Consider the following 66382-nt stretch of genomic DNA (forward strand, 5'->3'; position numbering starts at 1 on the left):
TCTAGTACGTTTCACCACCTTCAGAATGTGCTGGGATCAGCAGATTCCTCTTGACCGCATGCGAAATAATTTTCTCTCTCTTCCTTCATCTAAAAGCTGTTAGGGGAAAAAGGGTATGGCAGTGGAGGTGAACCTGAGAAGCAATACAATAATTACCTAAATTCCAGGTAACTTTGGGCTGAATCTGCAGTTGTAGCCTTTGAAATAGATTTGCCCCTTCCTCACAAACATAAGCAGCCTTTGCTGCTTTTGTGCCTTTGGGAAACATGGGCTGTTGAATCTCTGGTAGATTTCTTCCAGAATGGGACAATTCATTGCCCCCACCTCCATAGTGGCAAGTTGTCCTAGATCTGATTTCTCCAGTTCTCTAGAGTTTCATCAATGCGCCCGAGTCAAGAAACTAGAAAATGAAGCTCTATTTTCTGCTAATGTGTTGCGACTTTGCTCAGTTGTTTTCTTGTGGATAATGAAATCACCTTGAAAGCCACTTCACTGGCTACTTTGAGGATTATCTTAAACTACTCCAGTAAAAGACAGCTTCTGTTGCAGAGGATGTGATGAGAAGCCTTCGAAGGCTGACCCAAATGAAGATGATTGAACTCTGGCTAATGTATACAGAAGAGAAGTGGATTGGTGGTGGTTGTTTTTTAACCACTGCTTGCTGTCCATGGAGGATCTCTTCTGACTTGCCTTGGGGAGAGTCCTTAGTGGTGTCATTAAGCTGGATTTTGGGGCTGAATGCCAGGACCCTGCAACTCAAGGCAGGGTAGGAGGTGGTCAGAGAGAGTTGCCAGTAATGGAGGCATTGGGATCAGCCTGGCTAACCAGTTCAATCCTGACATACTTCCATACATCCATTTTCCTTCTGATTTTGAAACAGGATTATATGCAGGAAGAGGCAGACAGGCATGTTTAAGATATCTGAGGCTCCTTTTATTTCTTTTACTTCTCAAGCACCCTTCACCCTTTTCTATAAGAAAATGCATTCCCCATTAGGACTGCACCTGCTTTCTTCTTCTGCAGTCATAACAGGAGTGAAGTTTCGGGGAGTTGGAAATAGAAAACTCCTGAGTGCTCGGATATTATTTGAAAACTAATTTTAGCAAAGTATCTAGTCCTCTCCCTTCAACGGATTAGAAAGAGGAAAATGGTTATAAAGCATGGAATGGGATGGAGGAATTGGGGCATGGAGAGAAGAGAGCTAGTTCCATGCTTTAGCACTGAAGAGACACCCATGAAACTGGAGGAGACGTGTGAATATATAGCTGCCTTTGGGTCATGAATACTACAAGGAAGCTTTTCAAGGAGCAGAGATTGATTGTAAGTTTATGTGTGGGAGGGGGCGTAATGGCAAAGGGATATGCAAAGGAGGAGTGGCAGGGCCCTCCCTCCACTGAATGCCAGGACAACTGAGGATCTTTCTTTGGTACAACAAGTGAATGAAGTACGAGGGCTATCCACAAAATAGATTACGTTTTCGTCTGTAGCAAGAAGGGGCAGAGCTAGCGTGGCCATCTTTGGTCTGTGCATCCGCTGCTCAGTCTGCATCTAGTCGTGCTAGTGGGAGGTTTGTATCATCGCCCGTTATTTCACAGCAAACGTTTGAAATGTGTGCTGCAATTGAAAATCCCTCGAGTTGTGAGGTGCGATCAGTGATAAGGTTTTTGTTGGCAAAAAACCATAAACCGATTGAAATTTTTCGGCAACTGTGTGAAGTGTACGGGGACAACATCATCACTGAAGGTGGAATGCGCCAATGGTGCATTAAGTTTAAAAATGGACGAACTAACATTCATGATGAACAGCGGAGTGGACGTCCGAGCATTGTGACTGATGAACTGGTCGCGAAAGTCGATGACAAGATTCGTGAAAACTCGAGGGATTTTCAATTGCAGCACACATTTCAAACGTTTGCTGTGAAATAATGGGCAATGATACAAACCTCCCACTAGCACGACTAGATGCAGACTGAGCGGCGGACGCACAGACCAAAGATGGCCACGCTAGCTCCGCCCCTTCTTGCTACAAATGAAAACGTAATCTATTTTGTGGATAGCCCTCGTAATTTGCATATATTAACAGCAAGAGCAATAGCACTTAGACTTATATACCGCTTCACAGTGCTTTACAGCCCTCTCTAAGCAGTTTACAGAGTCGTCATATTGCTCCCGGGTTCTCATTTTACCCACCTCGGAAGGATGGAAGACCAAGTGAGCCTGGTGAGATTCAAACTGCCAAATTACAGGCAGCCGGCAGTTAGCAGAAGTAGCTTGCAGTAATACATTCTAACCACTGTGCCACCGTGGTCTTCCTCCTCTCACTTTTCATTTCTGGTGATTTCATAATCATGCCTATGTAGTTTTCTTGGTGGCAGCATAGAAGATGTGGTTTGCGGTTATTGGTCTCCTATCCAAGTGCTGGACAAGCCAAATCCTAGCTTCCAAACCCAAAGGAAATCAGACAGATGCTGCCACCTTCTAAGATTTTTAAGTTCAGTATTATTGTTATTTAATGACATTTGTTGGTAGAATTCAGAGAATAAGGAAAACAAACAGAGGTTGTCCTTTTCTTTGATGGTGTTTTCTGCAGGCAGGCAAGTAGTTTAAAACAGAATCGTTGTGGGAGATCATTTGCATTTCTCATTAGCTTAGAAGGTGAAGACTGAAGATGGCATTTCCTCAGCTGTATAACTTTTCCCGAAAGCTCAGTGTATAAAACACACTAAATAATTAGATGCCAACAATATTAATGGAGTCCTATGACTCATGGGGAGTATAAATGGGCATTCTGCTTACCTTTCATGCTCATGTATATGAAAACCCTCAGAAGTTAATTTTGTTGTAACACTGTAGGGTGCAGTGACAACACAAGATCCTTTGACACTGCTGGAGGCTGTCTGTTTTTTTTTTTGGCCCCAGGGCTGGGAGGAGAGTATCATCCACACTCTTGCTTTCTTCAGCCCACTCGGTTCTCTTCCCTAATGATTTCTTCCAACAATCAGTTCATCAAACTGCTCAGAAAGTTAACAACCAGTTCTTTGAGAAACGCTGTTCTAGAGCAGTTATCTTCAAACTCAAGATACCCAAGGAATGGTAATCTGAACAAATATTCCATGGAATCCATTTGAAATTTTGTTCAAATAGATTTTATTTGAACAAAATGTTACAATTAATGTTTGGTGTATTGCAACATTTCACATTATATATGAAGAAATGGCCATGTTCTACCACTCATGGAATCTTGGGGTTCTAGGAACCCATTTTGAACATCGCAGCTCTGGAGTGAACATCGCAGCTCCTCCAGTGTAAAGATCTCCAGAACAGTTAGACTTCAACTCTCAGAATCCCTAGCAACAAATCTTCTTAAACTCTAGTTGAAAGTGAATCTACCAGGTCTGGGAGCCCTCAAATTTCAGTTTAATCTGGATTTAAATAAATCTCAATTAATGAATAGCCATTGTATGAAAAGTCAATGTGTAATAAGTGTTTATACAAAATTCCATAGTTTATATGCTGCTCATGTTGAAGTAATTATTGGTTATAGGAGTTTTTAACCAGTTGTATTATGCTCACAAAAGGGTTTTGTAATTGGTGTTGTCTCTATAGATTAATTTATCTTTGGGTTTTCTATTGCACAAGCAAAATGCTGTTGGAGAAACAGAGAAATGGATTTGGAGTGCATATTTCTCAACATACCAATGCCCAGACAGTGTTTCTCATAATCATAACAGATTATTCTGCCTCTTCTTGAAGTGACATTTATGTACTGCATTGGGAAAGCAAGGCATGTCTGACTTTCTGACAAGGGAATATGTTTGAAAAGGTACGCATGAAAATTTTACTTCATCTAACTTCTCTTTCTAGAAATTACCTCCCTGCCATTTAGTTAACTGCCTTTGAGCTCTCTCATGTGAGTATTTCAACCAAGAATTCTAGTATGGAACAATAATTTAGAGATTGCAATTCACAAATGTGTTGGGCTGTGTCCATGGCACTTTAGAAATTGCATGAATGATCCCCTTTTTGCAATTAATTATGTGGCTTATAAGTGGTTCTCACAAACAGATTCTGTTTGCTGTTTGCATGCATGGCATGCATTTCCTCCTGACATTTGCTTACAGCAAACTTTTACATCTGTCTGCAGTTTGGGTGGGATCCCAATTTAATACAATTTAAGCCCATGTGTACAGGCATGCACACACAGACACACAGAGACACAGACACAGACACACACACCCAGAGTACAGCTGATCTTTGCTTCTTTCAACTGAATTTACAAATAGACTGAATTCCAGGCAAACAAAGGCTAAGTGATTTTTCCCAAGGTCAACATGTTTACTGGAATACAGAGCAAGATTCATACTCCCCCCCCCCTTTGTATATTTAATGAGAATATTACTACAATGCATCAGTTTCCTTAGCTCAAAGTGATATCTTCTGTAGGTTGAATTTCAATTCTCATAATTTTCAACTCTCATAAGTGCTGATGTCCACCATATCTGGATTGAATAAAAAAAGAAAAAGCTGTTTTAGTCCTTATCAAGACAATCTTAATCCCAATCGATGTATTTATTATTAGCATAGTCACACTTTTTTCTTGCACTAGGTTCAAAGGAATCACTTCTTTTTTTCTATTGTGGAAACTTAACATAGTGGTGGGCAACTTATATATTATTGGCAGCCCAATTTGATTTTTGTAGCCCTGGTAATCCCTACAAATTATGCCACTGAACTGTGATTTGAGCCAGACTCTATCTCAGTAATGCTCCCCATTATCCCTGAATAAACCCTACATGTCTTCAAAGCACAAAAATGAGGTTGGAAGGAGCAAGTGTGCCTCCTAACCAGAGTAGTTCAACTCTATTCTAACATTTGGAGACAAAGTGACAGAGCACAAAGATGGCCCATTTATTTTATGTAAGGCATTATTTTCCCCAATAAATCATACATTGCAATGTCCTACCTGTCAATGAATACTTCAGCTTCAACCATAACAACACAAGAGCACACAATAGATACAAACTCAAAGTAAACCGCACCAAACTTGATTGCAGGAAATACGACTTCAGCAACAGAGTGGTCAACGTCTGGAATACTCTACCTGACTCTGTAGTCTCTTCCCCAAACCCCAAAAACTTCAACCTTAGACTGTCTACTATTGACCTCACCCCCTTCCTAAGAGGTCTGTAGGGGGTGTGCATAAGCACACCAACGTGCCTACCGTCCCTGTCCTATTGTTTCTCTTATTCTTTTATTTTTCTTATATGTACCCATTTCATGTATTCACAACTATGTATACGCTTATACTTATTATCTTGTAAACAATTGGCAAATCAAATAAATAAATAAATAAATAAAATAAATGATTGTGCATTTGTATTCATAGGAAGCTCAAGAAGCCAGTGGAAGAAATGGAAAACCTATGTGTGCTTCTTGTATCTGCATTAGACTCATCATCTTTGCAACTTGCAAATTATTTGGGCTACTGATCATGAATAAACATATTTGAGGAAGGCTGAATGAGGAAATCATGGGGAAGATGCATGGATCCCTCATTTGTGCTGATGCTCCTTTTATTGCATTTTGGTGGTGCAAAGAAAGCATGTCGTAGGATGCAGGGGATTGCTTTTGTGCAAAGGCATTGAGCTTATCTTCAACTGAATTGGATGATTATTTCAATGATAATTTGGCAATTGCAGGACAGGAAGAAGCTCAGAGAGTGCTATGGCTGTGGAAAATATTTGAAAATGAAAACGTGAGTGTTATTGCTATAGCCTGGAATGCATGTAAATTGGATTCAGGGCACACGGAAGCAGTGAAATAAGATTCTGGTTGGAAAGTGTGGTCAGAAAGAAGACCAGAATTACAAAATGGATGGTGCATTTTGTCCAGGAAATAAGGAGTTGGTGCAGTTATTAACCTTAGAATGATTGATTATGTGTATATGAGATAAGTGGCCATATACATTTATTAAATAAATAAAATCTACTCCCTTGTGGAGGCCCTTCAGATATGTGGACTTCAGCCCCAAGAATCCCCCAATTTACATAGCCACAGTGGAGTATTGTAAGAGTTGTAATCTACACTTATGGAGGAATATGACACTGACAAATGTTGCTTGAGAGAAACAATTAAAGAGCATTTTAGACTTTAAATGTATAGGTTTTATGAGGCACTTGACGAACCTTCTGTTCCCCCCCCACCCCCACATGTCTGCCCTAACAGTCTTAGTCTGAAATCAGAACTTTTAGTTTGGGTGGAGCTGCAGCTGGATATCTGTTTTTCTAGCAAGTATTTTCCTTCTCCTAGGCATAAGTGAGCCCTTCTGGAATGTTCTAGCCAAACTATCTGAACTGGGGACAGAGAAAGATAAGACAAAAAGAGGAATAGTATCATTGGGCGGTTATGTTATTCCCACTAACAACTTTCACAAGATTCTTGAGACAATTGGACAATATTCATTGTCAACAATGAGTGAAAATGGCGCCTTCAGTTATAGTGGCAGCTGCTATCTGATGTTCATCTAACTCAACCCCTGTGCCTGCTTTTCCCATTGCTTGGCAATGGTGGTAGTTCCAGGGCTCCAGCCTGAGTTGAGCTGCTTCCCACGGCGGTGACTACCCCAATGGAATAAATAGAACTGATGTAATGTAGAAGTGCTTTGAGTCCCAGAAAAGAGTATTTAGGACTGTCACAGAGGATGTACTGAGTTGCCTGCTAAGAACAGGCTAATGGTGCTCTTTTATTGAGCTTCAGATTGATAGTTCTAGCAGAACCAATAAATAATTTTTAACGTGCACATTTACCCAAGAAAAAAAAAAGGTTTTTCCCTCCTTTAACCTTTGCTTTTTATTGAAAAAACAAATACAAAACTAAATGCATTACAAAATTGAAAGAAAAATAAATAAGAGATGAAAAGAAAATGGAGAAAATAAAAAATGTGCACATAAATGTACTTATGAGAAAATATGAATAGAGTTGTGCTGCAAGATTATTAATTTCCTGAAGTCAAAGGTGGAAACAATTTGCTTTCATTAGGCTTTTGACAATTTTATACTGAGAAGAGTATTAAACCCTCATGCTAGAAAACATAGAAGTTTATCAGTGTGGAACAGATTAATAATGACATAACAGTCTTCAATAGAAAATCTATTCATCATGTAAAAGCTACAGTGCCTATAAATAAAGGGGAAAATCTGCATGTCATTCTTCTTGCTTTTAATTTTGGAGTAGCTGGATTTAATTCATTAAAATATGAATGTTAAAGAGGCTTAGAACAGTAATAGATTCATCAATAACGAGTCTTAACTTTTTAATTGTTGTAATTGCTCACTTTTCCCCTTTTCAGTAAATTTGTTTTGTTTTTTCAAGCACAATAGACAAACCAGAGACACCAGCAGGATACAATAATTGTAGCACCTTAGAAGCAGGAATGACTTAATTTTTGAAAATGATGGCCAAAAGCTATTAAAATGAAAAGCCACTGTTTTATGTGCCTTTGATCTTTCAGGAAATACCCAGTTCAAATTTAGGTTTAGCAAATTTAGGTTTGGCCAGCTGTTCACTTAGTCAGCCATATTTGAACTCTTATAATGTCCATGCTTAGTTGTTGTGGCTCTGAGGTTTGAGCCTGCTTTGTTAGAGGACGAAGACTCGGACAATGAGGAAGAGGAGGATTTGGAAATGCCTTCTTCCCCAGGACCTTCCTCTTCGGCAATGCCTTCCTCCCTGATTGTGCCTCAGGTGTCAGCAGATAACCGGGAGGGAAGACCTGAGGCTAATCAGGAAAAGGAGGAGGGCGTATCAGAGTCTCTGACTGAGAATCAAGCAGAGGAATGCTGGCTTGATGCGAGGCAACGTCGCAGGCAAAAGTGTGAGCTGCAACGCAGAAAGAAGGGATGAATCAGAGACTGAGCTGAGGGACTGACACGCCCCACAGGGAATAAAAGTGGGCGTGTTTGCTCTGGGAGCTTCGTTCGGGACAACGTGTTACTTATTCAGAGAAGCTTCGGTGTGTATTCTGTGTTGTGGCAGCTTGTGTGATTTATACTCCTCTTATCTGGTCGGACTTGGCAAACAGTGTGTGTGAGACTGCCAAGAACATTATTGGCTCAAAGGAGTTAACTCTATAATTGCTGGATTTGCTTGCCTGTTTGTATTCAGTGGAAGTTTGGACTTCTCACCTCCTTTGTACAGGTGAGACATAACACTTAGTGTTGATTATGGAGTTGAAATCCAAAATAACTTGGAAGTGATCTTAGGTTAATCAACTGTAACTTGTGAAAGGACTAAATGAAATAATTGGGGGACTTGATTTGCCAAACAAAAGAACATTTACCTTATTAATGACTTAGATAAGGGAATAGAAGGGGAACTTACTAAATTTGCAGATGATACGAAGCTGGCAGGAATAGCTAACACCCAAGAAGATAGACTAGAACACTGGGCTGTATCTAACAAAATGAAATTCAACGTAGAGAAAAATAAAGTCCTATACTTAGGCAAGAAAAACCAAAAGTACATATATAGACTGGGTGAAACCAGGCTCAATAGCAGTAACTGTGAGAGGGATCTTGGAGTCTTAGTGGACAACTAGTTAAATATGAGCCAGCAGTGTGGAGCAGCAGCCAAAAAAGCTAATGCAATCCTAAATTGCATCAACAGAGGGATACAATCAAGATCAAGTGAGGTACTAATACCACTATAAAGCCTTAGTAAGACCACACCTAGAGTACTGCATCCAGTTTTGGTCACCACACTCTAAAAAAGATGTTGAGACTCTAGAAAAAGTACAGAGAAGAGCAACCAGGATGATTAGGGGACTGGGGACTAAAACATACAATGAACGGTTGCAGGAACTGGGCATGGCTAGTCTAGTGAAGAGAAGGACCAGGGGAGACATGATAGCGGTCTTCCAATATTTGAGGGGCTGCCACAGAAAGGAAGGGGTCAATGTATTTTCTAAAGCACCTGTAGGCCAGACAAGGAATAATGGATGGAAACTGAACAAGGAGAGATTTAACCTGGAAATAAGGAGAAACTTTCTGACAGTGAGAACAATCAACCCATGGAACAGCTTGACCTCGGAACAGCTTGACTGCCATTTGTCAGAAATGGTGTAGGGTCTCCTGCTTGGGCGGGGGGTTGGATTAGATGACCTACAAGGTCCTTTCCAACTTGGATTATCTGTTATCTGTTAACTATTTCCCATTTACTTCAACGCCATTCTGTCTGCTCCTAAAGTTGGCCATGTGAGGCTGTTTTTTTGTTTTTGGCTTTCTCTGTTGTGTTCAACTGTTTTTTAAAAAATAAACTTAAAGCTTCTCATTAACAGGTATAACAGGTGCATTTTGTTGTAGAATGAGACAGGCAGGAGTTGAATGACCAAGGAAACTATGAGTTGTTCTCCTGAATAAATAAAACATGGATTCTTATCAGAGAAAGAATATCAGCTGCAGTATTTACCTCCACTTCTTAAGCACAATGATCCCAGATCTGCCCTAATTGTCTTTGGCAATTAATTGTCATTCAGAGGTGAAGATTGAAGCCATAACAGGAAAAGAGTCAAAGTAAGCGAAAATAGTGTGGTATCCCAGACTACTAATCCCCCAAATGGTGTGTTCCTTCCAAGTAAAATAACATAATTGATTAAAGTCACGCAAACCTCATAAGACTGCAAAACTGACACAAAAATGCCATATTAATTTAATGGCTGCATGGGAGATTGTGTGAGATATTGACAGTCTTGCATATAATTTCACCATACTATCATTTAATACTTTGTGGGAGGAAAGAGCTGTCATGTTGCTTGAGATCATGATGTTATTGTCGCTTGTATCCTTACGATTTATATTGACTGTTTCCAAATATGATTTGATTGCTTATTGTACCCTATGACTATCATTAGGTGTTGTACCTTATGATTCTTGATTAATGTATCTTTTCTTTTATGTATACTGAGATCATTTGCACCAAGACAAATTCCTTATGTGTCCAATCGCACTTGGCTAATAAAGAATTCTATTCTATTCTATATTTGAGTGAGGTTCCTGCACTATAGAAGTCATGCATTAAGGATGCAATCAGTAAACTTCATAATTGACTGAGGATTAGCTCCTAGATCTGAGGCCATACCTGGGGTTTCTCCAACCTACCACCTCCAGATGTGTGGGATGATAATTCTCATCATCATCCCTCAAGATAGCACAATTCAGATATTCTAAAGTTCTAAACCCACATATTTTGAGAGAGTGGAGTTCTGGATGGAGAAAAGCTCTTTTACGAACTACTTTGCCACACATTCGGTGACTTCTCATTCCTCATCAGACCTATTTCCTTAACCCAACATAGAATATGGTCCTGTTATGATAATTTCAGTTATTTATTTAATTCACTCTGATCCAGATGCCTCTTTTGCCTTACTTCTTTGAGGCCATTCCATTAAAACTTCCCAATATAAATACATTCCCTCATTATTTTTATTAATTTAGGGGTAATTTGGCTTGCTCATTAGTTTCTCTATCACACTAGATTCTAAGTGCATATTTCCATTCTTGCACTTTCCTGGGCTCAAAAATATGAACCAGTTCTTTCAAGAGTTTACATTGGCACTTGCTTTTTTAACCTATACATATTAAATTTATCATAATTATTGGATTTGCAGTATATAAATCTTGTTTCCTGACCTTTTGCTTAAGCTCTGTCAAATGAGAATGGAATGTTTGTACTACTATTTGAATATTAATTCCACTTAGTGGTGGTACAACAAAAGTAGAAACATAGAATTTGCAAGGGAGCATTTAGAGAAATGTAAGAAAATATGTTGAAAGAGCTCAAAATTGTGATAATTTACATAAATTATGGTCCAAGCTTTAATTTTAAGATCAGAAATGTTATCTTTACCCCAGAGACAGGAGAAATAGATGCTTTACTTTTAGTATGTTTCTAGTTGCTGCGTATTCTCAGTGCCTCACAAACTGTGCATCATAGCCACAAAATACGGTAGGTTTGGGCAAGTCATCTGATGAAGGATGGCATTTGTAAGCTATGCATTCCTCTGGAGCCCATCCTTGATTCTTTAAAACAATTGCAATTACTCAATATTTCAGGCCAGCTGCTTAAAGACCTCCTCAAGCAGGGTGTTCTGGAATAACTGGCAATAACTTTATCAGATGATTTGCACTGGCTTCATGTGTGAATCTTGGCATTTGTCCTATCAAGTCATAGTTTGCACATGCAAGATGCTTGTGTAGTTCCTTTGGGGTTTTTTTTTTTAACTTTTCCGTTTAGTTCTGCAATTTTTAGTAGAGAGGGTTACAGACCTAAAAACAAATAGTTTTAGGTGGCTGACAATTACATAATTTCAGTTTACATTCTCCTTAATGAGATGGTGCAGTGAATGTAAAACAAACAAACAAACACAGTTGCTATGAATACAGGGAGCCCACACAATGATTTCATAGCAAAACTGGGAATTTGGCTTCCTTTGTTTGAGACTTTTTCTGCTGAATGACTTGCTCTTCCCTTCTGTATGAGAATTAAATATTTGTAGATGAGATGACCTCTGTGTCTTGTTAATGTTTCAGTCCCTGCACATACTTTTTCTTTTTCTCCATTAACTCTGTGCTTAGTTTGCAAGTAGCAAAGAATGAACACTGACACACATCCCCATCCAATAAAACACATGACAAATTAATAGATTGATCAAAGGAAGTTGCTTATCATGGAACAATCTTGTAGTACTAGGAAACCAGAGGACAACTTGTGTCCTGCTTGCCTTCCAGTGCCTGCCAATATTTCCAAAGACAATGTTGCCCTTCAGATATTTGCAGATTGAAGCACTTCATATAACCAGGGTTTTGCCCAGTCAGTGGATTTAGAAGAGGAGAGCAAATGCTTTTTGTTAATCTTCTAGTAGGAAAATTATTCTGATTTCCAAGATGAAATAGGGAAAGGGGGGTATTTTCTAGACCCTGTATGTTTCTGAATATTTTGGAAGATAATAGTTGCTTCTCATCAGAGGTGGCATTCAGCAGGTTCTGACCAGTTCTGGAGAACCGGTAGCAGAAATTTTGAATAGTTTGAAGAACCGGTAGCAGAAATTTTGAGTAGTTTGGAGAACCGGTAGCAGAAATTTTGAGTAGTTTGGAGAACCGGTAGCAGAAATTTTGAGTAGTTTGGAGAACCGGTAGCAGAAATTTTGAGTAGTTTGGAGAACCGGTAGCAGAAATTTTGAGTAGTTTGGAGAACCGGTAGCAGAAATTTTGAGTAGTTTGGAGAACCGGTAGCAGAAATTTTGAGTAGTTTGGAGAACCGGTAGCAGAAATTTTGAGTAGTTTGGAGAACCGGTAGCAGAAATTTTGAATAGTTTGGAATACCGCCTCTGACTGGCCCTGTCCCCGTCTTTTCTCTGCTTCTCGAGTCCCAGATGATTGGCTGGGTCTTCTTTTGTTGCCTTGCACAGGAGAACGGAGCTGGAAAGCAGGTTAGTGGGGTGGGGAGGGAATGGGGATTTTATAGTATCCTTTCCTTGGAGTGGAGTGGGAATGGAGATTTTACAATATCCTTCCCCTGCCATGCCCACCAGGCCACGCCCAGAAAACCAGTAATAAAAAATTTGAATCCCACCAGTGCTTCTCATATTCAATTTGGGATGTGCTGTTACAGACCACAACTGGGTCTGGAAACTTGGTCATTAAATGAAGCAGTCTCTAAGCAGTCTCTAAGAGAAACCATGGCTTATGATCTTATTTCAGCTTTCCTTTGTTTTACAGACCTTGCAAAGGTCATAAATGTGAGGAATGGCCATAAAGTTACTTTTTCATTATCACCAAAACTGTGAATGGTCACTAAATGAGGACTACCTGTACTTCCTAACCTTTTCTCAAACTTTTATTACCATTGGCCTTCTACAAGTATAGCCACTTTCTTTTTAAACTTTCCCTGAAAATCTGCTTCTTCCAATCCAAGGATTGGGTAAATGTAGGAGGCTGTTTGAACAATGCTCTTTCCCCCTACTTTTCTCTATTCTGCCGCATAAAAATAGATAACAGACATTGTTTAAAAGATCAAGTATGATAGGACTTAGAAGATTCCTTACATTCCTTACAACTGCTTCCCAGGGATATTGAGGCACCAAAAACAAATGTTGGGAGGAGTATCTCAAGCTTGCATGCAATTCTGCTTTCCTGATGCTCTGATAAGGAGCTGTGGTGGTGCAGTGGTTAGAACGCAGTACTACAGGCTACTTCTGCTGACTGCCAACTGCCTGCAATTTGGCAGTTTGAATCTCACCAGACTCAATGTTGACTCAGCCTTCCATCCTTCCGAGGTGGGTAAAATGAGGACCTAAATTATTGGAGGCAATAGGATGACTCTGTAAACCGCTTAGAGAGGACTGTAAAGCACTGTGAAGTGGTATATAAGTCTAAGTGCTATTGCTATAAGAAGGAACTCCCACAATTGCGATGGTATCATTTTCTCCATTAAAAGCTGAGTAATGAGTCTTTGCATTTTCGTGGACATTTTCTACTGGAATTATTTCCTCCAAGCCATGCCTGTTTCAAATAATCTGGCACAAACTCAGCCCTTCAAAGTAGGGAACAGATTTGAATGTCAAAGTTATGTTTTATCATAGATAAATATCAAAGTTATTAGTTTTATCATAGATTTATGGTAAATCTCATGTTTGTGCCTTTCCCTTCCCTATCCTTAAAGGAAAGAGAACTAGGAATGGTTAGTCTGAGACATTTACTCAAACTACATTTCTTCTTTGGCTTAAGAGATATCATTTGCCTCTTCTGCCAGACCTGATGTCACCACAGAAAAGAATGAATGAATGGAATCTGAATGGGAATCAAATCATTACTCTTGGCCATGGAGCTTACCCATTAGTACTTACTCAGAGGTGGTATTCAGCAGGTTCTGACCAGTTCTAGAGAACCGGTAGTGGAAATTTTGAGTAGTTCAGAGAACCAGCAAATACCATGTCTGACTGGAGATTTTACAGTATCCTTCCCTTGCCACACCCACCAAGCCATGCCTACAGAACTGGTAGTAAAAAAAATTATCATGCAGAGCCATAACTGTAATATCATACCAGCTAGTCACGGAAAACCAATGCCTTGGTATTGGTAAAGACCCATCTATCTTTAGGGAAGGCTATAAAACTGCTCTAAATTCTTCCGGGGTTGATGTAGAAATGCAATAAAATTAACAGGGAAGCAAAACTTACACGTTTTGACAGGAAGTTAAGGGTGTGTTAAAAGCCTTGGTTGAGCTCCCAACTTCTATGCACAGTTCAATCGGTATTTTGTCTCACTCTGTTGAAAATGAAAATTAGCTTGACTTTCTCCATTAAAAAAAAAAAGAGATATAATACAATCTTGAATGTGGGTAGAGAGAGAAAGTTTTTCCCCTTGTATAATGGTGACAATTTTGCAACAGGAATGATTTATGCTAACCACGAAATGCTCTCAGCTGTGTCATGCAGTGTGCTTGGAATAATAAGCGGCAGGCAGGAGAACGAAACTTGATTGCTGGGGAATCTTAAAGTGATTGAAGTGTGTGTGTGTGCGCGCGCGTGCGCTTGCTTTCTTACTGGTGATGGGCAATAGCTGAAAGAGAGGTTACCAGCACAAAGTGCAGATATCCTCTTTAGAAAAGTATTTGAAACCACAGGAAATTGCTTGGTCTGAACTAAGTAGAGTTATTATCAAAATCTAAACTCTTCCAAGATGAATTCCCTGTTTTCTGAGAGGCTTTTTTTTTTTCTTCACTTCCCCCCCCCTCTCCCCGCAATTCCTTGACATTCATGCCTCTCTTCAAAAAGGAAGTCTCTCTCATAGGCCAAGTTCTATAAACTTCAGTCATGCTGTGATTAGAGTCTATCACAAAGTGAGAACATTTTTGAACACCAAGGGACACACTTCATTATTGTTCCGAAGGGCAATAATGGGCGTGGCAATAATGCAAAAATAGTGAGGGCTGGGGTTTCCTGGTTTTCTTTGCTTTGGAAGAGGATTATTTTGTTTTCTGATCCAGTATATTTGTTTATTTATCCATTCATCTTTCCATCCTCAAAATAGTATGCAAATAAACAATTTGTGTCTTGTTTGGTCATTTTTTCCCCCCAGAGATAATTCCTTACCTAAAAAGAGAAACAGAATGACCACAGGTGGGCAAAATACCAGTGGGAATCAGAGCAGCTTCTGATTTCTGCCAGTTCCCAATTGAGTTTTCTTTATGGGAAGCTGGCAGGAATAATTGAAATCTTTCCTTCCTTCCTTCTTTCCTTCCTTCCTTCCTTCCTTCCTTCTTTCCTTCCTTCCTTCCTTCCTTCCTTCCCTCCCCCCCTGTATTGTGTCATCATCTTTTTCTTTCTTTCCTTCCTTCCTTCCCTCCTTCCCTCAAATTCCTGCTGGCATCCCCCTTTATTTTGCTTATGGAAAGCTTGCAGGGAGAATAACTGTAGGGAAGCCAGCAGGAAGTTGCAGCAGGCATGTAAATGACTGCTGCAGGATGGGGGAGGGAGCAAAGGAGTTTGCAGAGTGCAACTCAGACATGTTACATGGTAGGTAGTGTGTGTGAGGTGCCACCTGGGTTGGGAAGAGTGTATGGGTATGGTGGATGGGCAGTGTAGGTTGGGAAGGATGCCTGGCAGTGCACAAGAGGTGCTTTGCAGGCCGTGTAGGATGTAGAGGAGTGGTGGCACATGTCTGAGGAATGGTAAAATGCCCTCCGTGTCTTTTAATTAACTTTAACATTGATTTTTAATTCATCCTTGCCTTTAAAAAATTTATACACTGTTGTTATGTTTTAATATTTTATTTGTACACCACCAAGAGATCCTCTGTCAGGGGAGATGTTTGGTTTTAAATTTTGATAAACATATAAATAAATAAAAATATCTAGAGGGTAGCCCACTAACAAGCCTGTTCTTAAGATTTTCCCATGAAAATCGAAATATCTTGGTTCTTATTCATAAACAATCTAGTATCTGAAATATCAGTTCTCTTTTCTTTTTCCCTCTGTTGGCGAAACACATGGGAAAAAAATGAGAAAAAGGCTGCCCACATTTTTTTTTGGGAGGAAGGCATTTAGATAGGAGTAAAAAGAATTGTAGGTTTTCAGTTTAACACTTTATTATTGTTTCTGAAAACAAGAGGAAAACATTGCCCAATATATGGAATTTTCTCCCTGGAATGACAAGTACTGCTGGATTTAAATTTAGAGGCATTTGAAAAAGTCAGTTTCATGGTTTTCCAAAAGGGAAGAACATGATTTTTCTTTGTTCATTGAATTTTCCGAGAGAAAGGAGAGGGGTGAACTTTGTAAAGAAATGGTTGGAAGTTCTTTTTTCCTTAGTCACATGAAAGAGTCATTCTATTCAAAATTCAGAAATATTGTCTAGAATTCTATATTTTGATTAAGTCTCCAGAGTTGTTATCAGCTGTTGTCCAGATGTGGCAACTTTTCCTAAATTGCCCTCTCTCGCCACAAAGGGGTGAGATTTGGGACTTAAGAATGTTATCCTGCCTACCAAAGTATTTGGAGTTCCCAGGAACCATTTGTTTTTGTAGCCTAAACACATGCATTTCATTACAAGTAAAACTGGGACAAATGCACTGAAAACCTCTTTTGTCCATAGGGCACCACTTTGCTTGGCTTCCCTGCTGTTTGAGAGCTGTCAGCCTGCTCATTATTCTCTGTGTTTTCAGAATTCTGCATTTGGAGCAAAAGCTCTCCATACCAATCCAAAATAAAATTTAACATTTATACGTTCCTTCCAAGTGTTCAACCACGCACTATCTAGATATAATCTTTGCAGCTATTGTGTAAGTATATCCCCCCCCCCCAGTTGGAGAACCAAATAATGAATTTATGGCACGGGGGGGCGGGGGGAACAAGAGCTCTTTTTTCTAGCTTAGTCTCTTAACTTCGTTATTATACTAGCTCTTGATCCAACCATGATACAAGACTCTGGAATGAGAGATGTAGTGTAAAGGTCCATGGCCATTTGTTGGTTTAAGGAAATGAGACTGATTGCTTCAAAATGAGCTTCATCCTAACACAGCAACAATCCTCACCGAGCTGCTGGTAAATGTGCAGAGCACAAATTTATGATTTAGGACAGTCCATTCACCATGAAAGGCAGTTAAGCAAGCACGAGGAAAGACAAGATCATCCTCCCTAACCAGATTAATATGAAACAAATCTTAGATTTACATAAAATGCCTTCTTTCTATCAAACAAAAATTAAAGTCCCCCAAAGACATGTTGATTTTTAGTAGCAGTCAAAAAACCAAGAGCAGCTTTAGAACTATGTTTGGGTCACTGAGGCGCAACCCACATCTCCAGGGAACATATGGGGCTCAGCAGAATTGGATGTAGCTGCCTAATTATGGAAAGAGCAGTGATGCTGTATGTGGGAATGACTTTGGGAGACAGAAGGAAGAGCCACAGATTAGACAACTGTCATGCAAAGGGTATCTCAGCTCATAGAGGAATGGGACCTTCTCTAGTTTTCTGGAAAATAAAAGTAAAGAAGGGAAGAAGTGTTTTCAGACTTGCAAGATTCTGTTCCTGTAACCTTACAATAAAGGTTATGTTAGTATTCTTGGTTTATGCTTCTTTTATAGGCTACCTTGAAGGGCTGACAGATGTAGATCAAGAAGTTGCCAGTCACTTGAGACAATGAAGCCACATTCTTTCAGAAGTAATCAGTTGGAACCCATCTGTGGTGGTATTCAGCAGGTTCTGACCAGTTCTGGACAACCGGTAGCAGAAATTTTAAGTAGTTCGGAGAACCAGCAAATACCGACTAAGATTGGACGTAGCATAGTACATAAAATTATATGTTACAACGTCTTACCAGTTAATGAATATTTCAGCTTTAACCACAGCAACACAAGAGCACACAACAGATTTAAACTAAATGTAAACTACTCCAAACTCAATTGCAGGAAGTACAATTTCAGCAACAGTGGTCAATGTCTGGAACACACTACCCGATTCTGTTGTCATCTGCTCAAACCCCTATTCTTTTACCCTCAAACTAACCTCTATTGACCTTACCCCATTCCTAAGAGGTCTGTAAGGGGCATGCATAAGCACACAATCGTGCCTACCGTCCCTGTCCTATTGTCCCCAATTTTTAGTTCCTATTTCTTGTATTTAAATTTATGTTTATTCTTGTTTCTGTTGTATTGTAAGCTTTTGACAAATAAATAAATAAAATAAAACTGGCAAATACCATCTCTGACTGGCCCCACCCCCATCTATTCTCTCCCTCCCGAGTCCCAATTGATCGGCTGGGTCTTCTTTTGTTGCCCTGCACAGGAGAACGGAGTTGGAAAGCAGATTAGTGGGGTGGGGAGGGAATGAGATTTTGCAGTAACCTTCCCCCAGGAGTGGGGAGGAAATGGAGATTTTACAGTATCCTTCCCCTGCCATGCCCACCAAGCCATGCCCACAGAACTGGTAGTAAAAAAAGTTTGAATCCCACCAATGGAACCCATGTACCAGAAGGGGTAAGATCAGAGGACCCCAAGTCGTTAGGTTATTCCACTACCACAACATACAAACTGCTCTGTTTTGGGAGATGGGTTCACACGACAGATTATTAGACAGTCTAAATAGAGTGGGGTCCTTTGTGGTTCAGTGCTTTTGGGCACCAGCCCTTTTCACAGCTAATTATATCAACCATGCCGCTGATTTAAACCATAATACAATCTATTTGAGGGAAATACGATGTTATGAGAATAGAGCAACTAATTGTTCTTAATCATAGTTTAGGGCTTACTCTTATATATTAATCTAGTCTGTCTTTTTTTTTTTTCCAACTCAGCAGATTACCTGGGAGAACTAATCTGATATTTGAAAAAGCTTTTCAATTTCTCTCTATTGATCCATTTGGGATCTTCATTCCATTTATTATTTTTCTGTCTTTCTGGGCTCACTATCTATATAGAATTAGGCTAATGGCCATGTGCTAACCACAATGAAGGCAAAATGTTGATATAGGTGTGATGACGTCTTTGCTCAAATGATATGATTTGACCTTGCATCAATAGATTTGATGTAACTGGGTCACAGCATCTGTGTGATAATGCCATCCTTCACAAGTCATCCTTTGCTCCCTTTTATCTCTCCCTTGGGCACCCATGATCCAGGAACAGACTTTGGGGCACTCCGTCCTTTCTCCCTGTTTGCAGTATACATATTTTTCAATTAGCAAAAATTGAGCACTCTCTGTGTACACTTTTTAAAACACATAATAACTCTGCCTCTTTTGTTTCCTTTGAAGAAGGAAAGAATACAGGGGGAGAAATACCCAGGCTACTGAGAAAGTGTCAAAACACTCTATGTTGCTCTAGGGTGGTGTGGGAATAGTGATGGGAATAGTGGATGTTCTCTTCCCAGTATTCCTTCTCAATATTATTTGTAGTATTCACGCAAGCCTTGGCACTTCATTCATTCCCGAAGTACATTTCACTGTGTTGAGACACAATTCAAATTGGGTGGCCTCTGTCTGCTTGTTACAGTGAGGCAAATAGTCCCTGAGAAGGATTCTGCATAGGAATTAGAGCTGTTAGGCTTGTAACAGGGTCTACTTAAGGCATCTGTGTTCTATTACAATTGAAAGGGAACTTCCTCACAAATTTTGGCTGGCTTAGTAAAACCTTCTTAGTGTAGTGAATTCGACGTTCGTCCCTTTTATTTAAGTAGGGCTTTCCAAATCACCATGACAGTTTTATGAAGGAATTGGTTTTCCAGATGCCAGCCTTGTTAGATGGCTTATAAACTTATTTTGCTTCATGCCTGGCTTATGTAAGTGAGGATTTAGTTTAAAACTTGTTTTGAATTCAAGGGCAGAGTTACCTCGACACCAAAGCCGAGGGACAAAACTGTTCATCATTAAGACGGCTTGCTGTATCAAGAGATGTGCTCACAGGAAAAAAAAACATTTACATTGGAGGAATCTGTTCATGGATGGCTTAAGGGAGCAGGGCTTGGAGGCCAGCAGTTCTAGTAGCTTAAGAAGGCAGAAGAGATCATAAGTTGTTACATTGGATGACATTGGGTGCTATTTATTAATTATTATATTTGTACCCTGTCTTTTTATATATAATTCAAGGCAGCAAACAAAATTAATGCTCCTGCTTCTATTTTCCCTACAACAGCAACCCATGATGTGCATTGAGTTGAGAGAGGACTGGCTCAAAGTCACTTAGTGTTGTGGTCCACCAGCAGCCTGCAGAGCTGGCAGCAGAGTCAGACAGTGGGAGGAACATGGGCCAGTCCAGGAGTCTGGGGAGGGTTCTGCATCCAATACAGAGATGGGGCCAGGGCTATCTGGGAATTATGTGCTGACTCCGAAGCAGCAAGGCAGAGAAACAGGGGGAGCCTATTACCAGTGCGCGCATGTGTAGAGCTGCCAGAAGGCAAGAGCAGTTAAGACAAAAGGGGCGACTCAGGAGTAAGGCTTGGAGGTGATTGGCCCTCCCATAAGATATAAAGGTGGAACAAAGGGACAGGAACCTTTGCAGGAAGCAACTTTGTTCGTATTAGTTGGTTTGATACCTGAAGCTCTGTGCCAACACTTAGCTGGCTCTCATGTCTTAGGGAGGTTTAGAACTCACCATCTTCTGGTTCTAGGCCAGAATTGTAACCACTATGCGAAACTGGCTCTCATGATGATGAAAAGGAAGGACCAGTGGTAATATTTATTATTACTGCTCTTTTTAAAGCAGTCTTTGTTACCTCTTACATGAAGCTATCCCTTCAATCAGACTGCAAATACCATAGCTTTAAAGATGTACTTTAATCTTTGCTTTGCATTTTGTACATTGTAGTTCAATGTTAGCTGTTGTCAGTCAAATTGAAAGGTGTTGAAAGGGCTGCCCGCCCTGGCTCTAAAACTTGCCTAAGGAGGCCATGTCATCTTGCTTGATGTCAGGGCTGTTTCTGGGAACTGGCACCAGAAATTCAGTCATGATATGAATTCTCAGCCAAAGACTCAGTAACAGACCATCTGCATTTAATATTTTGGAACATGATTTCATGGTTCTCTCACACTTAATTCAGACTCCCTTTAAGAATTGAAATGCAGATTACAAAATTGCAGTAAATTAGATACCATTAATGGCTATCCATTTATGTTTGATCATAAATTTGCTGTTGTGCTGCAAATTAGAGCCATATAAATGACTAATAATGATCCATCTGTACCAAAGCTACATGCTACCCATGCAGGATCCCTTGGGGAGCATCTTACATGAATCCAGTTAATAATTTTTGACATCAGTGCTTAACATGGGTCAAAATAATCTTTTCTTATCATTTTGTTATTGGGGTTTTGTGCAAAACAGACTCAACAATCATTAACAGCACTCTGGTCGAAAGGAAAAGATGTTATCTAATAACTGTGATCTTAAGCAAACATTTATTCAATATCTGTTCTGTAAATATCTACCTTGTTTACAATTTTATTTTTTGACAAAATTCTGGATCTAATCCATTACATCCATCCTTCAGGCTGAACATTTTCCCTAAATGTGGGAGTGGTTTGACAAGTTAATAAAATCATATATAAAGACTTCTATTACTCTATGACTTTTGGTTAATTTGTGCTAAAGAAACAGAAAACATATTAGTTAAAGAACAATGGTTATCTAGATTGTTTTTTTTCATGGGGATCCACTTGAAATAATTACTTAAAGCTGGAATTGTATTTTGCAACTGAACCAGATCCTATCACAGAGAGCTAATATCAACCAATAACAGTATGGCCTTCACATTTACAGAGCACATGAGTTGAGTATTATTAAGTCATTAATAGCAGAAGGTGTGGAGATGATAAATTAAATATGTACTTGCAAAGGATTTCTCAAGATCAAAAGAGCTCTTAAATATGATCTATGTAATCACTAAGACTCATCATTGACTTGATAGAACATAATCAATCAATTAATTTCAAAAAAGTAGTTTTTCCCCACAAGCCAAAATTTAAGGCAGGGCAGCTACATTATTATTCATATCTCTATTTCATTAAATTATAAAATGGAGCATTTCCTAAAAAATAATGATATAAATAAGCACATGTACAAGAGAGCCAAATCTTCTTCTGTGTTATGTTGCAATCTTCCATGCAAAGCAAGCAACTAACTAGCTAACTAACTAACTATTTAACTAGCTATTTCATTAATTAAATTGCATGCATATACAACCACAATCTTAATGTCTCCATAAATAATTTTACACACAACTGGGCTATGAGTAAACAAATGTCACATTTTATTGAATTTTCAAAATTGTGTGACAATTATTATATCTACCAAGTATATTTCTCTAGAAGATAGATAGAAATAAAAGTTATTTTAAAAAACTTTTATCTCCCAAGTGAACTTTCTCTATGGAAGATAAATCTATTAATTGTATTATTTTTTATTTTTTATTGTTAGATGTTAAGAACATACAGTGTCAGAGGAATATTTCATATAGTGTAAGAAATGATTTCAAAAAAAAACAGCTAAAACAATGCCAAAGCTTCATAGCAGTATTAAGGTAGCAGATATACAATAAACCCTGTCAAATAAGGCAATAATTTTCAATCAAACACTTCTAGCAAAACCAGAAGACTCTTTTTCTTGTCTTACAAGCTGTAACATGGCTGACAGGAACTCAAGAAAATGAAACCTAAATGGCAACATGATGATCAGATTTGGAACAAATTCAATATTTGTAATATATTCGACATCGGTATTTTGGTTGAGAGGTTATTTTGGAATCTCTTTTGACTGCTATTGTTCTGTACAAAGAATTAACATACTTGCAAACCTCAAGCTGCGATTGACAAGCGCGCGGCAACCGGATTGGTCGGGCAAGCCGCCCGGATTGGTCCGTTAGAATCTCCCGCTATTGGTCGAGCCAAGAGCGGGAGATTCGAAACGATGTCATTGGCCGCGGGCCGCCGCTGCTTGGAAATAAAAGCCGGGTTTTTCCTTCCTTTCCCAAGCATGTACTGGAGCACAATAAAGAGCTGAACTTTGTCACTGACTCCGAGCCTCCTTCCTGCGCCGGACACGACACTGGCGACGAAGGTGGGATACAAGAAGGAACCACCAAGCACGTGTCCGGAGGAAGACAAAGACCAACACGATGGCCGGCCTCACTCCGCCCGCACAATTCAACCCGACTGCCGAGGACTGGGAATCGTACGCTGATCGCTTCCAGATGTACCTCGAGAGTAACAACTTGAAGGATGCCAACGGAAACAAGAAAAGGGTTGTTTTTCTGACACACCGCGGGCCCGCAGTGTTCAAAATGGAAAAGCCCTCGCCAAACCCGCCGACGTAAAGACGATGGACTGGGCCGACCTTGCGCCATTGCTAAAAACCACTACGCTCCTACCGTGCCCATCCTCATCCGACGAGACGAATTCTACCGGCGGAATCAGCGGCAGGACGAGAGCATAAACGACTTCATAGCGTCTAAGGGACCTCGGGGTTTGTGCGATTCCATGAACTAGACGACGCCCTCTCGAGACCGCGTGGTCCTAGGTCTCGGGACCAGGCGCTGAAAAGCCGTCTAATGGCAAAGGGGGACATCAGTCTCGATGTCGCCTGGCAGAAGCGTCCGCCGCCGAAGCCACCAAGAAATCGGCAGCTCGACTACGGAAAGCGGAGAACGGGACCGCACCGACAACCCCGAGGCTAACCGCCGAGAAACCGCCACACACCATGGCGACCTGGACTCGCCGGACACCCCAGACGAAGGAGAAGAAGAAGACGTCCATCGGCTCCAGACACGACGAGACCAACGAGGTCGTAAGTCGGGGACCCAGTGTGCGGGTGCGGGGGCAACCACTACCGAGCAGACTGCCGTTTTTTCGACGCGACCTGTCGGAATTGCAACAAGAGGGGCCACATCGCCCGAGTCTGCCGGCTTCGAAAAATTACAGCCCCGACGCCGAGAGCCGAGCAACCGGCAGCGAGACAACACCTCCCCAGGAACCGAGAGCACCAACCCGACACTCGTTGGAATAGGGACAGCCGGGCCGACGAAACGGGGAGACCAACAGAGGGAGGAAACCCACCAGACACTCACATTGGTACGCCGAGACCAACGATACCCGTAAGGTCTACGTGGAAGTAAGCATCGAGGGCGAACTTTGCCGCATGGAGGTGGACTCCGGGTCCTACCTTTCCATGATCGCCTGGGAAGAAATCAAGCGACTAGTACCAAATCTCCACAAGGCTGAGCTAGAGAACCAAAGATTGATAGTCAAAGACTACCAAGGGAACCGCATCCCCGTCATCGGGACCGGACAGTTCAACGTAGCCTTCAAGGACCGCACCGCAAAACTTCCCATCACAATAGTGGACCGGAACCGACCAAGCCTCCTGGGACTCCAATGGTTCGCACCATTGGGCATCGGGTCACCGGATAAACCGCACTGAGGAAACCGACTGGGAACAGCAGCTGGCTAAGGACTTCCAGGAAGTATTCGACGGCACCTTAGGCAAGTACCGGGACCCCTATCTCTTTCAGTTTAGACCCAAACGTCAACCCCATCCGCCTAAAGCCGAGGCGGGTGCCTTCGCTCGGGAAAATAGACGAGCAGCTTGACAAGCTCGTCAAACAGGGGGTTCTGCAGCCAATTGATCACGCCCGGTGGGAGACCCCAATAGTCACCCCAGTTAAGCCAGACGGGTCAATAAGGATTTGTGGGGACTATAAGGCCACCCTCAACTGCGCCCTGCAACAAAGCGCATACCCCGTCCCAGTCGTGCAACATCTACTTCACTCACTGGGGGGCAAAGTTCGCAGCTCGACCTGGCACAAGCCTATCAGCAGCTGCCGGTCGATGACGAAACCGCCGAAGCACAGACTATTGTTACCCACCGGGGCGTTCGTTGTAACCGACTCCAGTTTGGAGTCAGCGTGGCCCCGGGATTTTTCAAAGCCTCATGGAGAGACTCCTACAAGGAATAAAAGGGTGGTCCCTTACTTCGATGACGTACTAGTATCAGCAACCAACCGGGAAGAACTAGAGGGTCGCCTAAGGGAAGTACTAGAGAAATTCAAAGGGGCCGGTTTAAAAGTGAAAAGGGAAAAATGCCAACTTTACACAGAGAAAGTCGAGTTTCTGGGATACCTCCTAGACCGACATGGCATCCACCCGACCAGGGACAAAGTAAAAGCCATCAAGGAAGCCCCGACCCCCAAAAACAAGACAGAGTTACAGGCATTTCTGGGACTACTCAATTTTTATAACGTGTTCTTACCCCAAAAGGCAACCGCAGGCGGAGCCCTTGCATAGGCTACTGGATAAACAACAAAATGGTCCTGGGGACGCGTGAGGAAACCACATTCAGGAAAACAAAAGACCTGCTAACCTCGGACGCCGTCCTCATACAATACAACGAGACTCTACCCTTATCACATGCGACGCCTCACCTTTGGCGTCGGTGCCGTCCTCAGCCATACCCTAACGGACGGAAAAGAAGCACCCATTGCATTTTTCTCAAGAACACTTAGCAAGCCAGAAAGAAACTACAGCCAACTAGACAAGGAAGCCCTTGCCATCGCCGCAGCCGTAAAGAAATTCCACGAGTATCTTTACGGCCGTCGATTCACAATTATCACAGATCACAAACCGTTGCTAGGAATCCTGGCGGAAACAGGGCCACACCGAACATCATATCCCCCAGGATGACAAGGTGGTCCGAATTCCTCGCCGCACGACTACCGGCTCATACACCGCCCGGTAAGACAATCACCCATGCAGACGCACTAAGCCGCTTCACCATTACCCGACCTCGACGACGACCCAGCACCCCCGCACGACCACCCTCAGCATAGAGGCGCTACCCGATCTGCCCATAACCGCGTCAGACATTGCCCGAGAAACAAATAAAGACAAACGTCTGGCGCAGGTATTGCACTGGGTAGAGAAAGGGTGGCCGGAAAAAGACAACGACGAATCATTCAAACCCTTCAGAAACAGGCAAACCGAACTATCGCTACAGAAAGGTTGTTTGTTATGGGGGGACAGGGTGGTCGTACCAGAGAAGTTGCGAGGAAAGTGTTAAAACTTCTGCATGACGGGCACCCAGGCATCGTACGAACAAAAGCCTTGGCCAGAAGTTACGCGTGGTGGCCAGGCATAGACAAAGAAATTGAAGGGTGGGTGGCCAGGTGTTCACGCTGCCAAGAAACCAGACCAAATCCCCTGCCGCGCCAATATTAGAATGGGAGACCCCAGGGACCATGGTCTAGAGTACATATAGATTTTGCCGGTCCCACAAGGGGGCACACATTCCTCATCACGGTGGACGCTTACTCCAATTGGCTGGAGGTAAGCGACATGAAAACCACCACAACTGAAGCCGTCACCAGGGTACTAAATAAACTGTTCGCGACCCACGGCCTTCCTGATGTCGCCGTGTCGGACAACGGGCCCAATTCACCTCGCTGGAATTCGAAAAATTCCTAGCAGAAAAGGGGATACGACACGCCTTGACAGCGACGGCTCATCCGCGGCCAACGGTAGGGCAGAACGGATGGTCCAATTCACAAAGAAAACCATCCAGAAAATCGAGCACGGAATATACAGGAAAAAATAAATAAACTGCTTCTAATACAACATATAACCCCTAACACGACAACAAACAAAAGCCCAGCAGAATTACTAATGGGGAGGAAACTAAGGTCCCCACTTGACAGACTGCACCCACATACAACCCGGAGAAGCCCCCGGACTCATCAAGCAAACACCGGGCATTTAAACCAGGCGATGCAGTCTACGCAAAAAACCTTACCGGAGACCCACTATGGGTACCGCAACTATAACCCAAATAACAGGTCCCCATTCATACAGACTACAAACAACGGACGGACAAGCATGGAAACGCCACATAGATCAGTTAAGATCTCGAATAAAAAACACAACCGACACGCAAGCAAACACAGACAACCCCATTAACACTAACCAAGGGGGAGGGAAAATACAGGGGACCAAGAAAGAATAGAACACAACCAACTATACTCACCAGATATCAGCCAACTCAAGCCGCACCAAGGAAAAGCAGCCAAGCCAGCTCGACCAGCCCGGAAAGACCAAGCGGGGGCGGCAAAAGCCGCAGCTCGACCAACCCGGGTAGACCGGGAGGGAGCTGCAGCAGCAGGCCCACACTCCAGACGATTCCATCAAATAGACTGAGAGCAACAAAACCCCGACCGAACAGGCCGGGAACCAGGAAACAACTGACCTGCGCAGGTCCAGTAGACAAGCACGGAGCCCCGCCTACTTACGGGACTACGCATGCGTAGGAACGAACCAAGAGGGGAGGGGTGTTCTGTACAAAGAATTAACATACTTGCAAACCCGCGCTGCGATTGGCAAAGCGCGCGGCAACCGGATTGGTCGGGCAAGCCGCCCGGATTGGTCTGAGAATCTCCCGCTATTGGTCGAGCCAAGAGCGGGAGATTCGAACGATGTCATTGGTCGGGCCGCGGCTTGGAAATAAAAGCCGGGGTTTTTCCTTCCTTTCCCAAGCATGTACTGGAGCACAATAAAGAGCTGAACTTTGTCACTGACTCCGAGCCTCCTTCCTGCGCCGGACACGACAGCTATCAAATAAGTAGTTGTCCGTTCTAAATGTCATTATTAAAAATATATATTTTTCAGAGACCTTCCTATTTGAAAGACTTGAGTATGAATCAGAGGATTAGATTGGGCTAGACTTTGAATCAAAGGACTAAAAGCAGAATTGGAAATTCCAAAGTAGGCCCTTAGGATTTTTGTCAAGGTGCAATCAATTCTTTTTGGAACTGAATGTGGAAACATATCTGTTCTCATGGAGTTGACCTACATTATTTGAGATGCTTTTTTGGTTACAGTGAAATAGAAATTATTGGTGTTATTTATTCAGCTATAGTTGCTAGAAAAACTTGTTGGAGGATAAGAATTAAAAAAGTCAAAACAAATGGAATATTACATTTTAACTACTTTAAAAGAGGGGTGTCCAACTTTGGCAACTTTAGGACGTGTGGACTTCAACTTCCAGAATTCTGAGGATTAGAATTGGACATCCCTGCACTAAAGGATTTCTTGTTTCAGATCATTGTAATATTCTGAGGGACTAGGATTTTACTTGTTGGTGTTATAATGCCCCCCAAAGATCAAACAGTCATTAATCAACCACATTTTTTGGAAATATCTAGGCCATTCTGTTAGATGTTACTACTGAGCTATATTTACCGTATTTGCCGGGCGTATAAGACGACTTTTTGCCCCGAAAAACATTCCTCCAAGTGGGGGTCGTCTTATACGCCGGTATATCCACTGCCGGCTTTCGGATGCTTGTTGGACGCAGTGAAGGCGCTCTGGCTTCCCGGATCCCTGCGTCGCTTCCGCTTCATCCCGCCGCCTCGCTCCGCCCAAGGCTGCAGCCTTCCTGCTCTTCCCACGGCCCCTGGCACTCCGCCCTGCCGCTGCAGCCCCGGGATTTCTGGAGGGCGTTTCCGGTGGTGGTGGGGGTCGTCTTATACGCCGGGTCGCCTTATACGCCGGCAAATACGGTAATTGTATATAATATAAATATATTAGATTTAATTGTTGAATTTAAAATTAAAGTTAAATAGCAGTTTTAGAGATCGTAGAGGTTTAACCAGCCCACCTTGAAGGAACTTTTACAACTTGTGGCTCTATTGAAGAATCTGGATCAGTCTAGTTAGTAAAATGTGGGGGAATCGACTCTTTCCTCTCTTCTAGAATGTTCTCCTAAGGAGAGGGTCATAGGATTTCTATATTGGTAACTTTATTTAATTTTTAAATAAAATGCAGTACACGGTTGTTACTTGTCCTCTTCTAAGGAAGAAGGCTGGGATATAAACATAATGATCACAAGCATGGGCAATTGCCATCTACCAGCGTTCTTGGCCCTAAAATCTCTATGTAATATGAAAAATAGCTTTTCTTACTTGGCATGAGTCTTGCAGATTACTCTTTTGAATTATGTTTTGTCTGTCCATAGTCAAAGCCATGCAGACTGCTGTTGAAAGTGTTCACTAATTACACCAAACATTTGGGAGTGTTTAAAATGAATGGCAGCTTTAAAAAAAATAATAATAATGGGAACATTTTAAATCGATCCTTTTTAGCTTTTGCTCATCTTTTGTATTTAATTCATTAGTTGCTTAAAATAGAAACTTCACCTTCCTAAGCAAGGAGATATGAATAACGATAATTAAGAAAAGATGATAGAGCTATCCTTAATTTTTTGTACTAGCATGAAAAAGATCAGTCTCTCTCTCTCTCTCAATAGAAAATGTGGACTTTCAGTATTTTAATAATAATGTTTAAAGCCTGGAACTGGTACAAAGCTTAAACAAACATACAACACTTCATCTGCTCCATTTTATAGGAAAAGTCATGGTTACACTCCACAGAAAGATACATTTTTTAATTATAGCAAACATGCTCTTTGAATATGGTTTCACTTGAAAGGCACTTGCTTAAGAACCTTGATCGCAAATGCAGCACAGGAAGATGGCACCCCAATGTAGGGGAACCCCAAGTAGAAGTCAAGGCCAAAACAAAGGTTTGATGGCAGACATAGAATCTGAATCTTTGCTTGAGCATAAAAAACTGTAAAGGGAAACTTAATTTGAAATGCAGCTGAACCTAGGTTGCCTTTCAAAATTCTCCATTAGGTTATAAGCATAAAAATTGATTTAATTGAAGTGTGGAAAGTCAGGGATGCCTCAGGGATACCTCAGATCACAGGCATGACAAACAGGCCTCAACTACCTCCTAATTAAATAAATTCAAGGGCGCTACCCTAAGAGTCAGTTCCCAAATAGCCTTGCTGTTTGGAGAAAGCAATGAATGTCTATCACCCCCAGGCTGAACTTGTAAAAGAAAGGATGAAACAAAAATATGATTACATTCCAATATTTTCTCCTCATGAAGAAACTTGGCAGTCTAAAAAGCCACTTAAGGACTTCTACCAGTCAGGGGAAAAAAGATGACTGAACAGTTGCTTGATATTGCTCTAGGTCCATCTAATATTGACTAACATCAGTTTATTTATACACCAATATGGTTGACAGATAAAACAGGGATATCTGGCAATTGAAATCATACATAACTTTCCTAAAATCTGGCTGTGGAAAAATCGGTATAGCAAATTTTACTTTTATTTATTTATTTATTTATTTTGATTTTGATTTGTCAGTCACTTACAAGATAATAGGTATAAGTATATACATAGTTATGAATACATGAAATGGGTACATATAAGAAAAATAAAAAAGAAACAATAGGACAGGGACGGTAGGCACATTGGTGCGCTTATGCACTCCCCCTACAGACCTCTTAGGAAAGGGGTGAGGTCAATAGTAGACAGTCTAAGGTTAAAGTTTTTGGGATTTGGGGAAGAAACCAGAGTCAGGTAGAGTATTCCAGACATTGACCACTCTGTTGCTGAAGTCATATTTCCTGCAATCAAGTTTGGTGGATCTCTGTAGATTCATTTCTGTAGTATCAGAGATTCTAGACTCAGAAACTGTTCTAGACTCTTGCAAAGCTGGGAAGATGAAAGGTTTGCTGCATTTTTTCTGTCTGATAGCAAAGTTGTATCCTCCAGACAGGAAATATAACCTTTCTTTGATGATTTGTCCAAATATCATCTTGCCAGAGCTAAGGGTGAAGGCAAGAAAGCTCTTACTAGACCAAGCTGCCTTTTGTGCATGTTCATACGGCTTTCCTGATGTGCATTGACATGTCAATAAAGAAATATATATGTCTGTGCTGTAATGGGACAACTCACCATGGCCAACTAACCATGGCCAATTTGCCATGGCCAACTCGTCATGGCTAGCTCACCACAGCCAACTCACCACAGCCAGCTTGCCACAGCCAATTCACCGTAGGACAACTCACCATGGCCAGCTTGTTGCAGGACAACTTGCCATGGGACAATTCAATAATTTTATTTAATTCAATAACATAATTAAAACATTATTTTAATTTTTGTCATTCACATTTTATTTTGTCCCTCCTTTTGCATCCTTTCTTTAATGATTCTATTCCACCATAATATCTTTGATATTATGTAACTTTTGTCCTGGGATGAGTTGGCCACAGTGAGTTGGCTGTGGCGAGTTGTACAAGAAGACCCCATATGTACATATTTTCTTGATGGGCTTTTTATTTTACTTTTTATTATTATATTCATTTTACATTATTTATAGAGCATTGCCTTTGGGGTGACTTCAAAATAGAAATGTTTCCCAAGTGAGTTTTTTTTCATACATTCAATCATCACCAGTTTCTTAGGCTCACGTGAACTCGCCTATTTCCTCCACTGGAAAAAAAGCTATACTATACAAAGACAAAAACCAACAATGACCCCAATTACAATCCAATTAAAATTAGTCACACACACTATATTATAATAACTGGGCTTACATAGCAATTAAATTGCTCCACAGATTGGGGTGAAAATAGAACTGAATTCAGGGTAATCATCTTATTTTCTCTTTTTGTAAAAACATGAAGACATACAGTGCTGAGAAAGCCTTTCTAAGATGGTTTGGAGGTCTTGAGCATGCTGAGATCTATGTGATAGAAATAAAATATTCTTGACATCAAAGATGTATTTTCCTGCTTTGCAGACTTGACAATGCAGGAAAATGCACAATAACCACCTCCCTAATTCCAACTGCAGTTCCAACTGAATTTTCACTTCCATTCTCTTTTTCCCATCCTCCAAATGTTTCTACTGCTTTTCTTAGTTCTGCTGTCATGAGAGTAAGATAGAGCAGGCTACCAGCTTAATCTGTTTGTTTCCTTATGTATTTAACCATCTGTTTTAGAACAGACATAGTACTGACTTTATTGAACTGCTACTTAGAAGGAAATGGTAGATTAATTGATTAAAGCAAGCTTAAATTGAGCACTTTCTAGTGTGCACATTTTTTTTTTTACATTTTAGCTTAGTACTTGGAAAACCTTAGCGAGGAAGGCTTATCCCTGCATGGGCCACCATTAAGGAAAATATATAAAAGTCTTCTGGGGAATGACAAAATGCCATTTTTTATAGTGCAATAAGGTGTGATGACCCAGAGTATCTCAGAAATATAACAAAAACCAAAACATAAATAAAAGTCCTTTAATGCCTTCAACTTGGCTTCATTGTCTAGTTGTTCACAGCGGAGGAGTAAACTATTTTCAAAATAACATTTCAAAGGAAAGAAACACAGTTCAAATTCAGAGCAAAAACCAAAAACAAACCTCACTGAATAAAATTCCACGACAGACCAGGATAGATAATTGCCAACTTCAGGAAAATAACCAGGTACAGTCAGTTGGAAGAACACCAACCAAGATAAACCTTCTTTAGGAATAAAACACTAATTTGTCTCCAGCGTCCGTTAGCACGCAGGTCCAAATTCTTACGCAAATCTCACACTTGCAACCCATGAAGAGGATCATGTCCTCTCCTCCCGAGTAGACCACGTTTTTCCTGATCCTCTCCTCCCTGTGTGCCCTAGGATGGATAGGGGATGGACCTGGGTCCTCCTCTGACTGCTCAGCCAGCCTCTGCCCTTCCCCAGCCTCCTCCACCACCTCTGGAGCCACACTTCCACTCCCTGTTGGCTGTTCCTCCTCTTCCTCAGAGTCAGTCTCCACCAGGGGCATGACATAAGGTTCCAATTATATATATTGGAGATTATATTTGCAATATTTTGAAGTGGACAGACTTGATCACCCTGTGCTCATTCCTTGTTTATTTGAGCTTTTCTTCTTGATGAACAGCACAGCCTTGCTTATATATGCAAGGCAAAAATAGGGACGGTGAAAGTCCATGAAAATATGGAAAAAGGAAAGGAAATCAAAAGAAGACAACTTCAAACCTTCCTCTGTATAGTTATAAATATAAAATTCATTAACTTTCTGACCTAAAATTCAGTATTACACAGTATAGTTATAATAAACAATTCTAATCTTCAAACCCAAAATTAATATGCCCTTTCTTTTGATTTTCAGCATATTCTCCCACTCACATTATATTAATTTCAGGGGCACTTAGTCACACAGTCTTTAACATATTTATCTTTCATATTCTTTTACAGTTTTACGTATATTCTAAACTATAGTATTTCTTCTTTTTATTGTACTTAAATGTTGTTAGTTTTCTCTTAGTGTTGTATGTTAATCTAGCCATATTGGTATGCATATATGTATTTATAAATCATATTTATATGGCCACCTATCTAAGGAACATGACTCTGGGCAATGTACAATAAAATCATAAAACTGAAATATTAAAACAGGATATTATTAAGAACATTGAGGTTATTAAAAATAGCTGAAAGAACATTAAGTATGGTGAAGCCAACTCAATAGGTCATAATTCCCTTAAAGAGCTTAGCATTGTGTATGAACCGGACTACAACAGACCATGGTTCAACACATCTTGTGAATCCTTTGATGCTAATAACAAGATAATTAGCAATGGCAATAAAAATTGAGTGTTTTTAACCCTACATCACTCCCAGTATTAGTTACCTGCCTGGCTTGAAGGAGTATCTATTGGCAGCAAATACTGTGAAACTGTTGCATTGACTCTAATGGTGATTAAATTAATTCCCTTTCTGATCCAGTATAAATAGCTACATATGCCAAACAAACGTGGGGCAGGTAATAATTAAAGGCTTCAGTTTCATTTGCATTGAGATTTTTTTGTAGTGCATATAATTTTGGGGAGATATTTTGAATCTGGCTTTGCTGCAAACCATTAATCTCTTTTGTCTCCCTCTACTCATTTAAATCTTTATAGCTTAATAAGGTCTAATGGGACTTGTTAGGTTGGGATTTATTTGTTCTCTTTGTTAAAGAAAAACACTAATCCTAGGATAAAATGTGTGTGGCAAATAGCTAACCTACTTCATAATATTTAATGTAGGCATTAAAAGGGAACTGATAAAAAAAATGATCCATGGAGAAAGTATTGTATGCACCAAGTGGTTCTGACCAGTTCTGGAGAACTGGTAGCAGAAATTTTGAGTACTTCAGAGAACTACTACCACCTCTGGTTGGCCCCGCCCCCATCTATTCGCTGCCTCCTGAGTCCCAGCTGATCGGCTGGGTCTTCTTTTGCTGCCCTGCATAGGAGAACAGAGCTGGAAAGCAGGTTAGTGGGATGGGGAGGGAATGGGGATTTTACAGTATCCTTCCCCTGCCACATCCACCAAGACACACCCGAAGAAAAATTTGTAAAAATTTTTGAATACCACCACTGGTTCTGACCTGATGTTTTCCAGATGTGCTGAACAGCAGTCCTTGTATCCAGCCAGCAATGGTCACTATGTCCTAATCAGCAAGGCCAGATATGGAAGTTGAAGTCTAACACATCTAAAGAGCACCAGATTGAATTAAAACTGCTTTGCTCAATCTAATACCCACCTGATGGATAGTCTCCACCTTGAACTACTTATTTATTTATATTCTGTCTTTATTGTTTTTATAAATAACTTAGCAGTGAACATACCTAACACTCCTTCCCCCTCCTATTTCCCATATCAACAAGCCTATGAGGTGAGTTGGACCGAGAAAGAGTAACTGACCCCAAGGTCACCCAACTGACTTTCATGCCTAAAGTGGGACTAGAATTTGCAGTCTCCTGGTTTTTAGCCTGATGCCATGAAATCTAGCCTGCTTGGTTAATTGTTTCCTGGGGAATTTGGTGCTAGTAGCCTTGCATATCTCATGGACATCAACTTAAAGAAGGTTACCTTAAATTTCATTTAGAATAATGGCAGGAATGCCAGATAAGTTTCTTCTTCTTCAGGGTCACAGTTAACAGCCCAGTTGCAAATGTTCAATGAAATCCAGGAAAATAATGTGGTGGGGAAAAATGCTACATATGTAAATATGTATGAATATATTTGCGGAAATATTTGGCACATGTTTAGGAGGCAAGTTTCCAGGGCCCCATTCAGACAAAAGGCATGTTTCATTTTGGCAGTGTGCATTCCAATAATCCAGTTGTCCTGAGAGTTACCATTCAGCGCAATCATATAACTTGAATAAATATTTCTCATTTCTTTCCAGCACGTTATGTTTATGGTAATATTCTGCTTTAAACTGGACATATATTTCTCCTACTTATTATGCAAGCTCTCAAGGGCATCTTAGAGTCATGAATTAAAGTAGAAAGTCTAATTAGACCCTGTTTTGGAGGCTAAATATTACTTGGCTGTTGGTGAGAATGAGAGAGAGCAGCTCTTCAACTTGTTTTGGCTGCCTGTATTAAATCAGTGGCTATTTTACAAAGACTGCTGAAGCTAATGCCAACCATTTTTCAGTTAGCATCCCAATTTTTAAAAATCCCCTTTTGTAGCAGAAAAATATCAAAAGAACAACTGGAGTGCAAATGTGCTATTTGTGCACATTTAACATTTTCCTCCCTTAATGCACAAATCTATTAATCTCCTATATTCATATCAAATAGTAAACTAATACTATATGCTGAGAAAAGTATGACTTTTCATTGACTATGATCTAAGGTCCTGCCGATGTTCGGACAACTGCTTCTGATTTGTCAGTTTTAACTAAAATATATTTCCATTGGTTTTATGTGTTTCTTTGCAACAGATGTCAGCTACAGCTAACACCACCAGCAAATAGGGCACTTGTTCAGTAGTTCTGTACAATATGAATGACACTCTAGAAGTCCGTAAGTACTTGATGGGATTGAAAATAGGCCAGCAGTCAACTACTGGATGAAAAAGAGAAAGATTAGAGAGCTAGAAACATAGGATGATGTGGAATCAATCTGTAAAAAGGTATAGCTAAAAGCAGCAAGGGAAAGCAGAAACTGTATGCAAAAACCTATTCATATTGTTTGTGTTAGATCAGGTAGATCGGTTCCCACAGAGACGCGAGACCAAAAGTGATCATTCAGCTCTTTATTGAGTATACAGACCAGTACAAGACCTGCGAGATGCGGCAACCCTTCATATAGGAATTGCTCGCGGCTCGGCGGCCAATGACAGGGCTTTGAATCTCCCGTGATTGGCTCGGCCAATCGCGGGTAATTCTTAGCGTGCCAATCACGGCCTTTTAGTTGTCCAATCGGGTTGCGGTCCGTGTGGACCAATCAGGATTCAGGGTTTGGAGTATGCTAATATAGAACAGTTTGTTTCTGTTTTGTAAGTCACATGGCCTGTAGTATCAACTCATGATAGTCATTTTGAATTAGGTGGCCATAGAAATCAAAGGAGAGACTCAGTTTGGCACAGTAGTTAAGGCACCAGGCTAAAAAAAACAGAATACTGTCCTGCCTTAGGCATGAAGCCAGCTGGGTAACTTTGGGCCAGTCATACTCTCCCAGCCCTAGGGAGGAGGCAATGGCAAATCACTTCAGAACTGTTGCCTAGAAAACTACAGGGATTTGTCCAGGCAATCATCAGAAACCAAAGTGGACTTGAAGGCACTAAATAAATAAATTAATTAAAGCAAGAAAGCAAAGCAAACCTTTCATCCTAGAGAAGGGTAGTTAAAGAACTCTAGGCTCCAAAGGAACAGAAGCCACTTCAGATGTCTTAGCTTATCTCAGCATGCCACAAAGCACCATGTCTTGTATAACAACAAGAAAACCAGGAAGTGTCTATCAATGAGAGGATAATTAGCTAAATGAAAGCATGGAATATTGCAACTGTAGCACAACAGAATGAAATGTTTGAACACTTCCTGCTTTCAAGATAGGTAATCTTGGCTTTGGGGCTTCATACCGTCTTCAAAAATTGTATGTGCTGCTCTTCTGGAAGCCATTAATCCAACTGTTTAACAAAAGAGGAAGAGTAAATAATGGTCTACTTATTAGATATATAAAGTACATAAAATATAAAAAGAGAAAAGAAAACTGGCTTTTAAAAAAGTCTTTATGTATGTATCTATCTCAATAGTCATATTTTATAATTTTAAAGGCAAATGCCAATATTATAAACACCCATATCCAGTATTTCTATTTTAGCTATATTAAAAAGGGTGACCGCCTTTGAATAAATCTGTCTTCAATTGTAAGAGTCTTCAAACTAGTATTGTTATGTGTATTTTTTGTAAAGTAATTTCCATACTTTTAAATTCCCCCCAGTTACAATTACAGCTACCAATTCAATTAAAAATGGTAATTTTCCATGTGACAGATGTGAAGAAGTATTAAATACACAACTCAATAATACAAACAATGCCTTTCTGTTTATATGAGGATTTACAAGGGTACAGATGACTTACAAGAATAAATATTTAATTGTATTTGTAATTGAATTTAAATGTAAATGAAATGGAACCAATTTTAGTTTTGACCTAGCATCTCTTATTCCTTGTTTTACAGTACAGTCCCTGCCACCACTATGGCCAGAAACATTTTCAAACTCTATCAGAAGGAAGTTTTTTAGTCTGTTGGATCAAGTGCTGAGCATAGTATAAGAACAAGCCAAGTCCAGATAAAAGAGCTAAGTCAGAGTCCAAGAAATATAAGGAAAAATAGAGGCATCCATAGACATTATTGCCAGCATTTTACTATCCAAGATTACTTTCCAGAAGATGCTATTTGTTTCCATCTGAATTCACTAAGTTCTCTTTGTTTGCCCTTCTGAATATGAACCATAATTTTAAACAGCCTGGCATGAAAGCTATTAGAATGTTGTCAGCATTTCTCAGACCTGGCATTGTGTCTTCAGGGTTAGGTTTTAAAGTTGTTAAACAAAGGAAGACATGGCTTCCCCATCTGCATCTGAGATCTCAAAACAACTGTCTCCCACGACCGCTCATCTAATCTCTATCCCAAAGGTGCTTTTCAAAAAGCAACTGTCCTTTCTTGGTTTGTTTTTTCCCCTTTCTTTTTTTTTTTCCTTTGAAAATGTTTCACTTCTCATCCAAGGAACTTCTTCAGTTCTGACAGAATGGTGGGGATTGGAAGGATTCACATAATCCTTCCATTCCCCCATCATTCAATCAGAACTGAAGAAGCTTCTTGGGTGAGGAGAGAAATGTTTTTATGGGGGGAAAAAAAACCAAGAAAGTCCAATTGCCTCTTGTAAACCATAGGACAACTTTTGGGACAACCATGACCTGGATAATTAAGAATCTCCCTAGAATCTCATCTTTACTTCTTTTCTTTCAGTGATCAGAATTCATACAATAGGGCCGTGATGGTAAATCTGTGACACACGTGCTGGAAGTGGCACACAGAGTCACTTCTGCCGGCACACTAGAGGTCGCCTGAAAGAGCCCCACTGCGCATGCATGTGCACCGCCCGCCCACCAGCTGATTGTCAGGTATCTGATGTGCATGTGCAGGGTGCAGGGATGCATGGGAGATGCACACACATGCACAAAGACATAGAGTGCACGGGGTGTCTCTTGCGCATGCGCAGAGGTGTGCAGCGCATGTGGGGGGATCGCACACACATGCACAGATATGCATGGCGTGGGGGGGATTGCACACACATGCACAGGGGGCATGAGGGGGCTAGCACACATTGCCTTCTGGGTGCTGGCACGTGAGCAAGCGGGTGCAAGCGTGCACGCAATTTTCAGCACAGGAGCCAAAAAAGGTTAGCCACCACTGCAATAGGGTCATAACTGCATGAAAATTAAAGACCAAAAGTAGATAAAAATAAACTATACAAACCTGTACTAGTCAGGGGTGGGATTCAAATTTTTTAACAATCGGTTCGGTGGGTGTGGCTTAGTTGGTGGTCATGTGACTGGGTGGACGTGGCTTGGTGGTCATGTTATTGGCTGAGCGTGGCCAACTCAATATCACTCACATCGAGGCACACATCTCCTTGCCTAGCCTCCATGACTGTGGGGATGCTGCAACAGTCGTAAGGGTGAAAAAAGGTCATAAGTCACTTTTTTCAGTGCCATTGTAACTTTGAACGGTCACACCACACAAGCAAAGTACCAGCAAAGGAGGGGGGAAAAAACTCCAGAGAAGTTCCAGAGACAGAAAGTCTAGTCCTGCCAAGAATGTAATAAGGGTTTACGGAGAGGCAGTTTCTATAAGCAACACCAGAATGTTTCCTTCCTGCCTTCCTTACAGGATTAGGCCAGTAATTTCTTCTAACAACCGGTTCTCCGAACTGCTTAGAATGTTAACAACCGGTTCTAGTGAATAGGTGCGAACTGGTAGAAACCCAACCCTGGTCCTAGTCCAGGAAAAACCAATTTGTGGCATTCAAATAGTTGCCCGGTTATAATAATCAAGGAAATATAGGTGGTGGTGAAAGATTTCCTTATATCAAGGAATATAGGCAGTGGTGGAAAGTCTAGTTCAACAAAACTGGAGTGCCACAGTTACTCAATTGATCCTAGACTATGACTGAATGATAACAATTGTATTTTGCCACACAAAACTGTAAGATAGGTCTATGAAGTATGAGAGGCACTAACCTAGAGTGTCATTTGGCACAAGAGGAACGTTTCTTAATATATTTGATTCTTTTTCTATTATGGAAGTCTATAAATCATTCTTGTTGATTAATTGCTTTGAAATGTTCCTTGTAGAAATATATATGTGGTGTGATTTATAATTCAGATTATTTCTTTTTTTTTTTTTTTTATTTGACAGAATATCATAATCTCTCTTTGGCAGAATGTCATAATATTAGATCAACAATGTTTTAGCTATATCATTAAGAACTTTTCTGTATTGCCAGAGTAATTTGGAAATATTGCATCAAATGATAACAACCCTCCCCATTTTAACAATATTTAATAATAATACAGGAAGTATTTTGCTGAAGTTTCTAAATCTATTTTTGCCATGCTGTGTATACACAGTTCTCTCTAATGCCATACATTGCTATAAAATGCCACTATTATTAGAGAAGCATTGGAAACTATTTTACTCCTAATTCTAGAACAAGTTGATTTTTTACAAAGAATGTTGTATTATTAAGATTTGTAGGAAGTTTTTTACTTCAGTTATATAGAGCATCCTATTACTTTTTTTGTTTCAAAATGACCCACATTAACTGAGCTAATCTGTAGTGTGTGACATGGAAATGTTACTGATGTACTTTTTCTTTAATTTTACTTTGAAAACTTTTTCAAACTTTTTAACTTTTCATACAAAATTTCTCTTCTAAGTTTCTTCAGCATAGTTCATCCAAATAATTTGTTTTGTTATATTTTAGTATGTCATATGAACCCAAGTGGGGTAAATGATAATTTTTGAATGTAAATTTTAATTTATTATGTTATCCTGAGGGTAGAAAACACAGACATTTAGCACAATACATGAATTCTCTCTCTTCTTTCTTCCAAGTCCTTATTAAAATACTAGATTTGTCTCCTAAGACAAGGCATTGCATAATAAAGTTGGACAGTTTTACCTTCCAGTCATTTGCTGACTAGTTCCCAGCAGAAGAAAAAAGAGATGCAAAATTTCTTCAACTTTTATAGAAATGTTCAGAAATCCTGGAGAGAAATCTAGATACATTAAGGGAACCATGAAAAATAGAATCATAGGAACACAGTAAGGGTAGTGTATAGTAAATGCATGTATTCAATAATTTAACCTTCAGGATTTTCTAGATCGCTTAGGTACATAATTATATGCATATATAATGTCCACTGTGATCCTCAATATGCTACTGCTACTTGTAAAACTAGTACTATTGTTGTTACTGGATGAAATCTTTCTCTCCCTGGAAGCTCAGCTCCAGAGCTTGGAGGTAGTATTAAGTCTTTAATACTTTAGATGCTTTGTAGTATTAAGTACAGTTTAGAGTACAGTGGTGTACCTAGAACCGTGATGGCGAACCTATGGCACTCGTGCTGGAAGTGGTCAGAGCCACTTCTGCTGGCACGCGAGCTGTTGCCCAGAACAGATCCACTGCACATGCGTGCACGACTCCCGCCAGCCAGCTGATTATCGGGTATCTTCTGCGCATACGTGGGAGACGGGGCGCATACGGGAGATGCGCAAGCATGCGCAGAGACATGTGGTGTGCGTGGGGGTGGCACATGCATTCGCAGAGGTGCACGGTGTCTCATGCGTGCATGCGCAGGGGGCGGGGGGGTCGCACACGCATTGCATTATGGGTGCAGGCACGCATGCACACTTTCGGCACACGACAACGAAAAGGTTAGCCATGACTGGCCTAGAGTGACCCAGTTTGAACTTAATGAATCCATAAGTTTACCCTTGAAGACTAAAAATAAATTCAGAACACAGCTGTCAGATTATTAATAGGAATAAGTGGGTAGATAAACAATGATTAATTAAAAAGAAAAAGAAAACAAATATCAGGTGGTGTAATTCTGGGTTGTGTCAGATCTGGCATTACAACATACTGTGCTACTTTGATGCTTTCCTAAATAAGAGAAATTGTTTTGGAAGATGGACTTTGCTCTTTTCTTTTTAAATGGATTTCATCACTTGGAAACCTGACAGCAACACTTACTGCTTTAAAAAAAAATAATCCCTCCAGAATCCCTATTCTGTCTTTTGATTCACTTGCTGAATATAAAGACAGAGAAGAATAAATCTACAAATTCTTCCATACAAAGTTTCTTTTATGGGATTATATTAGGTATCCTCAAGGTGACTCACAGTTATGTTGAGATGCATCTAATGTCCAATTCTTTGCATAGTTGAAATCGTAGTGTAAAATGATAGTAATCTTTCTATTACATGCTGTGGCCCATGCTGTTTTTCTTGCCGATTCCCTTTTCCGTTGGGCCAACTCCAACTTGGCCTGAGCTTTGGCCATTTCTGCCTGTAGTTTGGGCATTTCTGCCTTCTGCCGTGTCACCTCCATTGTTATACGTAAATCTGCCTCTGCTACCACAGCTTCGATTTGAGCTTCTACAGCTCGGTCGGCGTAACTTGCTGCTTTGGAGGCCTTAGATGCGTCGCTGTGACAGGAGGATGCTCTGGAAATCATAGTGTAAAATGATAGTAATCTTTCTATTCCATATTTCATCCCATAGTAAAAGAGGCAGGGGGTAGAGATGCTACCGTGAGGCTGTGTTCAGGCAAGAGTGAAGAAGCCTCCCCCAACCCACCAAAGGTAAATTCAGTGACCAATCAGGGTTATAGATGTGGCCACATGACATGAACTACATTTCCCAGGATACCTTAACTACATTTACCATGATGCATTCCCTTAAGGGGATGGATAGCTCTCAATTCCTAACTAACTAATCCAAATCCCATTAACTCTAAACTGTCTGGACAGCACAAACCCAGGGTCAAAACAGAAAGGAAAATACCAACTCCATAAAGATACTTGCTCTGGGCCTTGCCTATTTCTCTTGCTCTCCTATCCATAATCTTCTCCCATGGTGTTCCATGGAACCTCCATCCTCTAAACCAGAGGTAGGGAATGGTGGCCCTTTTATGGGCCTTAACTCCCAGAATTCCTGAGCTAGCATGGTGATGACTACAACTGATGCCTACAACTATTGTGCCTTCATTTTCTGTAGTACACTGAGTAACTCTCTTTCCTGTCCGCCCGTCAATGGAAATGCATGAATAGGGTCACCTTTCACACATTAAGCTGTATGCGCAGGAAGCAGTAGTTGCCTTTAGCATTAGTTCATACAGGCATGAAATCTAATTCATCAGATGAATTAAAGACCTAATAATAAAGAAGGAAGGAAGCATGCCTGGTTTCACTGAACAAATAACATGGATGTGACCTTCACTGCCTTTAGGAGATTAAACGATGCATCTATACATAATATATATTCCACTTTCTCCAATGAAGTGGGAGTTCAGCAATATTATTTCCTTTTGCCAAGTCAGCTAAACTAAATATTCTGTTTAAACAAGAATGGTTTTTAAAAAATAATTTCAGCATTTTATATGTGGGAGGTGAAGTTGTGGTTCAAAATAGAAGCACATTATTTACTTTTCCGATTAGGCTAAGGAGTTTTTCTTTGAAACTGCTTACCAAATCTAAATTAAGTAATATGAGTATGATCTGGAGATAGATTCTCACTGAGATATAGGAGGACGAGGAGAAGGAGATAAAGATGGACAATGCTTGTTATGAAGTAAGAAAAAAACCATAAGCAGGAATATACAGTGTATTGCTCAGGTAAGGAAATGTATCCCCAAAACCTTAGGGAAGTTTCTCCCCAAAATAAAAATAAAGATTTTCTATGAAAATTTGCACATGCATTAAACATCTGTGTCATAATACCTATTGACAGAGGAGGTGGAGTGGTATTAAATATTGTGGTCTACACTGCAGATGGCTGTAGACAAATAAAGAATGAAAAAGCATACCTGTCTTTGGTCCAAGGCCTGTGGTTAATCTATTGTATTCTGGGGAGAGGCTGCTTTATTTTGCGTTCTTTTTAGATTGTTTTATGGTAGGTTATCTGTGTGATATGTTTTATTCGTTTTCATGATTTTATATTTCTTTTTTGTACACCATCCAGTTGAATGGTTATAATCAATTTTAATTAAAAATAAATAAACTTGACAGTGCTGGAACTTTAGAACTTAATATAGATTTAGTCAAAACCAAAACTTTATTCATCAAACAATGATTTGAAACAACTCTGCTGATTTTCTTACCAATTGAATCCAGTGTTGTGAATGTTACTGAAAATCTGCAAAGCCAACATTCCAGGGTACCCCATTGTATCTTGACTTAAATTTGTAGCATGGAAAAAGAAACCTCCCATCCAGGGGTGGGGTTCAAATTTTTTAACAACCGGTTCTGTGGACGTGGCTTAGTTGGTGGGCGTGGCTTGGTGGTCATGTTATTGGCTGGGCGTGGCCAACTCAATATCACTCACATTGAGGCACGCATCTCCTCGCCTGGCCTCTCATCACTGTGGGGATGCTGTAACAGTCATAAGTCTGAAAAATGGTCATGTCACTTTTTTCTTCTAAAAACCGGTTCTCCGAACTGCTTAGAATGTTAACAACCAGTTCTAGCGAATAGGTGCAAACTGGTAGAAGCCCACCCCTGCTCCCCTCATATAACAAATATAATAAATATTGTTTTTATTTGGACCGCAATCACTTAAAATGAAATATAAATTTGAAAATGATATATACAGTAATTGAACAGTGCTTTTTCTGTTGAACATCGTATATTTCTACAGAAGCATTTTGCAAAAGGATAGGACTAGAACTTTACAGTAAATTAATCTTTCAAAGCCAACATTTCTTTATATATATATATATATATATATATATATATATGTGTGTGTGTGTGTGTGTGTGTGTGTGTGTGTGTATCTTTGGTTATTCGGGTTTTCTCCCGCATAAGATTGGAAGTATCTAGGCAACGTTTCGATGAAGTCTCATTCATCATCTTCAGCAGGGGTCCCCAACCACCGGGCCCCGGACTGGTACCGGTCCGTGGATCACTTTGTACCGGGCTGCAAAGAAATAAAATAATAAAAAAAAAATGGCGGCTTTCTTCGCCTTCGGTGAATGCTGCTGGGATCAGGGATCAAGAACACAAAGGAGAGAAGGGGAGGGAGGAAGCAACCAAAGCCTGTCCTGCTCTCTGGCTCAGCGGCTTCAGTTTCCTCCCGCCTCGTTCCTCTCTCAGTCGCTCTCTCGCTAAAACCCAAACCCCCAACCAATGAGAACACACCCCCACCCAATCAGAACACAGCCAAGCCCCCAACCAATCAAGTCACACCCCCACTAGCAGTTAAAAGGAAGAAGCAGCTGCAAGCTCACATCACTCTGAGAAGCACAGAGCCGAAGACACAAGCCTGAAGATGATGAATGAGACTTCATCGAAACGTTGCCTAGATACTTCCAATCTTACGCGGGAGAAAACCCGAATAACCAAAGATCACATACAAATACCTGCGAGAACCTCAGAATGAATATATATATATATATATATATATATATATATATATATATATATATATATATATATATATATATATATATATATATATATATATATATATATATTCTTAAGTTTTCTGGTACTTACATGTATGGCATTCGGCTTTGTTCGGGTATTTTCCCACGTCATTGTAGTTGTTCTTTTAAAGTTGTAGCAACGTTTCAGCAGAATCTCATCTGCCATCATCAGGCTTCTGTATAGTGTTCGTCTGTGAGTCAGACTTTTACTGTAATATATATATATATATATATATATATATATATATATATATATATATATATATATATATATATATTCTTTTTTTTAACATCGTAAAACATCATAGTATTTCTATAGATCCCTTGAAGTTGACAACATTAGTCTCAGTTGTAATAACTTTATGTCATAGCAAACAAAACTCCGTGGCAGGTGGGTTCCTCAAAGAATAGTTTTATTTGGATATATCATATTGGCACAGATCTGGTGAAAACCAACTCTGAAGGTTCCAGCAGTTTTCACCTAATTAAAAGATTTCCCCGTTCCCCAAACAATCAGTCACATGGTCCAATCAAGGTGCCCTCCAGTTGCCGGGTAACATCACTCCTCTTCTCTCTGACCAGGTCTGAGAATGTCCTTGGTTCCCATGAGAAGTATTTTGTTTTGGCTACAAAACCCCAGCTATCTGTATTCCCCGCTCCCTATCCCTCAGCTCCAGCGTGGCAACACCGAAGCTTCAAAATGGCTTCGGTCAGGTCAGCTTCAGGGTTGACAAAAGGTTGCTATCCTCTTTTCCCATCCAGTTTACAAAGAAGGTTCCTATCAAAACCCACTGGTTCTTTTGTAGAAGGGTTTCTAGCTCCTTAATTCTTTGTTGTAATTTGTTTTGTTGGGAATATTTTTCCTTGTTTCTCTTGGCGTTATAAGAGATTGTTGTGCCTCTTATAACCGCCTTCATCGTATCCCAGACATTTTGTTTCATGGTTTCTCCATTATCATTTTCTTTAATAAAAAAATTCAATTCCTCCTTTAATTTATTAATGTATTCTTTCTCTCTTATTAATTGAGTGTTTAAGGTCCATCTTTTCTTTGGTTTTACCCTGCCCTTCCATATTACCTGTATTGGATTATGGTCTGCCCATTCATTAGGCAAAATTTCCACTTCTTTTGTCTCGTTTGCTATTTCCCCACTCATCCATGCCATATCGATCCGTGTCCATGTTTGGTGGGGATTTGAATAAAATGTAAATTGTCTTTTTCAGGATGTAATCTTCTCCATATATCTGTCAGATTTAGCTCTTTCATCATTTCCCTACAAATCTTGGGGAGCTCTCTCTTCCCCTTTTATTCTTCCCGGCATTACTGTGATCATTTTGGAAATCAGCAATGGAGTTGAAGTCCCCTACTATGCAAATATTTCTTTTTGCAATTCAACCAATTTTCCATATAGGTGTTTAAAAGCTCTTTTTGGTCTCCATTTGGGGCATATATTACTACTAAAAGAATTGGAATATCATTACTCCAGATCTGCAAACCCAGAGTCCTTCCTTCTAAGTCCGACCATATTAGCTCAGATTTCAAATCCTCTTTCACATATACTGCGATTCCCTTCTTTTTCTCCTCATCTGCTGGTGTGGTAAATAACTTTCCTAATTTCGGGCATTCTAAATATTTTTCATCCTTCTTCTTTATATGGGTTTCTTGCAGGCACGTTATATCTGCATTATGTTTAATTAATTTAGATAATATCCTTTTTCTCTTAATTGTTGAATTTAAACCATTTATGTTTATTGATAGTAATTTATTTTCTTCTCCCATCTATTTAGTTTTGTTTTGCTCTTTGTCGTGTAACAATTCCTCTCTCTTCTTGCGCTTGTGTTGATGTAGTTCCTTCTGTCTTTTGTTGTGGATAGGTATTTTCTTGGCTTCCTACCGTTCCAGTTCTATTTTTATGTCCACTGTATTCTTCTTGAAACTTTGTGTCCAATTCCTCCCTACTACTTTGCTCCTGTGGGCCCACCATCTGTTCGTAAAAATCCTGGGCTTTTTCCATAGTATCTATTTTGATTTTCCTCTCTTTCCACGACACTAACATTCCTTCTGGAATAAGCCATTTAAATGTGATTCTTTTTTTATTTAAATATGCTGCCAGAAATTTATAGTCACGCCTTTGTTCCCTTATTCTCCTTGGTATCTGTTTAAGAATCACAATTTCTTTCTCTTTGTAGGTTATTGTTTTATCTCTTGAGGTTCTATATATCATGTCTCGAACACATCTTCTAGTGAATCGTATGTGTACTTCCCTGGAACATTTGTGGCATCTTGCATAGTTTGTATTGACCCAGTAGACTTCATCAAACTCTTTTTGAATTTCATCTTTATCCATCTTCAATAAACCGGCCAGTATTTCTGCCATCAAGTATTCCAGGTCTTCTTCTTTTGATTCTGCCACATTTTGGAATCTTAGGTAAGTTGCTGCCTTGTCCATTTCTAGGAGGACAAGGGAGTCCTCCATTTCTTTGCTCATGCTTTTGAGATCTTCATCCACCCTTTCTAATTCCCTTTCCGTTTGTTCGGTTCTTTTCTCTACTTCTTTTATTATAACTTCGTTTTTCTCCAAGGCCTGCTGCAACACCCCCACTTTATCCTCTACTTTGGAAATGTCCGCTTTCATTTCTGTCTTTAGTTTCCCCATTTCTTCCTTCAATTCATTGATATCTGCCCTTGTTTCACTGTGGTTTTTAATCATTGTTTCTTGCAATCTTGTCAATGACTCCTGTAAAGTTAGGAAGATTGCTTGGATATTCGCATTCGAGATGCTAGTTGACTTCTCTGTTGGTAGTGTTTCCTCTATTGTTTTTTGTGCCATGGGTGAAGTTGTTGCCAAAGTGGTCATTATTGTGGGATTAACCTTCCTACCAGATTTCAGAGCAGTGGTAGTTGTAGTAGTCATTTCCTTTAAAATTTGTTTTTGTTGTTGTACAATACTAAATATATTATTCCAAATTGGCATTCAGTATTCTTAGTTCTGTAACTAAAATTGACCAAGATCTATCAATCTATTCAGTAGCTATATTCTTAACTAATTAGTAAAGTGTATATATTTTTCTCTAGTTTAACTTCAATATAAAGTAACCTTAACTACAAAATATATTACATTCACAGATAAACCCACACAATGAAATATAATATTGGTCTAGAGAGCTCTAAGATTGTTAAATAACTAATGCTTAATATTCTTACTGTCTCCCCTATATTCCCATTCAAATTATAACAATCTCTATTAATAATAACTTAACTAAATTAATTAATCCAATATTTTCACACTTTAATATTTCTTTACTAAATGTACATATTTATCAAGAGGAAATCAGAGGGGAAAAAAAGCAAGCATATTTCAACATAGCATACCATCAACAAGTAAGAAAGAAGAGAGGCTGGCTATTTTAGTAAGTATGTACACACAGAAAAGGGTAGAGGAAAAGAAAAAAGAAAATTCCAAAAACAAGAATTTTTGTTTCCGCTTTTCACTTTGGAAGCTTCCACTTCGAGCACACCGGAAATGGCACCCAAACTGCAAAATCAGATAAGTATAGCCAAACACAAACTGAATTTAATTGATCAAGAGAAAATGACTATGAATTTGAACTTAACCAGACAAATCTATTTTGAACATGCCAACAAGCCAGGAAGATGGCTATCTTATAAATTGAAAAAAAAGAAAGAGAAGAGATTGATATACCAGTTAATAGATAGCAAAGGAGATACATACCAGGAAATAGAACAGAAAAAAGAAATCATTCATAAATACTTTGAAGATTTATACAAAAGAGAGGATGTCAGTGAAGATAGAATAAGGAATTATCTAGATGAAGTAAAGGATAAGGCAATGGGGGAAGAAATGGCTGAACTATTAAATAAAGACATTACTGAATCGGAATTGAAATCAGCAATAGAGAGCCAGAAAAATAATAAAACCCCGGGCCCAGACGGGATCCCAGGGGAGCTGTACAAGGCAATAGCAGATCAAATCGGACCACTTATGGTGGAAGTCTTTAATGACGTTTTACTGGCAGCCAGGATGCCGGACTCATGGAGGGGGGCGTTGATCTCGCTGATCCCGAAGGAGGATACAGATCCCAGATATATAAATAATTACAGGCTGATTTCACTTTTAAATACTGATTACAAAATATTCACACTTATTATAACAAACAGATTAAAAAGGATCTTAAATTTGTATATACATGTAGACCAAAACGGATTTCTCCCAACTAGGCAAATAAAGAACAATTTAAGAATAGTATTAGACGTACTAGAATTTTACGAAGCTCACCCCGAGAAACAAGTAGCACTTATGTTCCTAGACGCAGAGAAAGCTTTCGACAATCTAAATTGGCAATTTTTAATTCAAAAAATTTATAATTTGAATTTGGGCACCAAATTTGAAAATATTATAACAACTATATATGATACACAACAAGCTAATATAATAGTGAATGGGGAATGCACCCACCCAATAAAGATAGAAAAAGGAGTGAGACAGGGTTGCCCACTCTCTCCCCTGCTCTTCATATTAGCATTAGAGACATTATTAACACGAATTAGGCGGAATTCAGATATAAAGGGATTAACAGTTAAGAAAGAGGAATATAAATTGCAAGCATTTGCGGACGACATGATTTTCTTCATTGAAGAACCAAAAGACAGGGGACCAAAATTGATGAGTGAATTAGAGAAATTTGGAGCAGTAGCTGGACTTAAAATAAACAAAAAAAAAAAAAAAAACCAAATTAATGACCAAAAACCTAACAGAAAAACAGAAAATAGAACTAGAAGAAATAATGCATATACAAGTGACAAAGAAAGTGAAATACTTAGGAATTTGGCTAACCCCACACTGTAAGACACTTAAAGAAAACAATTATGATAAACTGATACACCAGGTAAAGAAAGATTTAGAATCGTGGGGGAAACTTCAAATTTCACTACTAGGCCGAATTGCTACTATTAAAATGAACATTCTCCCTAAATTCTTGTACCTATTCCAAACGATCCCAATTAAATTACATAAAAAGTTTTTTGAAGAACTCAATAGAATAACCCTGAAATTTATTTGGCAAGGGAAAAAACCCAGAATAAATGTAAAAGCAATGCAAGATATGAAGAGCAGGGGAGGGTTAGCATTTCCAAACTGGGAGTTATACCATATGGCCACCTCGTTAGTTTGGTTGAAGGATTGGGTGAATTTAACCAATAAAAGAATACTATTTCTAGAAGGCCACGATTTACAAAGGGGGTGGCACGCTTTTCTATGGGACGTAGGGAAAACCAGTCAAAAATATTTCCATAGACATTTAATTAGAGACGCACTATTAACAATTTGGAGGAAAATAAGGAAAAAACATTATACAAAAGTACCAGTATGGATTTCAACAATGGAGGCAATGATTCACCCAAACAATTTGGAGCTTACCAAAATGATTAAATACAAAGACTTATTAGACCCATAAGGAAATTTGAAACCGAGGCTGGATCTTCAGGAGCAAGGACATAAAATTGATCAATGGGTTTACCTTCAGATTCAAAGCAAACAAGACAAAAAAGAATTCGGAATTAATAACAAACTGCAACAGTTAGATAAAATTTTATTAGGATCAAATAAAAAAACATAACAAAATTTTATAACTACTTATTAGAAACAGAACTAGAAGAAGAAATTGTAAAAGGAAATATGATTGCTTGGAGTAAGAACGTAGGGCGCAGCATCACATTAGCGGAATGGGAGAAAGTTTGGGGCAGAAACAATAAGATTACCAAATCGGCAGCATACAAGGAAAATCTTTATAAAATGTTTTATAGATGGCATCTCCCCCCTTCGAGGTTAGCGAAGATGCACCCCAACATGAGTCCGCATTGCTGGAAGTGTAGGAAAAAAGAAGGAACCTTTTTCCATATGTGGTGGTCTTGTGCAGAAACCCAAAAGTATTGGAAGAAAATCAAAACTTGGTTGGAAGAAATCACCAAAGAGCAGATCGAATACAAACCAGAGTCCTTCCTACTAGGGATTTTTGATAAGCAAATTTCCAAAAAAGCCAAATACATAACAATACACATTTTAACAGCAGCCAGATTAGCCTTCGCTCAACACTGGAAACAACATCAAATTCCATCAGAGGAAATGATTATTGAAAAAATCTCAAAATGCGCAAAAATGGATAAATTGACTTTGGCGCTAAAAAACAAAGACACTTCACTATACTACGATAGCTGGAATTGTTGGTATAATTGGATTGACCAAAGATAAATTATATATCATAAGGCATAAAAGAAAAGTATCAACCCATAATAACGAGGTAGCGATATAAGTTAAAAACAGGTGTGGTTATATGACACAAGTTAAGGTTATGAAAACAAAAGAAGATCTTGCAAACTGTTAAAATAAGAATACTTTTTATCTTGTAACCTCTTTCTTTCTTTCTTCCCCCTTTCTTTTTCTTTCTTTTCTCAAAATTCTTTCCCTCTCTTCCTCTTCTCTCTTCTTTCTTTTTCTTTCTTTTGCTTATTTGTGTATGTATTGTGACTGGTTTTAATTGTAAAAATTAATAAACTATATTTATAAAAAAAAAACCACTGGTTCTACTTATACTGGGAATCCTACCTTTCCAAAATTAAAACATTATCAGTAGTTTGGTTATCAGAATCAAACACAACATATTTATCAGATGAGATCCGGTGAACTTTCAAAGCATTTTCAAAAAGACACATAATATCTATACAAATACTTGAAACCTCCCAATTAGCAAAAAGTCCACTAAGAGTGACCAGAGACAGCAACATATCTATTTTAACCTTGATCAAATAAACCAACTTGTACTCCTTTCTTTTATTTTTAAGAATTTTGAGCTTTAATCTAATCAGATTAGTCTGCGCTTTGTCTAGTATCTTACCTGGAAGATTCAAAATAGCCTGTCTCATTCAGAAAGTCTACCACACTCTCTACCCTTACCCCAAAATCACAAACCGGAGGAGAATCAGAAATTACCCAATATATTGAAATCAAGAGAATGCTTCTTCACTATTAGATGTTTCACATTTTTGTACCTGCCAACTATAAATATATCCCTAACAGATAGAAGCGATTAAAATGTAGCAACATGACCGGAATATTTTCTTCCAGTCTTACTACATAGTTGAGATTACAATGTTGACAGAGAGAAATGCAAGACCAGGAAACTGGAGGAAAACAGGATAGAGCCTAGTTAGATCTATCAAAAAATATGGGGGAAGGATTTCCAGGAATCTGCAATTCTGTGGAAAACACATGTACGTCCAGTTTGTCAGATCTTCCAAACGGATATGTGAATTGTCTATGTTTTGATTAGGACAGTTAAAGTTAGATTTCTGTCAGCTTGCTGGTTGGAAATTAACCATTTTGATTAGAGCCTACAGTATTTTCTTTTCACATATTTAGTGGTTCTGAATTGCCAGCGATTAATCTCAGAATCTCTCCAAAATGTACAGAAACCTATCAGGCTTTTGATAACATTCTTCAAAGGAAAGTTATTAAATTAAGAAATGTAGGACAATTCAAGTACAGTTTGCATAAAGTAATTTTTAGCTCCTTTCATCAAGACAGTTGCATCATTTTCTTCCTTCATAATATCCTTTTCACTGTTTTTATTTTTCTTTACCATTTTTAATGTGCCTATTTAAAAGTGATACTTGTACCAGAGACCCCTGCAAGGAATTTAATCTATGCCAAATATCTGTTAATAAAAGACCAAGAAATGAAATGGCACAAAGCCAGTTTGAAATGTGTTTCCATATTATCAAGGATAGGAATACTCAGTGACCTGTCATAATATTAATTGCATGATCATAGTAAGAATATCCCAACTGCAGTTTATACTATTTTAATGACAAAAATAAAAATAAAATAACCTATTTTCATTCTATCATCACAGGGAAAAATACTGCTTGAAGGGTTTTTAAGCATTTGAGATTTTACAACACCAGAAAAAGGTGTAGAGAAGGGGAAAAAAGATAATCACACTGTTGAGTAATTGTCCTTGAGCATTAGCGCCATGGGTGAAGAAAAATTAGAAGGAGGAAGGGAAGCGGGAAGAAGAGAAAGAGATACTGGCATGATCTGGAAGAGTGGTTAGGGGAAAAATCCTTATCATCCAACAAAACTAAGTGATGAGCGATGGAATTTCTTTGTTGATATTTCTGCAGTACAATACCTCAAAGCATTCTCTCTAAGGAATAAAGGAAGTCAAAAAGGAGAAAACTAGAAAGAGACTTGAGAAACAGATGTAGATAAAGAAAACTGTTGCATGAATAAAACTCCGTATAAGGTCTAGAGAGATTTATTGGTTAAACTACCTGTAAAAGAGATACTATAAAACAATCTTTTTAAAGTATTTCCACATAAAGTACATAGCTGAATACTGGAAATCCACTGTGGTAGGAGTCAGTAATGACTACCAATTTGGCTGTTTCAAAAGTAGACTTGACAACTTGATGGGGAATAATAGCCATGATGGGTATTGATTAATGTTGGTACCAATGGCTCTATACTTCTCCCAGTTATTGGAAAGGAAAAGATCACACATTAATATCTTGCTCCTGATCTTTTCATAGGCTCCGATTAACCAACGGCAAGATAAATCTACTGGATAAGGCACCTTTTTTACAGTCTTAAGTTTCATAAATTTTTGATGTTTGCAAGTTCCACTAGTATTTCCTAATATATTTGAGAGACAGGAGGAAGAGCCACAGCCTAAAGTTGCAATGCAAAGGACAGTGTCATGCCCCTGTCAGAGTCTGATTTGGAGGGGGAGGCCAAGCAGCTGATAGGGAGTGGGAGTGTGGCTCCGTTGGCAGTGGAAGAAACTGGGGAAGGGCAAAGGCCGGCTGGGCAGAGCAGGGGAGAGGTAGAGCAAGGGAGAGGGAATTCGGAGGAAGACCCAGGCCCACCCCCTCTTCATCCTAGGGCACGCAGGGAGGAACGGAGAAGAGAGCAATATGGGTTGCATGGCTTACGGGGGAGGAAAAGGCCCTAATTCCCTTCATTAGCTGTAGCTGGGAATACAGTGTTTTAAAAGGGAGGCTGTGCTCAGCAAAGTTGTTGGGAGCAAATTGTGAATTATCTGGTATCGTCAAGGCTTTTCTAGGTTCCTGGCATCTTTCCAACTGTGTGTGTTTTGCTGGGCTTTCAAGTCTTCAATTCCTTCTCCTGCCCTGTCAAGTTAATTACTGCAGCATGGTTTGTGTGGATTTTTATTTACAGTTTGTATGTACTCTGTTTTCAGACTGAATTTCCTCCACTTAAAGACTGTTCTTGGGAGAGTTTTTTCTCCAGCCAAAGGTAACCTGGACACTGGGGCAAACTTGGAGGTATTAAAGGGACACTTCTTGCTTATTTGACTGTGTTGCCTTCGTGCCACGCCTTAGATCATCACAGACAGTCACTGACATTATTGAAAGGGATGGGGATGTGATTTAATTTAATTTAATTCCCAGTTAAACGTAAGATGTGGCGATTGAACTATTGGGAACACTCTGGAAATGTCATTTGCTTGGATACTCATCTCAAATGTTAGCTCTTTGGTTTTTAATTTGCAAACTTCTTTTTGATATAATTTCTATAGGCATCTGGATCTTTATATTTGTAAGGTTTTTTTTAATCTATGTATTTTTATTTATTAAGTTTTTATAGTCACCCATTTCGGACAAGTGATTCAGGGTGGCAACAATCATAAAAACAATTAAGAAAAATTTTAGCAGCTGAGAAAAAATAAGAATGTATTATTTATTTTATTCAATTAATAAGATGCCAAAATGGAAGAGGACTGGATGAATCAAGGTGACATAAAAAAAATTGTATCAAATACATATTTAAAAGGAAAACAAAACACCCAAACCAGAGGGGACCAAATAAAACCAAAACCCCATGCTAGGAAATGCCAAACTTTCCTCTGCCCCCAAATTAAAATATCCAATTAGTCAACAGGCTCATAGAATGCCCTGATCCATGCCCTGCCAGAAGAACCATGTTTTTTCAAGCTTTCCTAAACTATAGCCAAACTATAGCTTTCCTAAACTATAGCCAAACTATAGCTGTGCAGAGTCAGGAGGTATTAACATCCGTGGAGAGTCTCAGTCAACCAGTCATGGTTGTCTCAAAGATGCTTTTTCAAAAAGCAACCGAGCTTTTTTTTTTCTTTCTTGAAGATATTTCACTTCTCATCCATGAAGCATCCTCAGTTCAGACAGTCAGGAGGAATACTATTGCAGAAGACAGGGATGACAACAGAAAAAGTGTAACTCTGAGGTCCCATAATATGCCACTGTTAAACAATTTGAGCAACTGGGACATTTTAAAAATCTAAATATGTTACATCTACCTGAGGTTTACCATAACTGTTTTATGTTTTGTTACCAACATATGTTACATTGGAAATCAGTTGAGAATGTTTCTCTTGTACAATGATTTCCACTGAAATTTAACAGTCTAACAGAGCAAGCAGACAAAGTTTTGAAAAAGTCCACCACCAGGAAATTGATAGAGGAAAGTTTCAAGGGTCTCACATTCTAGTTCCCTGGATTTCAATTTCTCCTTTGAAAAAAGCATTTGGTGTCTGTCTTGAATTTCACCAGGTTATGTTGCCTCATACCCTGTGAAAAATTGGGTGTATTGATAGAAGCAATCTGGACATTGGAAAAATGTTTTTGCTTTATTGTAAAATTTCATCGGGGGGTTGGGCTGCTGACCTACTATTTGAAAATATTTTTTTCATATCTGAAGAAATATTAATGTAGCCATCGATTCACCAATCACAGGATCAAGGGAGAAAGGGCATATAAAATTCTACAAACCTTATTCTGACCTGATTTTTAAAAATTGTTCTTGACTTATTTTGCCAGGAGAGAATGAAGAACATTATTAATGGACAAAAATAAATAAAAGCTGGAAATGTTGTAAGGTTTTCTTTATTTGTTTGTGACTTCTTTAAGTTGATTGAGCAAGGATTGGTTTTTAACAGATATTTCTTCTGCCCTTTCTATGCAAAAATCCCATGGCAATTCCATTAAGGTAAACTGTTTCCAGTTTATTGCAAGGTATTATGTAGTTACTCCTTTCCTTGCCTGTGGAATCAAGCTTAATTCATTAATATTTGACTTTCAGTGGTTCGATTGTGAAGTTAATCTGAAGAGTACAAATGATTGGGATAGCAGGAAATTCTTTCTGGGTTCCATAGTTGGACTGACAGGACATGCTGGTTGAAACCCATTGAAGCTAACACTGTTCTCACTGTTTCTGCTTTTTAAATATAGATTTTATAGACAGAGAACAGCTAGAGAAATATGAATGCAAGTTTTGTTTTTTGTTTTTAAAAAGTTACAGATGCTGATATTATTTTTCTTCTATTTTCAGAAACAAAATGGTATTTATGACCAAGTAAGACATATGATGTTTAGCTGCTACCCATTAACTCCCCCCCCACACCATGTTGCAAGAAGAAAATTATATTAATCACAGGATTTAAAATTAGTGGTATTACAGCCTGGCATTGGCATCAGGCCCCTGATTCCTTTGCCCTTCCTTTCTTTCCATTGCTAAAATGGGGAAAATAACATTTGGCTGTACTAGGAATTGTTCAGTACATGAAGTTGTACACATGGTTTGGGTGTCAGATGTTATATAAATACAAAAAAGGCTACTAGTAATATCCTACAAAAAAGGCATACTTCCTAGGTCCCACTAGATGAAAATCCTTAAGGACCAGGACACGGACACACACACAAACACACCACACAATCTGTTCGAAGATGCTTCACACTCTCTGACAGATACAATGGAAGCCTTTATCCTGACCTAATGAGAAAAAAAAGGTGTTCAAGGTAGCTTACAATGAAATCAAGTTATACTTAAAATACTAAATCTCAGAAATTCAAAATCAATAAGAGTGTCAGCCCTTCCAGGTAAGCAAGACAGAATACATGACTAAATGAGCTAAATCTACTTTATGGTAAGGCTGCATTAATAGAATCTCACAAGTCTAAAGGTATAAACTTCCCACTGCTACTTTTAGCCACCTGATTTACTAGGGTGGGTCTTTTCCAAGTTTCTTTCTCTGACCACTCAGTAACTTCAGGCATCACCCTTTCTTGTGTGATTGTCCCCTAGTCACAATCTCTTTTCTTCAGCTCCCAGTTCTTTGTTCTTTTACAAAGATGGCATTGGAGGGTAGGTGAGAAACAGAATCCAATAGATTTAATAGCAAATCTGCATGGATATTATAACCCTTTCTGAATGATCAAATGACAACAGCTTTTCTTTGGCAAAACTTGGAAGCAGTTACCGCATGGTCCTATTATCTTAAAATCTGGGTGGATTGCTCTGGGAAAATGTGTCTTTCTGATTATTGGGTCATATTTTATTTATTTTCATCCTGCCTTTATTATTTTTATAAATAACTCAAGGAAGCCAACATATCTAATATTCCTTCCTTCCTCCTATTTTCCCCACAATGACAACTCTGTGAGGGGGTTTGGCCTGAGAGAGAGTGACTGGTCCAAAGTCACCCAACTGGCTTTAGTGTCAAGGGTGAGACTAGAACTCACAGTCTCTCAGTTTTTAGACTGGTACCTTAACCACTGTACCCTATCAAATGTAACTACAGCTTCCATCATTCTCACTGACCATGTTATCTGAGGTCATCAAGAATGCTCAGACTTGTAGCTGAACATCTGAGAGGCAGTAATTTTTCTCCATCTGGGTTCTATTTTGATTTGTGTCCAGACACAGCTATTTGAGCAAGGGAATCAAATCATAGACATCTGTGGGAAATGAAAATAAGAAGGGGAGAAATAAACATCACATTGTTGTAACACCATGACCTTTATGTCCTTAAATGAGACATCATACTGTACATTTTGGCATTTTGGCATCATCATAGTTAAAAATAGATGTGTCAGCTGGTGCTCCATTCAAAATCCAAGAAAGAAACACTTAGACTCCGTTAATTAGAGAAAAGATATCTTTTACTGGAAATCAAGCGGTAGCATCAAAGGAATTCTGAATCTGAGGAATTGAGCACAAAAATCACATATACAAAGTGATGGCAACATTCCCACACACAATAGTTCAAACTGTCCATCCAATTAAAAGTTGCATGTAACGTCATTTGGGCATCTTCAGGTGGTGATGAGGCATCTGTCCATTGACCTTGGCCTATTTTGATAAAGAGGTGCGCTTGCACATAGCAGAGGAAAGAAGCATAAACAAGAAACTTCCACCACCACCCCAACTTATACAGTTTTTTTTCTCAAACCTCCAGCTCACTTCCCATAACTATTTCACCCCTCCTCCCCTCATTACTTATGACAGCCGAAAGATGCAAAGCAAAGGAAATAAATCTTGAAGGCTGACAAGATGCCTGTGAATTAGGTACCTCTTAGGTCACTAATCTGGATATAACCTTTTGGGGTAGCTTAGATTTCAAAGAACTTTTTCCTCAGAGTTACTTGAGATAGGCAACTATGCAAAACAAACGAACAAACAAATAAATAAATGTCAACATCAAACATGTTAAAGTAGGGCAAATACCATATAAATAAGCATATGTCCGGTTTCAAATCTTTTGGAAGTGTGCAGCTTTATAAATGTGATCTTGGACAACCAAAAACTTAGGTATTCACATTCAAATTCAAGCTACAGTGCTGAATATTTAAACAAAGGATAATCATCTAATCAAGCACAGGCTGATGCCCTTTCCAAAACTGAGAACATTTCTGTCTTGTCTGGATTAACCTTTGATTTGTTTGCTCTTATCTTGTTCAGCACCAGCATTTAGCTGTTGATTTTAAACTCTGACCATTTTCCTTAAGGTAGGTGAAAAGGAAGTTACTGGCACCAAAATAAAGCACACAAAATGACTTTCCATCATGGTTGCCTCACCTTGTTTAGCCCTAAAGAAAGTTATCCCTTGGTCACACTGAGATAGCCAGTATGCTGACCTCCAGTCTGGAAAGCAACATAAAGTAGATTTGCTCCCTCTGCATGATCTGTCCCTACTCTGCCTTGATGACAAGGCCAGTGAGAAGTTCAGTTCCAACAGTTTACTACAAGGCAAATTCAAGCGCAGTGATTGATGGAATTCCCTGCTGGTAGGGGATGGGCGGACTGGGGTGGTGGAGAGGACACATCAGTTGCTCTCCCTAAAGTCTAAAATGGGAAGCACAAGGAATTAGGGCTGAAGGAGGTAAGAGTTTTAACAGTAGGTGTAGCATTCTATAGAATCTGACCTGTATATGCATGGGATGAGGTGAAGGGGAGATTTTCCATTCTTTCTTTTCTAGGAAGCACCTATTGATCCATGATCACTGGCTGCAGCCTCTAACATCCCATCCTCGTGTGCAAGATGGACTCTGTGTGTGTGTATGTGCATCAGTAATACAGGAGAAGATCTTCTTGTTTTACTGGGAAACTCTAGCTTGTGGGACTATCAATTCACCTGCTAGCATATTGTGCACATGATCTGAGAAGGGATAGTTTTCTCTCTCAGCTCCTTTGCATCATGTACAGCTGTGTATTGCCTTCCAACATCCTGCAAATGGCCTGTGGGAAATCTGGAGTGGAGAATCTGCCCTCCCTGGCCACTTTTTTTTTTTTTTTTTTTTAATGTTAGCAATTTATTTTTTATTTTTTTATTTGTTTGTTTGTTTGTCAAGCATGTACAAGATAACAACTGTAAGTATGAACATAAATAGGAACAAAGGAAGTAAATACAAATACATGGGGACAGTAAGGCAGGGACGGTAGGCATGCTAGTGCGCTTATGCACGCCCCCTTCAAGGACCTCTTAAGAATTTATTTATTTATTTATTTATTTATTTGATTTGCCAATTGTTTACAAGATAATAAGTATAAGTGTATACATAGTTGTGAATACATGAAATGGGTACATATAAGAAAAATAAAAGAAGAATAAGAGAAACAATAGGCCAGGGACGGTAGGCACGTTGGTGCGCTTATGCACGCCCCCTACAGACCTCTTAGGAAAGGGGTGAGGTCAATAGTAGACAGTCTAAGGTTAAAGTTTTTGGGGTTTGGGGAAGAAACTACAGAGTCGGGTAGAGTATTCCAGACATTGACCACTCTATTGCTGAAGTCGTATTTCCTGCAATCAAGTTTGGTGCGGTTAACTTTGAGTTTGTATCTATTGTGTGCTCTTGTGTTGTTATGGTTGAAGCTGAATTATTCATTGACAGGTAGGACATTGCAATGTATGATTTTATATACCATGCTTAAATCAGACCGAAGACGGCGTAATTCAAGGTTTTCTAGTTCTAGAATTTCAAGTCTGGTGGCATAAGGGATTCTACAACAAGTAGAGGAGTGGAGAACTCTTCTTGTGAAATATTTCTGGACTTTCTCAATTGTGAAAAGAATGGGGTAAGACCCACAGTAGACAGTTTGAGGTTGAAGCTGTGAGGGGTTGAGGATGTAACAATGGAATCTGGTAGGGCGTTCCAGGTGTTGACCACACTGTGGCTGAAGTCGTATTTTCTGCAATCGAGTTTTGAGCAGTTTACCTGGAGTTTGTATCAGTTGTTTGCCTGTGTATTATTGTGATTGAAGCTGAAGAAGTTGTTGATGGGCAAGATGTTATAGCAGACAATTTTGTGAACTATGCTTAGATCGGACCTCAGGCAGCACAGTTTCAGATTGTCCAGGCTCAAAATTTCGAGCCTGGAGGCATAGGGAATTCTATTGTGAGTGGTGCTGATAGGGAGCCAAAGAGAAGTAGGTAGATAACCAAGTTAGAGAACTGGCAGCTGTGGCAGCTGTCATGGAAAGGGTGGAAGTGCCAAGGTTGCTGCTGAAGATGCCTCCTTCCCTCTTTCTCTTCTTCCTCTTTCCTGCATTCCCTGTCTCCTAGTAGTGTGTGTATTTGTGTTCCATCTGATCCTCTCCTCTCTTTCCTTGCACATTGCAATGAGACATTAAATGATAGAGAATGATCCTGTGGTGACTTTTCTATTTTTCCTTCCTTCCTGTGGTTCCTTCCTGTCCAGTATCCAGTGGGTAGGAAACCAGCTTCATTGAAGAGAGGAGAGATCTGAAGGCATCATACATAGACCACACAAATAGCAACTTCTGTTTGGGGAGAAGGTGGGAAATGCTTTCCACATTGGTCCAGATAAGTCAGAAGTTAGTTGCTCTTAGCAGTAAGAATGCATCACGCAAGGCAACTTAACCACTCCTTAATGAGTGGTTAGCAAGGCAACTCCAGGTGATCTTAGAGCAGGGGTCTCCAACCTTGGCAACTTTAACACATGTGGACTTGAACTCCCATAATTCCTCAGCCAGTCCACAAGACTTAAAATTGTCAAGGTTGGAGTCCCCTGTCCAGGAGTGGGATCCGACTGGTGTTACTATCGGTTCAGTGATTTTACAATTTTACGCTGCGCGTGCATGTATATCATCATCAGCTAGCTGCCTGGACAGCTGAGCAGCGCTGTGTGCTGGTGCACAGTGGTTGAAAAGGCATTTTTCCCCCTGCTTTTTCAACCGCAGCTATGTCACGCAAAGCAGCTGCAGTTGAAAAAGCAGGAAATAAAGGTCAGGTAAGAGCCAAGGCGGGCAGGTAGGCCAAAACAGCAACAGACATAGAACCAGTTCTATGTATGCTCTCTGTTTGCTGCTCTTCAGAGCAACCAGTTCTACAGAGGTGGACAGAACCGGTAGAATCCCACCCCTTCCCCTGTCTTAGAGGAATGTACAGATGTGTCATTTGATGTTTGATGGCTATTGGGTTATAGCAGGAATGCCCAACTTCTCTTGGCTCAAAGGGTTTTCCAGTCTTGATGCAAGTGGGCAAAAACTTTAGGAACAGGCAAGGCCAGAAGTCACTTTGGAAGAACATTTGGGATTTTTTTTTAATGAATGGAAGTATAACAAAATATTAATCATAATAATATATTTATAAATACATACAATGATTAATATTATCTTTTTATTAAAATATAAAATTAGAAAGAAGCAGAAAATAATTAAAATATTTATAAAGAGAATTAAACTAACAAAGCAACAAAGATGTACACCTTTATCCAAAGCCTCGGCTTTTGCTTCAAATTCCAACTGTGTTTTCATTGTGTTGTGTTGATAACAGAAGCACTAAAAAGAAAGGTTGACTAATTGAGCAATATTTTGTCTTTGTTAACCTAATCAAGAAAATATGCTCTTAGTTTACTTATTATTATTGGAGATGGTAATCTTTTCATTTCAGTAAGTTGTCTGAGTAAGCTTATAGATCTCTTTTTCAAGGCAAGCAGACTTTTAAAATCTCTTCTATCTTTTTTTAAAACCATGCAGACTATATACACACAGAGACACGTGCAAACATTAGTATTTAAAAGGATAATCACCGATGTAACTTAGCTCCTAATCCCCATTTTTTAAAATGAAAAATAGAAACCTATTCACAATAGCCAAAGGATTTGCTGTCAGAATCCAATAAATACAACTAAAATTAGGTTTTCCTAAATCAAATCCAATGACTCCTTGAAATGAGCAACAAAATAAAACAGCAAGAGCTTATCTTGCTATTTTGGTCTTCCAGAAGAGATATTTTGCAGATAGAAACAATTAGAGAATTGTTCTATGGGATAAGGGGATGAGAGAAGAGATGGTTCTCTGTTTAGAAAGCAAGGGATTGAGCTATGACAGATGGTGTTATTCTGGAAAAGAAATTCAGTTTTAATTAAGGTTTTAATAGTGTGAACCAGATGTTCATCATGTACTTTATCTCTGGAAAGAGTTGGGAGAATGCCAGGAAAATACATATACGCCTCACAGGTTTTGCTTCAAGTACGAATCTCTCCAAAACTATCTGTTGTTATTTATGTGAATGAAAATAGCATTCCAGAAAAGTAAAAAAAAAATCACACTAGCTGGATATCCAAATTTTCATGGAAAATATACTAGCATTTGTTATCTAATAATGATCATCTGGCAAGAGCAAATCTCTTCTTTCAATGTCAGCTAAACTACTCTTAGGGGCCTTAATTGCTATGGGACCAAGTCAAGTAAAATATATCATGCATTAAGTTGGGAAAAAAATCTACCTCTATCTTGGAGTAGCCTTTTTCCTATTACTCTTTCTGCTTTTTAATACAAAATATACAAAATTAATCAGTGAATATATGGTAAGAAGTTGGTTCCTGAATCCACATTTACAACAGGTAACTCTTTGTTGTAGCAACCAACAGATGGTAGCAGTCATGTATTATATCTTAACACCTCTCTGGTTCCTGTTGTTCAAAAGCAAAAGACTTGCATAAGGGGATAATGCCATGATGGTGAACCTATGGCACGCATCAGTGGTGGGATTCAAAAACTTTTAACACCGGTTCGGTGGATGGGGCTTGGTGGACTTTGCGCAGGTGCAGAGGCATTCTAACTTGACTCCTGCAAGCCTGCACAATCCCGGTTGCTTCAGCAGCTGCCGTGCGGCACTATTCTGTGCCGCGCAAAGCAGCTGCACTTCAAATTTAGTGGATAAGGTGAGTATGGGAACCAAGGTGGGTGGGTGGGCCCAACAACAGAGCCAGCAGAGCAGTGGAGAGAACCAGTTTGGTTTCTGCTGCTCATTGCTCCTACCGGCTCTCCAGAACCAGGCAGAACTGGTCGAATACTACCACTGGCACGCGTGCCAGAGGTGGCATGGAGAGCCTTCTCTGTGGGCACATGCAAGCCATCACCCCAGCTCAGCTCCGTCATGCATATGCATGTGCCTCCCATTGGCCAGCTGGTCTTTGGGTCTCTGCCACGCATGCATGGGGTGTGGGGTGTGTTAGGAATCTATCCACCAATTAGTTGGGTTGGCAATATATAATACAACAATGTATGTTTGTAGCTTTAACACAAAATCACTGTATTGATTCCGATTGATTGATTGTATTGCAAGTTGCCATAAGAGGGAGCTAGAGAGATCATAGCTTGCTCTCTCTCTGACATTCTGTATCTCTGACATTCTGTTGCTATCTAAGGTTTTCTGTTGTATTTATGCTGTGCTTATATTTTGATATCTTTGTTTACTGTAAATGACAAAGGCAACCGTAAGAAGACTTTATAATTGGATATTCTTTGGACTGTTAAACGTATATCACCTGGACCATTTATTGGACTGTGCTATTTCTTAAAGTAAACTTTAACTCAATTTAGTGTATCTGTGTGTGGCTGAATAATTATTCATAGCTACTCTCATAAATGTTTCCATGTGCATATCCTTGTTACTCAAGGGTTATTCTGTACATATGATAACAGGGTGCATGCTGAAGGAATGCACGGAAGGTGAATGCGGGAGGAATGCATGCATGGGTGGCGGGGTGCATGCACAAGGACACACGTGCATGCACGAGGGGTGGGGGCATACACAGGGGCAGGATGCATGCACGGAGGACATGCACGCATTGCATTTTGGGGGTTTGCGCACACAGACACAAACATTCAGCACGTGCATGCGCGCTTTGGTCATTCGGTGCCAAAAAGTTTAGCCATCACTGGTATAATGCTTACTGCTACAGACAGTCAAGCATGAATGAATAAGTTACAAATATGCAACAGAACTCAGCATTTTAGAAATAATGAGGTGATAAATACAACCACCATTACAGGTACAAGGTGGAACCCCAACTGAGACTAGAATTTCCATCACCAAGCAATGAGGTCATTAAGTGACTTGTGGTCAATTTTTTTGCATGGTTGTTAAGTGGATTTTTAGGTAGTTAAATGATTCTGGCTTCTCCCATTGACCTTCCTTGTTGGAAGCTGGGTGGGAAGGTTGCAAATAGAGATTGTATGACCTACAACCATTGCCAAGTTGCCAAGTGTCCATATTGTGAGCTTGTGATTGCCGGGATGCGGCAATGGTCATATGTGCAAGGACCAATCATGACTCACTTTTCAGCACTGTGATAACATTGAATGGTCACTAAATGAATGGCTGTAAGTCAGGGATATTACTACTGTATAGTAGTAGCAGAAATAATATCAATTTCACTTGATCTGCAAAGTGCCTGGGTCAATATATTGCATGAGTTAAGTTGGTGAAATGCAGATAGAAATATGTTGGGTTTTCAATGTAGACTGCATATTACAGATTCCACTCTATAAGAGTGTGAGCATAACTGGAATAAAATTAGGCAATGGTTGCCCTTGAGAGACCCATAATATCTCACTGATAAGGAACTAATATGGAAGAAATACAAGGATTCTGCAGAACATAGTTTGGGAAGCACTGCACTAAGATGTTTCACTTATAAAAGAGAACAAATTGCAAAACCAAAATATGAAAGGGTGAATGAGTTAAGAGAAAGAGGAAGAGTAAGAAAGCCATGGCTGGATGAAGTTGATGAGACCCTCAACAGGAAAGAGGCAAGTGGAAAGAAAAGATAACCTATGAAGCATGGATGTGACGGAAGCAAAGATAGTTTACAATACTGTTTTTCAAGCTTATCAACTTTCAAGATATGTGGACTGGGGAATTCTGGGAATTGAAGTCTGCTGGTGAAGTTGAGAAACACTGGTTCATAAGAATGGAAGCATAGGCACTATTGCAGTGAATGGTGTTGGTGTAAACAAGATATAGTTGTATTTTTCCTTTCCATATACCATGCCTTTAATTTCTCATAGTATTTCTTAATTGTTTTGTCCACTTTGCATATCATCACTTGCATGAAAGGGAAACAGATGATGTGCATGGAGGGATGTATTCTGACTGCATAGAGGACTTATTCATAATCTGCTGCTCAGCTCTGTAGATGTTACTTTGCCAACGTAGGCACTCTCTGCTCAAAGTTTTGGGAAATGGCCAGAAGATGCAGCTGCCTTCTGTTCTCTGTTCATGATTCATATGGAAAAATAAGGCTGTAATCCTACTGCAAGTCATGTTTGCATGGGTTTGGGCCTATTTCACAAAGATGAGCTTCAGTCTGATTTTGGTTAAATAGGATAAATAAACAAAGTGGAACATAGAAGACAGAATAACAGGGTTGGAAGGGACCTTGGAAGTCTTCTAGTCCAGCGGTCGCCAACCAGTGGGCTGCGGCCCACTGGTGGGCCTTAAGAAAATTTTGGTGGGCCGCAGAGAAATCTCACCCCCAGAGCACCCCCCCAAAGCAATTAATCCAGGCTGCGCAGAAACACAAGGCTGCGCTGCCCACATGGCCCGCAGGAACGCTCCCTACCCACTCACTCCTTACCGGGCAAACTTGCCTGTTAAAATTGCTATTTTTCCTTTTTCCGATCATCATCTGTTCTGCTGTGCTGGGAGATTTATATTAGCTAGGAAACAGGAAATGGTTGGATTTCTTGCTTTCTAGCTAGTCTTTAGAAAGTTTAGATCTTCGGCTCTGCCAAACCTCCCTTAGGACTGAAGGTTTGCTTGCAAGCAAATTCAGTG

General features: G+C 39.6%; 1 long non-coding RNA gene across 1 annotated transcript; it reads right to left on the reverse strand.

The window, feature by feature from the left end:
• Positions 1-4310: 4310 nt before the first annotated feature.
• On the reverse strand, positions 4311-57746 carry LOC148131520 (uncharacterized). The gene is made up of 2 exons (XR_015748981.1): positions 57616-57746; positions 4311-4498 (listed from the first exon to the last, which is right to left on the reverse strand). It is a non-coding gene; the product is annotated as an uncharacterized LOC148131520 (long non-coding RNA).
• Between the last annotated feature and the right edge of the window lie 8636 nt (positions 57747-66382).

Source organism: Notechis scutatus, chromosome 3 (assembly GCF_049901735.1).
Source record: "Notechis scutatus isolate UNSWTSFEM ecotype Mainland chromosome 3, rNotScu1.2, whole genome shotgun sequence".
Lineage (NCBI taxonomy): Eukaryota > Metazoa > Chordata > Lepidosauria > Squamata > Elapidae > Notechis > Notechis scutatus.